Consider the following 71838-nt stretch of genomic DNA (forward strand, 5'->3'; position numbering starts at 1 on the left):
TCATGGTGTGGCGCCGGTGATAAGAAGATCGTGCCGGTGCTTTGGTGATGGAGATCAAGAAGCACGTGATGATGGCCATATCATGTCACTTATGAATTGCATGTGATGTTAATCCTTTTATGCACCTTATTTTGCTTAGAACGACGGTAGCATTATGAGGTGATCTCTCACTAAAATTTCAAGACGAAATTGTGTTCTCCCCGACTGTGCACCGTTGCTACAGTTCGTCGTTTCGAGACACCACGTGATGATCGGGTGTGATAGACTCAACGTTCACATACAACGGGTGCAAAACAGTTGCGCACGCGGAACACTCGGGTTAAGCTTGACGAGCCTATCATGTGCAGACATGGCCTCGGAACACATGAGACCGAAAGGTCAAGCATGAATCGTATAGTTGATATGATTAGCATAGAGATGCTTACCACTGAAACTATTCTCGACTCACGTGATGATCGGACTTGAGATAGCGGATTTGGATCATGTACCACTCAAATGACTAGAGAGATGTATTTTTTGAGTGGGAGTTCTTAAGTAATATGATTAATTGAACTAATTGTCATGAACAGAGTCTAATGGTCTTTGCGAATTACGATGTAGCTTGCGCTATAGCTCTACTGTTTTTATATGTTCCTAGAGAAAATTTAGTTGAAAATTGATAGTAGCAAACTTTGCAGACTGAGTCTGTAAAACCGAGGATTGTCCTCGTTGCTACGCAGAAGGCTTATGTCCTTAATGCACCACTCAGTGTGCTGCACCTCGAGCGTCGTCTGTGGATGCTATGAACATCCGACATACACGTTTCTGATGACTACACGATAGTTCAGTGCAAAGTACTTAATGGCTTAGAAGCAAGGCACCGAAAACGTTGTAAAACGTCACGGAACATAACTGATGTTCTAAAGAGATGAAATTGTGATTTCATGCTTGTGCCCTTGTTAAGAGGTACGAGACCTCCAACAAGATTCTTTGTCCACAAAGTAAAGGAGAAAAGCTCAATCGTTGAGCGTGTGCTCAGATTGTCTGAGTACGACAATCACTTGAATCAAGTGGGAGTTAATCTTCCAGATGAGATAGTGATGGTTCTCCAAAGTCACTGCCACAAAGCTGTGAGAGCTTCGTGATGAACTATAACATATCAAGGATAGATAAAATGATCCTTGAGCAATTCGCGACGTTTGACACTGCGAAAGTAGAAATCAAGAAGGAGCATCAATAGTTGATGGTTTGAAAAAACCACTAAGTTTCAAGAAAGGCGAGGGCTAGAAGGGATACTTCGTGAAATGGCAAAACAGTTGCTGCGCTAATGAAGAGACCCAAGATTAAACCCAAACCCGAGACTAAGTGCTTCTGTAATAAGGGGAACAGTCACTGAGGCGGAGCAACTCTAGATACTTGGTAGATAAGAAAGGCTGGCAAAAGTCGAGAGAAGTATATTTAATATACATAATGCTGATGTGTACTTTACTAGTACTCCTAGTAGCACGAGGGTATTGGATACCGGTTCGGTTGCTAAGTGATTAGTAACGCGAAATTAAAGCTACGACATAAACGGAGACTAGCTAAAGGCGAGGTGACGATACGTGTTGGAAGTGTTTCCAAGGTTGATATGATCAAACGTCGCACGCTCCCTCTACCATCGGGATTGGTGTTGAACCTAAATAATTGTTATTTGGTGCTTGCGTTAAGCATGAACATGATTGGATCGTGTTTATTGCAATACGATTATTCATTCAAAAGGAATAATGGTTACTCTATTTGCTTGAATAATCACCTTCAATGGTTTATTGAATCTCGATTGTAGTGTTACACATTGGTGCCAAAAGATACGAGTTAATGATGATAGTACCACTTACCTGTGGCACTGCCGCTTGAGTCATGTTAGTATAAATTGCATGAAGAGGCTCCATGCTGATGGATCTTTGTACTCACCTGATTTCGAATCACTAGTGACATGCAAATCATACCACATGAGCAAGGCCTTGTTTTCATTGAGATGAAATAAGATAGTAACTTGTTGGAAGTGATACATTTTGATGTATGCAGTCCAATGGGTGCTGAGGCACGTAGTGGATATCATTATGTTCTTACTTCACTGACGATTTGAGTAGATACAGGAGTATTTACTTAATAAATCACAAGTCTGAAATGTTGAAAAGTTCAATTCCGTTTCAGAGTGAAGTTCGTCGTAACAAGAGGATAAACTGTCTACGATATGATCATGGAAATGAATATCTGAGTTACGAGTTTTGGTACGCAGTTAAGACAATGTGGAAATTGTTTCGCAGTTCATGCCACCTGGAACATCATAGTGTGATGATGTGTCTGAACGTCATAGCCACGCACTATTTGGTATGGTGCATACTATGATGTCTCTTATCGAATTACCACTATCGTTTATGGGTTATGCATTAGAGACAACCGCACTCACTTTAAATAGGGCACCGCGTATTTCCGTTGAGATGACACAGTATAGACTGAGGTTTAGAGAAATCTAAACTGTCGTTTCTTGAAAGTTTGGGGCTTCGACACTTATGTGAAAAAAGTTTCAGTCTGATAAGCTCGAACCCAAAGCGGATAAATGCATCTTCATAGGATATCCAAAACAGTTGGGTACATCTCCTATCTCAGATCCGAAAGCAAAGTGTTTGTTTCTAGAAACGGATCCTTTCTCGAGGAAAGGTTTCTCTCGAAAGAATTGAGTGGGAGGGTAGTAGAACTTGATGAGGTTATTGAACCATCACTTCAACCAGTGTGTAGCACGGCGCAGGAAGTTGTTCCTGTGGCGCCTACACCAATTGAAGTGGAAGCTGATGATGGTGATCATCAAGCATCGGATCAAGTTACTACAAGCCTCGTAGGTTGACAAGGTCGCATACTACTACAGAGTGGTAGGGTAACCCTGTCTTGGAGGTCATGTTGTTGAGCAACAGTGAACCTACGAGTTATGGAGAAAGCGATGGTGGGCCCAGATTCCGACAAATGGCTGGAAGCCATGAAATCCGAGAGAGGATCCATGTATGAAAACAAAGTGTAGACTTTGAAAGAACTACTTGATGGTCATAAGACTATTGAGTAAAGATGGATCTTTAAAAGAAGACAGACGATGATGGTGATAAGTCAATATTAAGAAAAGCTCGACTTGTCGCAAAGATGTTTTCGACAAGATCAAACAGTTGACTATGATGAGACTTTCTCACTCGTAGCGATGCTAAAGGTCTGTTAGAATTATGTTAGTTGTTGATGCATTATTTATGAAATATTGCACGTAGGATGTCAAAACATTGTTTTCTCGACGGTTTCCTTGAGCAAACATTGTATGTGATACAACCAGAAGGTTTTGTCGATCCTAAAGATACTAGCAAGTATGCAAACTCCAGTGATCCTTCAATGGACTGGTGCAAGCATCTCGGAGTTGGAATATACACTTTGATGAGATGATCAAAGATTTTGGGTTTGTACAAGGTTTATGAGAAACTTGTATTTCCAAAGAAGTGAATGGGAGCACTATAGAATTTCTGATAAGTATATGTGGTTGACATATTGTGATTAGAAGTAATGTAGAATTTCTGTAAAGCATACAAGGTTGTTTGAAAGAAGTTTTCAAAGGAGTACCTGGATTACGCTACTTAAACGTTGAGTATCAAAGATCTATGGAGATAGATCGAAAGCGCTTAATAGAAGTTTCAACAAGATGCATGCCTTGACAAGTTTTTGAAAGAGTTCAAAATAGATCAGCAAAGAAGGAGTTCTTGGTTGCATTGTGAGGTGTGAATTTGAGTAAGACTCAAAACCCGACCACGGCAGAATAAAGAAAATAGACGAAGGTCGTCTTCTATGCCTTAGCCGTAGAATCTAAAGTATGCCATGCTGTGTACCGCACCTGATGTGTGCCTTGACTCAAAATCTGTTGAGAGGTACAGAGAGTGATCCATGATTGAATCACTAGCAGCGGTCAAAATTTATCCTTAGTAACTAATGGACTAAGGAATTTTTCTCGATTATGGAGGTGCTTAAAGAGTTCGTCGTAAAGGGTTACGTCGATGCAAGCTTTGACACTAATCCAAATAACTATGAGTAGTGAAACGGATTCGTATAGTAGAGTAGATATTTGGAGTATTTCCGAATAGCATATAGTAGCAGCATCTATAAGATGACATAAAGATTTGTAAAGAACCCACGGATCTGAAAGTTTCAGAACCGTTGACTAAAACCTCTCTCAAGAGCAAGACGTGATCAGACCCCATAACAATATGGGTGTTGGATTCGTTGGAATCACATGGTGATGTGAACTAGATTATTGACTCTAGTGCAAGTGGGAGACTGTTGGAAATATGCCCTAGAGGCAATAATAAATTAGTTATTATTATATTTCTTAGTTCATGATAATCGTTTATTATCTATGCTATAATTGTATTGATTGGAAACACAATACTTGTGTGGATACATAGACAAAACACTGTCCCTAGTAAGCCTCTAGTTGACTAGCTCGTTGATCAAAGATGGTCAAGGTTTCCTGGCCATAGGCAAGTGTTGTCACTTGATAACGGGATCACATCATTAGGAGAATCATGTGATGGACTAGACCCAAACTAATAGACGTAGCATGTTGATCGTGTCATTTTGTTGCTACTGTTTTCTGCGTGTCAAGTATTTATTCCTATGACCATGAGGTCATATAACTCACTGACACCGGAGGAATACTTTGTGTGTATCAAACGTCGCAACGTAACTGGGTGACTATAAAGATGCTCTACAGGTATCTCCGAAGGTGTTAGTTGAGTTAGTATGGATCAAGACTGGGATTTGTCACTCCGTGTGACGGAGAGGTATCTCGGGGCCCACTCGGTAATACAACATCACACACAAGCCTTGCAAGCAATGTAACTTAGTGTAAGTTGCGGGATCTTGTATTACGGAACGAGTAAAGAGACTTGCCGGTAAACGAGATTGAAATAGGTATACGGATACTGACGATCGAATCTCGGGCAAGTAACATACCGAAGGACAAAGGGAATGACATACGGGATTATACGAATCCTTGGCACTGAGGTTCAAACGATAAGATCTTCGTAGAATATGTAGGATCCAATATGGGCATCCAGGTCCCGCTATTGGATATTGACCGAGGAGTCTCTCGGGTCATGTCTACATAGTTCTCGAACCCGCAGGGTCTGCACACTTAAGGTTCGACGTTGTTTTATGCGTATTTGAGTTATATGGTTGGTTACCGAATGTTGTTCGGAGTCCCGGATGAGATCACGGACGTCACGAGGGTTTCCGAAATGGTCCGGAAACGAAGATTGATATATAGGATGACCTCATTTGATTACCGGAAGGTTTTCGGAGTTACCGGGAATGTACCGGGAATGACGAATGGGTTCTGGGAGTTCACCGGGGGGGGCAACCCACCCCGGGGAAGCCCATAGGCTTTTGGGGAGACACACCAGCCCTTAGTGGGCTGGTGGGACAGCCCCAAGGGGGCCTATGCGCCAAGAGTAAGAAATCAAAGGAAAAGAAAAAAAAAGAGGGAGGAAGTGGGAAGGGAGGGGGACTCCTCCCACCAAACCAAGTCCAACTCGGTTTGGGGGGGGAGTCCTCCCCCCCTTGGCTCGGCCGACCCCTTGAGGGTCTCTTGGACACCAAGGCAAGGCCCCCCTCCCTCCTCCTATATATATGGAGGAATTAGGGCTGATTTGAGACGATTTTCTCACGGCTGCCCAACCACATACCTCCATAGTTTTTCCTCTAGATCGCGTTTCTGCGGAGCTCGGGCGAAGCCCTGCTGAGACAAGATCATCACCAACCTCCGGAGCGCTGTCACGCTGCCGGAGAACTCTTCTACCTCTCCGTCTCTCTTGCTGGATCAAGAAGGCCGAGATCATCGTCGAGCTGTACGTGTGCTGAACACGGAGGTGCCGTCCGTTCGGTACTAGATCGTGGGACTGATCGCGGGATTGTTCGCGGGGCGGATCGAGGGACGTGAGGATGTTCCACTACATCAACCGCGTTCTCTAACGCTTCTGCTGTACGGTCTACAAGGGTACGTAGATCACTCATCCCCTCTCGTAGATGGACATCACCATGATAGGTCTTCGTGCGCGTAGGAAAATTTTTGTTTCCCATGCGACGTTCCCCAACAACTGCAACTCTCTGTATTGAAGAAAAACCCATCTGAAGCTTTTCCAGTACCCAGTCGGAGGGGGAAATCATCTCCGGTGGCCATCTTCATCATCCCGGTGAAGGCCATGACAAGGAGGGAGTTTTTCACCCTCGGGGCTGACGGTATGTACCAGTAACTATGTGTTTAATCTCTCTCTCTCTCTCTCCCTCTCTCTCTCGCTCTCTCTCTCTCTCTCTCGTGTCATTGAGATGGCACGATCTTGATGTATCACGGGCTTTGTTAATATAGTTGGATCTTGTGGTGTTTGTCCCTTGCTATCTTGATGTGATGAATTGAATATTTCCCTTTGAGATCTTGTCCTACTTTCTCTCATAGAAATCTTGGGGTAATCCTTGAAGTTCTTTATGTTGGATTGAATATGATGAATCTGAAATTGTTTGATGCTTGTTGAATAATTTACTCATGGATACTTGTGGTGACATTGGAGTATCTAGGTGACATTAGGGTTGATTGATATGTATCGTAGGTGTTATTCTAGTATGAACTCTAGGGTTGTTTGTGACACCTATAGGAATAGCCCAAAAGATTGATCAGAAAGAATAACTTTGAGGTAGTTCACTGTCTACAACAACTTCTTATTATGTTCCCCGCTAATAGGAACTTTGGAGTGATTCTTTGTTGCATCTTGAGGGGTGACCATATGAGTCTACTATGTTGGCATTGTTCAGAGATTGCAAGTGAAAGTATGAACCCTAGGCCTTGTTTCCAAGCATTGATATACCATTTTGCTCGTTGTTTACTACTTGTTACCTCGTTGTTTTTATTTATCCAGGTAAAAAATCTATTTCTACTATCCATACTACACTTGTATCACCATCTCTTCGCCGAACTAGTGCACCTGTACAATTTGCCATTGCATTGGGTGTGTTGGGGACACAAGAGATTTCTTGTATTTGATTGCAGGGTTGTTTTAAAGAGACCAACTTCATCCTACACCTCCCATGGATTGATAAACCTTAGGTCATCCACTTGTGGGAAATTTTCTCGTGTCCTACAAAATTGTGCACTTGGAGGCCCAACAACGTCTAAAAGAATAGAGTTACATAGTAGACATCAATCATCACAGATACGCCATCTCTTTTCAATAGTATTGGCTTTCCTATGGGCTCAAGTGTGAGTCTCTTTTTAATAGCATTGGCTTTCCTATGGACTCAAGTGTGAGTCTATTTTTAATAGTATTGGCTTTCCTATGGACTAAAGTGTGATTTCTCACATAAAATGCAAAATGTAGATTCTTGAAACTTGAAGCTTAGCTATTAATATTCTTCTCCTTCCTTGGGGTTTCTCCTCACATTCCCAGCGAGTAATCTTTTTGTAGTAAACCTGACACATTAAGTAGAACCATTAGTCCAAGAGATAATGTATGTTGTCATGAATTATCAAAACCTCCAAGGAAGCATATGTGCTTTCAATAACCAATAGCGGGACCCGGATGCCCATATTGGTTCCTACATATTCCATGAAGATCATTATCGATCGAACCATGATGTCAAGTATTCAGTCAATGCCGTATACAGTTCCCTTTGTTCATCGGTATGTTACTTGCCCGAGATTTGATCATCGGTATTCCCATACCTATTTCAATCTTGTTACTGGAAAGTCTCTTTACTCATTTCGTAATACAAGATCCCGTGACTAACTCCTCAGTCACATTACTTGCAAGCTTCTTGTGATGTTGTATTACCGAGAGAGCCCAAAGATACCTCTCTGTCATATGGAGTGACATTTCCATTCTCGATCCAAGCCAACCCAACAGACACCCTCGGAGATACCTGTAGTGCACACATATGATCACCCAGTTACTAAGTGACGTTTGATAGCACACAAGGTATTCCTACGGTGTGAGGGAGTTGCATGCTCTCATGGTCTTAGGAAGAGATACTTGACATGAAGAAAGCAGTAGCAATAAACTAAGTCATACTATTGAATGCTATGCTTACGGTTGGGTCTTGTCCATCACATCATTCTCCTAATGATGTGATCATTTTATCAAATGACAACTCTTGTCTATGGTTAGAAAACCTTAACCATCTTTGATCAACAAGCTAATCCAGTAGAGGCTCACTAGGGACACAATGTTGTTTATATACCGACAAATGTATTTACCGATCAACACAATTCTATCATGGATAATAACCACTTTATTATTGCCTCTAGAGCATATTTCCAACAGATAAGTCCAAAAGTTTCCCCTAAGCTCGAAGAGGGTCGGAGATTAAGGAAAAAAGGTAAAATGACACTTGCGGTTGTCATTGCTGCGAGCATCGACAAGCTAAGCGGGATTTTTTTTCCATGGCCTCTGTTTGAGCAAACCGATACGTCTCCAACGTATCTATAATTTTTGATGGTTTCATGCTATTATCTTGTCAAACTTTGGATGTTTTGCATGCCTTTTATATATTTTTGGGACTAACTTATTAACTCAGTGCCAAGTGCCAGTTCCTGTTTTTTCCATGTTTTTGACCCCTTTCATAGGAGGATTTTGAACGGAGTCCAAACGGAATGAAACTGTCAAAAACATTTTCCGGAACAGAAAAAGATCGTGAAGTCGGAGAATCAGGGCAGGGGGCCACCAGGGACCCCACAAGCCCTCATGGCGCGGCCAGGGTGGCCCGCGCCCCCTGGCTTGTGGGCTCCCTGAGGCTCCTTTGCCCTAGGTTTTGCGCCTACATATTCCCTAAAATTCCATAAAAAATCAGGAGATCATCGAAAGTACTTTTCCGCCGCCGCAAGCTTCTGTCTCCGCAAGATCCCATCTGCGACACGTTCTGGTGCCCTGCCGGAGGGGGGATTCTTATACGGAGGGCTTCTTCATCAACACCATGACCTCTCCGATGATGTGTGAGTCGTTCACCATAGACCTACGGGTCCATATCTAGTAGCTAGATGGCTTCTTCTCTCTCTTGGATCTTCAATACAAAGTTCTCCATGATCTTCATGGAGATCTATCCGATGTAATCTTTTTTTGCGGTGTGTTTGTCGAGATCCGATGAATTGTGGATTTATGATGAGATTATCTATGAATCTTATTTGAGTTTCTTCTGATCTCTCTTATGCATGATTTCATATCCTTGTAATTCTCTTCAAGTTGTGGGTTTTGTTTGACCAACTAGATCTATGATTCTTGCAATGGGAGAAGTGCTTGGTTTTGGGTTTATACCGTGCGGTGACCTCACCCAGTGACAGAAGGGTTAGCGAGGCACGCATCGTGTTGTTGCCATCAAGGGTAAAAAGATGGGGTTTTCATCATTGGTTTGAGATTATCCCTCTACATCATGTCATCTTGCTTAAGGCGTTACTCTGTTCGTCATGAACTCAATACACTAGATGCATGCTGGATATGGGTTGATGTGTGGAGTAATAGTAGTAGATGCAGAAAGTATCGGTCTACTTGTCTCGGACGTGATGCCTATATGTATGATCATTGCCTTAGATATCGTCATGACTTTGCGCGGTTCTATCAATTGCTCGACAGTAATTTGTTCACCCACCGTAATACTTGCTATTTTGAGAGAAGCCTCTAGTGAACACTATGGCCCTCGGGTCTACTCCACACCATATTTTCAGCCTTACACTTTTCCTTCGTTGCACTTTTCGCCTTCAGATCTCACCTTGCAAACAATCTTGAAGGGATTGACAACCCCTTTATAGCGTTGGGTGCAAGCTTTTTTGTGTTTGCGCAGGTACTCTGGACTTGACGAGATTCTCCTACTGGATTGATACCTTGGTTCTCAAACTGAAGGAAATACTTACTGCTCCTGTGCTGCATCATCCTTTTCTCTTCAAGGGAAAAAACCGACGCAAGCAAGAGAAATAGTAAGAAGAATTCCTGGCGTTGTCAGGGAAGGACTTTTGTTGCCGTAGCACAAACCTATAGCCGCCAGATTAGGGTTTGACGATGAGGTAGTCACGACCCTGGTCGACACCGCCACGTGAGTATGAGGGGTAGGTTCCCTGTGCCGCTGAGGGTAGCATAGGGCGTTGTCGGACAAACGAGCTTAAAATCTGGCATAAAGACATGTCATGGAGGTGGACAGGGCCAAGGAGGTGGTGGGAAGCGACGGTGACCGATGATGTCGGCGAGCTAGGAATCGGAAGGTACATATATGCGAGATGTTGTGGTCATAGCCGTTAGGATGCTAGAAGAGGCACAACTAAAAATCGCCAAACTAGGAGCCGCATCGATAGAGGACACCGACAAAACGTGGACACAAAAGAACTCTGGACGAGGTCCATCACTCGAAGCACCGTCAATAAGGCCCTCTGTGAGACGTCACTAGCCCACCAATCCACTGGACCCACGTGCGGCCGAAGGCAGACGCCGTTAGGAACAACTATCGTTGCCTCAACAAGCCATCACGCTGGAGCTGCCATCATAGCTCGAAGGAAGGTGCCGCTCGGGACAAGGATGCCCACCTACACGTGGCACGCTCACTATCCATGGCCAGCCTAGCTGCAAGTGTATCAGTATCGGATATGCATATAAATACTGATTTTAGTCAACCTGATATGTGGCAGATATGGTATTGGTAATATCAACAGATGTGGATTATCCGGTATTTTTGCGGATTATCCGAGGTTATCAAGTAGGATTGTCCAATAAATTTAGCCCAAATGTCCAATTAGAATTACCGCATGTATGTTGCTATATTGGTGTGAGTTATGGCCATGAATGCTTGGTCACTCTCTAGTGTAATGAGGTTGGATAAAACTTACGTTCTCATTGTTTGCATAGTAGAAATATTAATAAAATCATGTCTCATTGCATGTATGACCCAATATTATTTTTTTCTTTGTTCTGGTACAAGTCCGGTACGTTTCTGCTTCGAATCCGACAATTTTGGAGAACTTGAAATCGTGTTTTCATTTCCATATGTTGTTCACAAATTTTAAAGATGTTCATATTTTCAAATTTTGTTTGAAATTCAAAAGATGTTCGGGTACTTTAGAAAATGTTTGGAATTTATAATTTTGATCACGAATTTAAAAAATTAAGGGAATTCAAATCTTATTCTCATTTTTAATTCATTTCAAAAATTAAAAAAGTGTTTGCTAATTTAAAATAATGTTCTAGCTTTCCAAATTTGTTCACAAATTCGAGTAATGTCCATGTTTTAAAAAAAATTCAAATAATTGTTTGTAATTTTCAGAAATGTTCTCATTCTCAATTTGTGTTCGTGTGTTTTCAAGAAAAAAATGTATTCATCTTACAAATTGTTCGTAATCTCGAAAAAGTTCTGGTTTGTAATTTCTTTCCTTTTTTGAAAGAAATTGTTTGATAATCCCATATAATGTTCATTTTTTTAAAGTTTCGAGGTCTTATAGTTTTGTTCAAATTTTTGAAAATTTTATCGTTTCACAATATTTTGTTCACATACTTCGACTTTTCTAAAGACATGCACATTTTTTGAGTATGTGAACAAAATAAGAAAATAGGAACATTTTTCTAATCTAGGAATAACTTTTTTAAAGAATTTCTTATTAAAAATGCAAACCTTTTTTGTTTTATTATTTCCCATTTTCTAAAATTTTCGGACAAAAAATGGACAATGTAATGTTTTTACAATTTTCGAAAACATTTGTAAAGCTTAAAAATTGTTCTAACTCAAGAACAGTTTTTTAAAAAGTAAGAGCAATTTTGGAATAGGAACAGTTTGTTATATTCTAAATAATTTTTAAAAGCAATTAACTTTTTAATTTGGAACAAATTATTTTGAAATAAAAAAGAAAATAAATAAAACAAAACGAAATAAATTAAACAGAAAAAATAAGTAAATAAATACAGAGACAATATTTTTTGAAGAAGTAAACAAATTAAAAACCTGAATAAGTTTTGCGAACATTTTTAGAAACATACTTTTATTAAAAAAATTGAACATATTTTCATTTTTGGAAACAAATTTGAAAATTTCTGAACATTTATTAAAATTTGAAACATTTTCTTGAAAGTGAGAACATTTTTACAAATTGGGAACATTATGTTGAAAAGTGAAGCTTTTTCGAAATATACACAATTTTTTAAATAATACCAACATTTTTTAAAATTTATTAACACTTTCAAAAGTTAAACAAAATTTTGGAATATTTTCTAAAATCAAGAATACTTTAGCAAATTTGTGAAGATTATTTTATAAATACGATTTTTGAAACCAAAACATATTTTAAAAATTTCCAAAATACTTTGATTTTAAACTTTTTGGAATTTGCTAACTTTTGAATAAAGAAACAAAAGGAAGAAAGAAAAGGAAAAAGTAAGAAAGAAATAGAAAACATAAAAACAAAAACAAAAATGAAAGAAACGGAATCAGTTAGGAGAAAAACAAAAAATAAAAAACCTAAAAAAACAGCCAGAAAAAACTATAGGAAGAAGAAAAACCGTTTCACGGAACTTTCTAGAGGCTTCCCAAAACCAGGAGAAAACCACCCGCCCGCAACTACTATGCTAACCGCTAAAATGGGCCCCGGCATATTGATCGCTTCTTGACGATCGCCTTTGCGAAGCTTCGTCAAGCATGTAGCAACACACTATTGTGAGCACTCTTCCTCTTGTGCTTTTTACTTTTAATTTCATTTTCTTGAAAAATAACAAGTTTATTTATTTTTAAAAGGTGATCGTTTTATGGAATTTGATAAAAGAAAGGGGGATAATTGTACAAGCAAGACTTTTGTTAAAAATGAGAACTCATTTCTTGAAGTTTGGAAAAGTTTTTAATCCTAATCATTTTTAAGTGACACCATTTCTTTAAAAAAAATCAAAGAACAAAAACTTGTAAAGAAAAAACAGGGGGGAAAAACAAACCAAAACCTTCTAGAAGTTTCATAACCAAATTTGTACCTAACTAAATGAGGTAAATAGGCCAGCCCGTCGCATGTTCCTTCGCTTGTCCTTGTGTGTTTGATCGACAACTTATCGCAACGAGCTACAAATATGAAACTCCGAAAGGAGTCCAACCGGGAGAGTGTATGGGATTTGATTTTTTTATCGGAATACTAGTTAAGGGGGTATCCTTGTAAAGATCACTCTCACTTTTTTTGGTGGTGAGGCGCACTGCATGTGTGACACTTGTCACAATCGAGAAGATTTGTCTTGTTTTATTAGATTCATTGTTTTAAGTGTTTTATCTCTTGAACCGTGAGTCTAAATAACAAGCTATTTTCACCGTTGGACTCCTCACGTCAAGATCTTTAAATAGATTCCATGTTAATAGTTTTGGATTGACTTTTTTATACCTAAAATACAAAAACTAATGATGCAAGTTGGGAAAAAAAGAACTCTAAAAATGGCAACCGAAGAAACAGAAAGGAAAAAAACATAAATAGGCTTCACACGGAATCATATTTTATTATTTTTTGAATTTTTTAAGAAGCACGACTATACTTATGCATAAGCACAATTTTTCTTCACTGTGAAGCAAATTGTGTTTTTCACTTTCGGGTCCGGTTTATACCTTACTAACTTACTCAACTATCTTCGTATTATCTTAATATAATGCATGAGTACCCCCCCCCTAAGGCTGGCCATAGTGGTGGTATCATAGCTAGTAACATAGTCTTGGGACTAGCAAACATGGTGATGTGGTAAGTAATTAAAGAAGAGAGGGAGGGTTATAGTAACATAGGTAGATACCGTATCATGTTAAATGCTATGTTACTATGTGTCATGCATGTCAATAAATGAGAACACATATGATACTAGTTTATGATACTATGCACTATGAAGGTAGTATCATATACTCCCTCCGTTCCTAAATATAAGTCTTTTAAGTGATTTCACTAAGGGTCTATATACGGAGCAAAATGATTGAATCTATACTTTAAAGTATGTATATATACATCCGTATGTAGTCCACTGGTGAAATCTCTATAAAGACTTATATTTAGGAACGGAGGAAGTACAGTAGTAACATATGCATGATACTACTATATGTTACTCCCCACTATGAGAAGCCTAACTGACGAGCTTCCCTAAAGAAGGCGGAAAAAACGAGTGCAAAACGTTGGAGACGATTCTAGATCGTTCATCAATCCTCACAGCTAAACGTCGAAAACACTTCGGGAAGGGCACAAGCTAGAGCCAATCAAATCCGTATAGCTTCTGCAGCGTATACACACGCCGTTGTAGCTCCAGCTACCCCCAACCCGCATGCCAACCGCCATGGCAGCCACCCACTACTACTACTACTACTAGCAAGCTAGCAAAGCTAGCGACCAGAATGAAGAGAAGAATTGCCCAGATTTCTCTCCTCTTCCGCTATCCTACACAGATCGAGCCGTTGAGCAACGCGCGTGTGCGTGCGCCTACCCAGCTGAGCTGCCATGCCATGGCCAACAAACAAACAAACAATGTTTCGCGTAACATCGCAATCTATTGCCTGTAAAGGCAGGAGATGATGAGGGACGATGGTTAGATCGGCCCTCGGGTTCGGCGAATTCAGCTAGCTAGCGGCCACTCCGGCTAATGATGCACTGTGCAGCTTTTCTTTCTTGTGTCCGTACGTGGGGTAAAGCTGCATGCGAGCCTGCGCTGCGCTAATCATCGAGATCTTGAATGCTGATCCGCTAGTAGTATAGCATAATTTAACCATGAATGGGCTGGTGGATGCACGCACTATTGTTACTGTTGGCCATCATTTTACATACACGGATAAGATTGGAGCGTGGCTCCATCCATCCGTCAGACCAAACTCCATGCATGCACTGACGCTTTTCGCTTTCGGATTAACAAAGCCTCGTCTAACTCCCGCACATCATTGAAGTAATTACGCAAACTATATAAAAAAATAAAAACATACACGAATCTTCATAAAAATCAAGTGGCGTATAAGTTAGATGTAATTTGGTTAAGTCACATCTAGATGAGGCCTAGACACATGATTTCGCTTTTTATCCCGTCCGATCATTTTGTTAACTCCATGTGCTTGTACAAGTACAAAATGCTCTGTAGTCCGATAAGATTTTACGGACAATTTCTTCATCACAGTCGAAAGAAGATCGTCTGTACCATACCAACCCATTGATGCTTAATTAGGCTGTACACCAACATGGCAACATGACAGATGGTATAAGAAGAGGCCCACACACACACCCCGTGAACGGGGAGGACCAGGCCGGGCGGCGCAGAACCACAACGTACGCGCGTCTGTCACGCACGACACGGAGCATATCGAGAGAAGCGGCCGTACGTACGTCGGGCCGACGAATGTCGATAAGACGGGAGCGGTAGAGACAGGGACACGGCGCATGCAATGCAAGCGAGGTGTAGGGGGGAGATGGCGGTGTCTCACCTCCCGGCAAGCCGGGGAGGGGGCACGGCAACGTGGCCGCGACCACCAGCGACGAAAAGCTGCCGGCCGGTGCGCCGCGCCATGAGTAGCCATCGCCGGCTGCACCTCCCGCGCGCGTACGTACAAAAGCTCCTCAGCTGGCTGTCACCTGCGAGCCATGGCGGAGGGGGTGCCCACCCCCACCCTGCATGCATGGTACATACTCCTACATGTGCACGACGCCACAGGGCCATGCATCGGCGGCATCTGCGTGCGTGCATGGCCGGACCGGGACGGGACGACAGGACACACGACCTTTCCTGTCGACCGCGCGCCGGTCGTCTCTACCGGCGCCGAGCACGTGGGGCCGTCCCCCATGTTATTCCCTTGCCCGTGGCCGGCCGTGGGGCTCCCCGGCGTCATCGATGCCCTTTTGCATGGCCATGGCGTCAACGTCGCCGTCGGATCGATGATGATAGATCTACAGGGCGTCCGTCCGTCCGCCCGTCGACCATGCATGACCGACCGGTACGGTGTAACATGTGTAGTCGCATGTCGTGCTAGAATACAGCTAACATGAGTGGTGCTGGCTAGCTATGTGGTACGTGTATACAAGTGCCCACACGTTACAGCGAGGAAGGATCTATGGAGGTGCCATGTGCGTCGAGGGATGGATGTTCTGGACATGGAAAGATACCACACATCGCATGTCCCTTTCCGAGTGAATAGAACTGTCCCTTCTTTTTCATTTATTTCCATGTAAGAGAATAAAAATGGGCACATACAAGATGTGTACATGTTTTTGCCGATACATCATCTCAAAATTTACGAAATTATCATAGATGCCTATTCTACAGAAACTTATCCTCTCACTGAATGAACGTCGCTCAAAAACCTAAAATAAATTCAAAAAATGCGGTCATCAATGACAAGTCCAGGACTTAAACCCTGATAAGTTCATTCAACCATAAAAAACCTAACCATCTGAGTTAGGTTATGTTCTCATGTTCTGGTCATGTTGGGGAAACAGAAATGATGGATTCTGTTATAAATTGTAACCACATAGCATAATTTCTCGTTTTCATTTCTTGGTGTAAGTCAAATTTAGCTTGATCATTGAAGAGAAGCAAATGAAACGCTTTTATAAAAATTCTCGTAGAATCGAGAATAGACAATGCAAATCGTAAGAACAACTCTAACAGAGTCATTATGCTCGATCGCCAGCGAGTAGCGGCAATTGTTGTTGAAGATTGTTATTATATTGTTTGTGATTTTTCTCTCACTAGTTTCGAGCACTGTAAGATTGCTAGATTGGCTAAATTTTCTTCGATAAATAAATGGTTTGAGGAGACTTTGAGAAAATTGTATCTTTCCTTATAGACGACGTAACTATTATCTCAATTAATAATAATTTGTGTACTTTTTAAAGATGAAAGATATTCCAGTCCCGTTTTGAAGCGGACAGTTAAGCAAGCCGGGCACTGCAACAACTTATTAGTACTAACTTGTTTCAAGTTAAATTGTGCCAGTAGGTCATGCCGTAAATTTATGATCATTGGTTCATCCAAAGGGTCTAACCAAAATAGTATCGATGGACATCAGTCGCCTGAATTTGATATTTGGGTCAATCAATTCATTTGGGAAATTAAACAGCAACCGTGTGAAGCACCGAGGCCACCAATGGCAGCGCCGAGGCGAGCGAAATGAGGCACAAGGACACTGGCAAGGCATCGGCTAGGCACGAACCGTAGCTGGTGACGAGCAACGAGGAGATTTTGAAGGTTGACGGTTCATGTTGGGGTGCAGGTTCACCGGGGAATTTGGATGGTTCGCCGGTTTGGAGGGATGGTCGGGGACCAGCAAGCCCGGCGATAATGGGGTCAAGCTGGGCAGCGGAAGCAAACGGTTCTGTGTGTGGTTGTGGGTAGTTCAAAGAAGATCGTGAAGTCATGCGCGAGATAGAAGAAGGACATCTGCCATTGGTTGTAGACCGAGACATATCAAAAAAAGAATCGACAAACCTAAATTTTTGTTTTCAGTCGACTAACGTGTAACCCTATAGGAACCTTTTGTCCACCTCTAGTTGTGGGTGAGTTTGTGTTGGGTTGTTGGGTGTCTTCCCACCTGGCTACGTCTGCAACTATACAAAACGTCCCGAGATGATGGCCATGGGCAAACCGAAGACAGGCCGCCGCCTCCGTCCTAGTGACAGCTCAACTGAGATCGTTAACCAACCATCATCACTGCCAGTGTGCACCAAGACGCACGTAGTGGTACCTCTCGACCCTTAACAAATCCTCATTCCAGCTTTAGATTTGGACCTCAGAAGCCCCACTTGTTTACCGGCCGATCGATGAGACGCGTTTAGCACCAGCTAATAGCGCGACCCTCCATGCAACATACTCCCTCCGTTTCTAAATATAAGTCTTTTTAGAGATTCCACTATGAACTACGTATGGATGCATATAGATATATTTTAAAACGTAGATTCACTCATTTTGCTTCGTATCTAGTTCATAATGAAATTTAAAAAAAAAACGAAGGGAGTAGTACAGTACATCGTGTGCTAGCTAAGCAAGTTAAGAGCTGGATCAGTCATCAGGTGGTTTGATCGATCGACCGGCCATGCCGACCTGTATAATTAAGCAAGCAAGCAAGCAAGCTAGTCAGTTAAGAGCTGGATACGTGATTAATAAATTAATCAATACAGTATTGCTAGTGTACTTACTAATTAACAGAAGTAGTAGTACTACGTGTACTTGTACAGCGGTGGGGTAATTAGTCAACACAAGATTCTACTAGTAGCTGCCTAGCTGGTTAATTCGCGCCTCGATGATGCCTGCGCAACAGAAAAATGCTTTCCCCGGACGGATGCCTGAGCGCGCGCCGGCCGGCCCAAGGATTAATTACTGCTCCGGCGAGCGACTCACAACTCAGAACTGCTCGAACAGCTGGTGCACGTCCGGCGACGCCTTGCCGCGCTGCTGGTGCAGCGCGGCCGTCGGCGGCACGACGGGCGGCGACGACGACCTTAGCAGCGCGAAGTTGAGGCCCTTGAAGAACGGGTGCGCCTTAACGTCCGCGGCGCCGCGCCGCGACCCCAGCCGCGCCCGCGGGTCCTTGTCCAGGAGCCGCGCCATCAGGTCCCGCGCCGCGGCCGCCTCCGCGTGCGGCGTCCCGGCGCCGAGCGGCGGGCACTCCAGCGGGGTGCGCACGATGTTGCGGAGCGTGGCCTCGTTGCTGGCGCCCACGAACGGGGTCCGCCCGTACAGCAGCTCGTACAGGAACACGCCGTACGCCCACCAGTCCACCGACGCGCCGTGCCCGCCGCCGCTCGCCACCTCCGGCGCCACGTACTCGTGTGTTCCCACGAACGAGCTCGACCGCGCGTCCACCGGCTCCGCCACGAACCGCGGCCGCGGCCGCGGCGCCGCGCGCCGCTTCCACTTCATCAGCCGGAGGAGGTGCACCTCGGGGAAGCAGGCCGGGATCGGCCTCGCCGCGCCGTCCTCGTCCTCGCCGGTCGCGCTCCATGCCTCCTCGAGCGCAGGGGACGCCGTGGACTCTAGCGACAGGTCGAAGTCGGTGAGCATGATGTGGCCGTCGCCGCGGATGAGCACGTTCTCCGGCTTGAGGTCGCGGTACACGATGCCCATCATGTGCAGGTACTCCAGCGCGAGCAGCACCTCGGCGGCGTAGAACCGGGCGGAGGCGAGCGGGAAGCGGCGGCCGGGCATGCGGTGGCGGAGGGAGTGGAGGTCCCCGCCGGGGCAAAACTCCATGACGATGCAGGAGTAGTCCGTCCCGGCGTCGAAGTCGGCGAACATGGTGGGCAGGAACGGGTGGTCGAGCCGCCGTAGGACACGCTTCTCGGCGGCAGCGCGGCCGAGCTTGCCCTTCTTGGCGAGCGCGCGGCGGTCCACCACCTTCATGGCGTAGGCGCACGACTGGTCGCCCTCGGCCTCGAGCCGGCAGAGGTAGACGGTTCCGATGTCGCCCGCGCCGACGCGGCGGACGAGGGTGAAGTCCCGCGGGCCGAGCGGCGCCAGGGCGGCACGGATGGGCGCCCACGCCACGTCGCCCGCGCGGTGCGGGCGCGGCGGGGACGAGGTGGGCGTGGCGGCGGCCGAGTCGACGGAGAAGGCGGAGGAGCGGCCAGCCGTGCTGCTGCTGCTCGCGGAGCTGACGCTGGAGCTGGAGTTGGGCGCCGGCGCGGCGTCGGGCGTGTCGGGGAGGTGCGGCGCGGGCTGCAGCATGGCGGCGTTGGGAGGTTTGGGCGGGGACGAGGACGCCGTGGTGGTGGGAGCGGCCATTATATAGCGCGCGCGCGTGGCTGCTCGCGTTGGCTGGAAGCTCTGGATAGATGAGATCTCTGAGGTTTTGGTTTTTCTAATGGAGGTTTGCGCGTTCGGAGAAGGTGGTTGCAGGTGGGTTTTATAGAGTGAGCTCAAGCTGGGCAGCGTGGAGAGGGAAGCCAGGTTTCGGATGGTTGGCCAGGTGGACGTGCCATGTTGCATGACACGCGCACGCTATGGCATCCCATCACCCAAGGTTTGTCGTGCTAAGTGCTATGAGCATCACTAGCCGAATATCCGACCAAGTAAAGTTGATGGAGTAAACTTTTGTTTTCTCTATCGACCTAACCGATGTCTAAATTTAATGAAAAAGTCTATCCCTCAACCGGCAGATCGAACGGGGGACATCCGCCACCTCCTTCGATCGACACGTGCCTCGAGCTCGAGCAGAGTGGAGCTCTCGACGCCGATGGCCACGCCACAGACGTTGTCAAAGGAGAAGCGACGGAGCACGTCCTGTAGGTCAAGGGCCACGCCGGAGCCTGCGCGTCGAGGAGCGGGAGGAGGCGCCGGTGGAGGTGCTCCCGAAGCTCCCGCCCGGAGAAGCGGCGGAGCGAGCGGGAGGAGAAGGAGTAGGAGCCGAGCTTGCGCTGGAGGCTCCAGAGGCGGCCGCCGACGAGGAAGATGTCGCGGCCGAGCAGGTCGACGAAGGGAGCTGATGCTTCTGCAGCCTGCGGCGGCATCGAGGAGCGGGAGGAGGCGCCGGTGGAGGTGCTCCCGGAGCTCACGCCCGGAGAAGCGGCGGAGTGAGCGGGAGGAGAAGAGGCGAGCTTGCGCTGGAGGCTCCAGAGGCGGCCGCCGGCGAGGAAGATGCCGCGGCCGAGCAGGTCGGCGAAGGGAGCTGATGCTTCTGCAGCATGACCTTTGTTGCAAAAAAAATTGAAACATGACCTTTGTTGCAAAAAATTCTTACTTAAAAGTACCTATGTTACACAAAGATGAAGGGAAAAAATTCTGCAACAAGCAAATTGTTTCTGAAACTCGACCGTTGTTTCAGGAATTAACGGGTGTAAAATTTATTTCTCGCAACAGAGCGAAAGTTTCTGCAACTCGGTCGTCGTTTCAGGAATGAAAGTTTGTGCAACTCGGCCGTCGTTTGAGGAATTATGGTGTGTCCGGCTGGAGCGGATCGGACGGCTGCGCATAGATCGGGACGACTGCGCGTACATCGGACGGTCCTTCAGGTGATGGATGTTTACTAAACATTCGTCGGTGGATGCGTAGCAGCCCCCCAAATTTAATGAAGTAAAAACAGTTTTCCATAAGTTTTTGTTCTGACCGCATGAACTTCAAATGCTTTATAATATATATTATCAACCATTTAAAAAAAATAAAACATGCATAATATAGTGGTTAACAAGCATATTATCGATCGTGATTTTTAAATAAAAAAGATTCAGAGTTCATCGAAAAGGCATCGTTTCTATGATCAAGTTATGTTGTGAATTGAGGCCGACCACTGAGAACTCAAATAATGTCCTCACATAAGAAATCACCAGAGCCACCACCGTATAACATACGACCACCATCACCATCCTCTCGGCCACCATCACAATCACCACCACTACCATCATCCTCTTGCCCACCATCACCACCACCACCACCATCCTCTCGGCCACTACCACCACCATCACCATTTCTAAGAGAGACTTCTGTTCGGGACAAGATCTTTCCACAAGTGAGCTCTTTATACTTTCTTGCAGTTTCATGTGTTCTGGTTGAATTCATGAACATGATAGCACGATCTTTGACTTTTCTAGCATCATGAAGCCTCGCCCCCTCAAGTGCAAGTCTACACTCTTCCGCTTTCAACTCTTTCTATCTCTCCGGACGTCAACTTGGACTTCTAGTTCTCATCCCCCATCATCTTCAGCTCATTCCACCTAGCCATCTTCTCTTCTTTGCGTTCCGCCGTTAACACCTTCTTGGCCTCAATCATGGCCACAAAATATTCTTTGTATGTGCCACCGTATGCACTTCTTTTCTTTTTCTCTTTTGCTAGCTCGCTTGCCGCCGACGGGAGCAGCAGGAGAGCAACCTGCCGTTGCCAGAGGCAGTGGCCATCCTAACGGCCTTGGTCGTGGTGGGAGTCGGTGCTTGTGGCCAGTGAAGATTTTTCATTCCCAAACATTTTTTTGGTGTGGGCGGCGGCATGGGATGGTTTTCGACGCGGTGACCAGCGGGACAACAGAAGAGTCTTGGCTACCCATTATGTAGATGGGAGCGGTCATCGATGGCAATGCGACATGTGATCGGCGGCAGCGGGAAGGATGCAGTCGTGCAAGTCGGAGAAAGAGGGGGAACAAATATTACTCGGCCGCACGGGGCAGGTATATTGGGGGGGGGGGAGGCTGATTTTGGATGGAGGAGTAAAAAAAATACTCCCCTTATAGGATTCAGGGGATATGCTAGGTGTGATTTAATGAAGTAAAGTAGACAAATTATTCTGCTATAGCTTTTTAAGGGATCGGCTAGAGATGTTCCAAGCGCTGGCTTTAATTACTACCTGCCAGATCATATTTTCGCTTGAAACTCACCCGATTTTCATTCCAACATCTGTTGTATTGAACTGTAGGTGCCTAGCTTGAGATCTATTGCAATCTCCCTTGAAAATCCATGCGACATGCACGGTACAAATTAAGTCACCGTTCACGACAAAGTTCTCACAGCCGTCCCTTTTACTCCACAACCGTCGCAACCAAAAACCTAACGGCTTGCTTAGTCAAATCAAAGTGATTAGCCGTCTTGGCTTGAGACTGACTGCATCAGCTAGCACTTTCATCTTTTTCTGTTGTAGGGAAAATCAAGACAGCTTGGTTCGAGGCAAGGGTCCTTCGCCTTGCTCTTTACTTAAAGCGAAAGTATATATGTATGGCCACACTAACGAACTCTCACCAAGCGGCAACCACGGCCCGGCCTCTCACTGCTGTGGGTTGCCGCGGATGGCAACGCAATCAAAGCCGTCCGGCGAGAAAGCGACGGCTTTTTCCGGTGCAAGCCTCGCCGTTCGCCGAGGCCAATGTCGGATCGACTAAGACGCAGAGCATACGTTGCATATGTGTCAAGAAAATACACTCAAAGGCATCTTATAACTGAATATTATCAAGAAAACCAATAGATTGTAGTACAATGAAAAGACGACAAGACATAAAATGACCAACAAAAAATATAATTACACTGAAAACCATACTGATTGTCTTCTTCTTTTAATTGGGCGTCCATGAACCGCCGGCCCGAGAGAGGAGGGGGACCGAAGCGATGGCGTGGAAGAGACTTTGTGGCGGATAGGGTTAGGAAAAGGGCACATGAACATGCAAGTTACCCTCTTTGTCGAAACATTTTGTAGCTCTTATAGCATCTACAACCAGACCCATCATACCTATTGTTCGGGCAACCCGCTTGACCGGTCACAAAAAGCGATTCAGTCGGGGCCCTCAAACGGGCCTCAAACGCCCGGACTGACCGACAACCTCATATCCAGTCCAAATGAAAACGGGTATGAGGGAGCTCGGGCACGCGCGCCACGTCGGCCTGACAACGGGGCCTCATGCGGACTCGCCCAGAAACCCGATAGTCAGACAGGCGCCTCGGCCGTCGCCGCGGTTTGAACGTCGCGTGACATCGCTCAGGCTCGCCGCCCGAGGCCATAGCCGGCTATTTAAGCCGGTCGGCGTCTCTCGGCCCTAGCACATCCACCTCCTCCCTTTCTTCGCCATCACCCGAGCCCATCCGCATCCTCTCCCCTGCTCTCTGACGTCGGTATGGTCCGTCGTAGAATCACCACCTACATTATGCTCACGCAGGAGCGCCAGATGCAGAACGAGGCGGAGATGCACTGCCCGCATCGCTGCAGGTCTCTCTCTGAACTCGCCGGAGACGAAGGATGAGGAGGATTTGACGGAGGCGATGGAGAAGAATGAGCCAGAGGAGGACGAGGCAGAGCTCCATGCTCCGGGCTTGAACATGACGAAGGCGGAGGCGAAGTTCGTCGTCGCCCAAGCAGAGAAGATGGTGGAGCAGCAGGCCATCTTGGATTCCATCCGGGATGAGGCCGAGGTGAAGGCCAACCGCCAGCTCATCCGACAGAGGCATGTGGAAACCGACGCTCTCTTCGATGAGCTCGACGCAGAGACAGTGACGAAGGAAGCCGCAGCGGAGCAACCGGAGGCGCCGGAGGGGTCCGTAGCACAGACATCAGAGGGGGCAGAGCTGCAGTTGCCGCACTTTTATCTGTCGAAGGGCACGGAGATCGTGGAAATCCTCGACGAGGAGTAGTTAATTTGTGCGTGGTACGTATGTTTTTATATTTGCATGATTTTGTATGAATTTGAGAATTTAGTACGAGATGTCCGGTTACACGTGTTTATTTAAGTCGACTTCCCACGGACACGTTTGGACGCATCCTTGAATGCTTGAGAGGTCATTTTTGTAAGTTTGGTCTGTAAATGCTCTTAATTTGAACTTTATAAAGTTGATCATGTCTATAGAAAATCTGCTAAGATCGGCAGCATTACATATAGTACAAATATATTTTATAACGAATCTAATGACATTAACTTGGTGTTGTAGATGTTTTTTATATATTCTTTCTATAAAATTGATCAAACTTAAATAAGTTTCACTCGTTTTGATATATATTGTGCATTTTGTTTACTTCACAACTATATATTCCCTCCGTTTTTTAATATAAGGTGTGTTAGTTTCTCAAAAAGTCAAAGAATGTCTATGTTTGATCAAGTTTATAGAAAAATATATAAAACATGTAAAATACTAAAAATAAAAAATAAAAAATATATATTTCATGGTCAATCTAGTGATAATGATTTGGTATTCTAAACGATGATATTTTTATCAATAAACTTGATTAAAGTTAGAGAAGTTTGATTATTTTTTAAATAATACACCTTATATTCAGGAATGGTGGGAGTATTTGCTAGGGCGATAGAGTAGTTGAGTTGCTGGAATTGGATGTCACATGTTTGCACCCTCCATCTAGGTCCATAAGAGCATCTCTAGTAGATCCCTCAAACCCTTAAAAATAATCGTTTTTTTACAGTTTTCATCGGAAAAACGGCGTAGACTAGAACCCTTAAACCCTTAAACCCGTAAAAAAATTAGAGGTCCAACCCTCAAACCCCTTCCCAGCCTGTAGAAGTGAGGGTTGAGAGGGAAAACTGCCCCCAACCCGCACTCATTTTCCCACCTCGCGCGGGAGGCAGTATGTTCCCCCGCGCGGGAGGAATCCGCCTCGGCCGCCGCCACCCCGCCGCACCTCCGCGCCCCGGCCATCGCCCCGCCGCCCCTCCGCGCCCCGACGCCCTCCGCATCTCGTCATCCGCCCTCCGCGCCCCGGCCGCCGCCCCTCCGCGCCCCGGCCGCCGCCCCGCCGCCCCTCCGCTCCCTGGCCGCATCCCCGCCCCGGCCGCCCGCCCGCGCCCCGCCTCGGCAGGCCGTCCCCGCCCCGCCCCGGTGAGATTTTTTTTTACTTTTTAAGTTTTTAATTTTTGCTTCATTGGCACTAATTGTAGCCACTTGGTATGTAGATGGACTCGTTGTCGGATTCGTCGGATTGGTCATCATCCGACGATTCGTACATTGACGAGTTGTTGCAAGACGACGACGTCGAGATGATGAGCCTCCTCGCCGACGTGCAAGCGTTTGAAGACCGTGTGAAGCTTTTGGATCAGAGGAGAGGGTCGAAGATGGGGTGACTCACCATCTACCGGAACCGCGCTCTCGGACACGAGCATTTGATGCGAGACTACTTCGTGGAGGTACCTACATACCCTCCTTGTCTCTTTCGCAGAAGGTACCGGATGCGTCGTAGTTTGTTTGTGAAGATTGTCACCGATTGTGAGGCCGCCTCCTATTATTTTAAACGTCGTAGATCCGCCGCCGGTATCATGGGGTTTAGTGCATATCAAAAGATATTGGCGGCAATGCGGGTACTCGCTTATGGCATACCCGCGGATTATACCGACGAGTATCTTCGCATTGGAGAAGATACAACCACGGAGTCCGTCCGTAGGTTTGCCAAGTTGGTCATCCGGTTGTATGGTGAGCAGTATCTTCGGGCACCAAACGAGGAAGATACAAAGAGATTAATGTAAATGAATGAAAAAAGGGGATGGTCGGGGATGCTTGGTAGTCTTGATTGCATGCATTGGAGGTGGAAAAATTGCCCAAAGGCATGGCAGAGAATGTATTGCGGTAAAAGCCGTGATGCTACCATTGTGCTTGAGGCCGTAGCATCGGAGGACACATGGATTTGGCATGCATTCTTTGGGTTGCCGGGAACACTCAATGATATCAATGTCCTCAATAGATCTCCTTTGTTCAAAAGATTAATTTCTGGGGATGCTCCAGCTTGCAACTACAAAATCATGAACAATGAGTACTCAATGGGATACTATCTCACCGATGGCATCTATCCCGAATGGGCAACTCTTGTGAAGTCCATCAAGGAGAAAAATGGGGTGCCCTTAACAAGAAAACAGGCTCATTTCACCACGGCACAAGAGGCAGCCCGCAAAGATATTGAGAGAGCTTTCGGTGTTTTGCAAGCAAGGTTTGCCATAGTTCGGGGTCCATCTCGGTTTTGGGACAAAAAAAACCTTGATGAACATCATGAAATGTTGTGTGATTCTACACAACATGATCCTAGAGGATGAGAGAGGGTTAAACCTCCCTTGTTTCTATGACAATGTTGGTACCCATGTGCAACCGGAAAGAAACCCTTCTCGCATACAAGCTTTTCTTCAAGCACATCGTGAGATTGAGGATGGAACCACTCATGGTCGGCTCCGGGATGATCTAGTAGAGCACCACTGGCATTTGGATGGGCGGCGCATTGGCCCATGATGTATCTTTGTTTTACTTTTCTATGTCCTATTTGATTCGAACAATTGTTGTAATTTGCTCAAACATTGTTGTAATGATTTGAATAATTATTGTTTTATTCGATGGTGTAATAATAACTAGAATGATTATTGTTTTATGTCAAATGTGATTGAATTTGTGATATGTCATATGATGAAATGTGATGAATATTCCGTTATAAGGGTTGGGTTTGAGGGTTCTAGTCTTTGCCCCTGTTTTTCAACCCTTAAAAGTGTAAAAAATGGTCAATTCTCAACCCTTAAAACTGGTTTTAGATTTAAGGGTTTGAGGGTTCTACTAGAGATGCTCTAACCCATATTAATCCTATATATAGTCAAACTAGTTTGAGTTTGACAAAATTTAAATAAAAAATATATCAATACATACAATACCTAATAAAATACATTATGAAAACACAGTTCATAATAGATCAAGTGATAATGATAATTTGACTGATAGATCTTATAAACCCGGATGGAGTACAACTTAGTAGTCTTACTAATTCTATTTTAAAATTTTCACAGTTGAAACAAAAATCAGTTTTCTTAAGGGGGTGAGAGTCAAAGCTTACACATTCTAACAACCGGAGAATGCAAAAAAAACGTGTGTGTTCTCTCTAGGTTTCTCATACTACTTATTATTGAAATGGAGTTAAAATTCAAATTTTGTTTGAAAATTATGTCCAGAAAATGTGAAGAATTTATCGATAACCACCAAACCAGAAATTTTAGCGTCCCTCCAATAAGATGTTTTGTTTAGTGCTGTCTGGAAAAAAATCAAAACGGAGGTAAAAGATTTGCCTCATTCACTTAATAAGAGAGAAGAGTTTAGAGTGTTACAAACAGCCCACATACACTGCATGACAATTACTCGTATATCACAACAGACCCTAATTTCTTGGCACCCGCGATGACCCAAAGTTTGGTGTGGTCAATGATAGCGCGCACGAGTATTGGAGGCGTCGCACTCTTGTGATGGAAGACTCTACCGTTATGCTCGTTCCAAATTTCCCAGAAGACAAACATTGTAAGGAAGGCCAAGCCACATTGATTCGGGTTGTGCAAGTCGGTCCACTTATCTATTAGGAGGAGATGTTCATGTGCGCGAGGGACAATTTGAGGGTGGCTGAGTTTCATAACCTAATGGTGTAGCGGCATTTGTAGAAGAGGTGCGCGTCCGTCTCATTTTCTCGCCTGCAAAGCAGGCATAGCCCACAATTTTCCCAACCGCATCGTTCTTGTCTATCATCGGTCCAAATTCGGTATTGGATAGGGAACCAAACGAAGGACTTGATTTTTAGAGGAGCCCAGGCTTTCCAGATCATGAAGTCCATGGGCGAAAGCGTCAATCCAAGAAACTGGATCTTCTATACGGTGGTCGTCGAATATGCCCCATTGTTAGCGTGCTTCTAGATAATATCATCAGTGATTTGTTCATTCAGGTGTAGGTCATGCACAAACATCCAATGGGTGAGGAATTGGCATATGTGGGCGCGAGAAACGACGGTGTTGCAACTGGTCTTAAGAATCCAAGGATTTCCATTGTGGGCCTAGTGTACTTTCCAGATTTGTGGAGGCCTCGAAAATTAAAGGAGTGATGTCTTTTGGCTTCCTCCCAAGAAGCCACAAGGAGTCCCAAAAAGGTGTTTTTGGCACCACTGCCCAAGATGATGGTCGTTGAGGCATAGAAGAAGTACATGTCCTCCTCCGTGCATGGGTAATTTCCTAGGAGTGGCGGAGCGTGAATCAAATATTACGCGCGAGGGGGGGGGCAAATGACCGAATATGACCAAAAAGGTAGAACTATCATAGAGGCCGGAGAACTAATAGAGCGATTAACTGAAGGATAGGCTTAGTTGACAAAAAAAATTCTAGAAAGGGGCAGTGCCGGAGCGTGAATCAAATATTAGGTGGGGGTACAAATGACTGAATATGACTAAAAAACTAGAACTATCATAAAGGCCGAAGAATTAATAGAGCGATTAACTGAAGGATAGGCTTAGTTGGCAAAAATTCTTCTAGAAAGGGGGGAGCAAGGCCCCTAATTGTCCCCAAGACACTCCGCCACTAGAAAAGGAGGGTCAAGGCCCCTAATTGTCCCCAAGACACTCCGTCACTGTTCCCTAGTCGCACCCAAAGTTTGTTTGACTCCTTCCATTCATACCATGGTCATATGAGGCGGAGAGCCGTGACGAATTTGCTAGTTTTCAGGATCCCAAGGCATCCGTATTCCTTAGGACGGTAGACCACCTTCCAATTCACTTTGAATTTGGCTCTCGTGGTTCTATCCGTTTCGTATCAAAGAAAGACCCTTTCTAATTTGTTGATGTTGTGAAGAGAGCTCGGCAGGACGATGAGAGGTGTGATAGCATAAACCGTCTGGGAGGCGACGACTGGTTTCACAAGGATGATGCGTCCAATGATGATGATGTTTTGCCCGTCCCAAGTGGCGAGATTGTCGGACGCCTTGTCCTTCGGGTATTGAAAATCCACAGACTTAAGCTGCCAGATCGAGAGTGGAAGGTCCAGATATTTCATCGAAAAAGTGGTTCTGTCGAAGATCTTGCAAAACAGTACTGGGGTTTTCCTACATGTTCGTAAGTTTGAGCGCTAAATTCATGGGGACAAGGGGGCCTGTTAAATCCACCGAAAGGGATGCTTGAGCCGAGCAGCCGGCCGTTGAGCACGCATTAGTCGTACGTAATTCCCTTTTTAAGGCACAAATCAGTCGCAATTCCCTTTTTTCAGAGGCTCAAAGTCGTAATTCCAGACAAGGAAATATGCCGTAATTAAACTAAATTCCCCTCCCTATTCGCCTCCTTCACCGTCTAAATTGTCGGCAGGCCACACGTCCATGAAGTTCAACGGTAGAGGCATTGGATCCAAAAACGAGGCCAGGCCTGAAACAAAAGGTGATCAATCACACACGCACGCTACAAACAAGATCGACGACTTGGAGGAGATATATGCCCGTCCAACAAGCATCGCATCGTATCCCCCACCCCGGTTCCTGGCCGAACAGATCAAATCCGTCAATCGATCAACAGTGCGGGCTGTCTGGTCAGGGCGCTCACCTAGTCCGTCCCATCCATGCAACGGCCCAAGCCAACGTCGTAGCCATACGTACACCACGCACCGCCGGAATCCCGCAACAGCGCCGCCCGGTTCTCTTCTTGATCAGGGAATAAAAGGATCTGCGCTGTGCGCCGCGCAGCGGCCACCGCGCTCTGCCGGGGCATGCCGCGGCAGCAGGACAGGGCATCGGTTCCGCCTGTCGACCGCTCAGGCCCAGCCCAGCACGCGATGCGCGCGCGGAACGCACGCATGAGTAGACGTCCATCTCCCGTCTCTGTGCGTCAATGGCGACGCGCGCGCACGAATGAATACGTGTCCATGCCTCACCGTGCTCCGTGCTCTGTGCGTCCATGGCGACGCGCGCGCGCACGCACGAACGAACACATGTCCATGTCTCCCTGTGCGTCCATGGCGACGCGCGCGCACGCCACGGACTGTGCGCGGATGGCGAGCGCGATGGCATGCAGGCCGCGGCCGGCGCCGGGGCGGGGACAGGACGCATCTCGCGCTCCCTCGCGGAAAGGGATGCGCCCGTAGCAAGTGCGCCGAGCGCCGTCGCTGTCGCGTTGAGCTCATCGTTTTGTTCTGCTGACCGACCAAGTCATATTCCGTGCCCAGTGAGTCTTGTCTCATCACTGACTGCCCTGCCCACATCTATCTCATATACTGCACCCGTCAAGTTGCAAGATCTGCCGGTACATGCATGCATGCCAACTTGCACGAGGAGATCATCGGCTCTAATAAACGGTGAATGAATTCCAAAGGACTGGATAGCTTCGCACCGCTAATTAGAAGATGATGAAACCTCTTCCTATGGAAAAAAAGATACGGCAACTTTTGTCTGTTCTCCACTGAAGAAGAAGAAGAAGAAAACATGTGAGGTGAAGGGATAAGAGCTACGAGTAGTATTAGCTCGAGGGAGCTACTACGTACTGGAGTGATGATATTCTATGATCATGTGATGAGTTCACCAACCTTTGCAGTTGCAGGGGCAGCCCAGCTCGACGCCCTACAGCCAAAAGCCCTACAGCATTTAAGGGCTGCACCGTTTTAAAACGGCATCAGTACACCCCATGACTGCAGTTTGTCTGCCCAGACGCCAACCGCGGCCACACCAACCAAAGCAACGTACTACTATTACGCCAACGACCCCAAGACGATGCATACTTTTCTCTCCAGCCAAGTTGCTTCATGCCAAAGACACGAGAGATCCATATGATCTAATACTCGTAAGTAGTAGAGTAGCAGTACTGAACCGGCAGCTATAGGTAGCGCGACACGCATGAACACCGGAGACACGTCTCTTTATCATCGCCCCTTTCCCTTTTGCAAAGTCGTTAATCAGTTCTAGTTCTACTAGGTGTCATCCATTTTCGTGGCGCATATCGAGCTTTTGGATCGCCCATTTCTTTTTTGACCGCTTTTCGTGATAGCAGAAAGGGAACGAAATTAAAACTGGAGCTTTGTAAGCGATGTGTTTTGGTGTGGGGGCTGCAAGCTAAAGGGAGAAGTCCACATGATCCACACTCCAAAGCAACTAAGCAAGCCCGATGAGTGAGGGAATATGACAGGATTATTCGCGGGCGCATGCATGGCACGGGGGCCCCATGGTTCAGTGGTTCAAGAGGCAGGAGGATTATGCAAAATTAACTGCCATGTTCCTCATGGACCCTGCCTGTCCCCTCCTGTTATGGATCCATTGAACCGGCAGCTCGGTTTCTGAATACAAATATACGCATGCAGTAGTGAAGCGCCATGGATGCATGCGATATGAATAACCTTAGAACATTTTGCCTCTTTTGGAACAGGCCTTGTTGGACCACATGTGTTGGCTTCCTGTTCTAGGTTGTTTACCGGAAAGAATTGCATATATATATATATATATGTATTCACTTTCATTTCATACAGCACCGGGTGGTGGCTCTCTGTCCTGTTGCTGAATTTGGGACAGGCCAACAGACTATATGTGCCCAGACAAGCAGTTAAAATAAACCTCCAAAGAAGACGGCATCTGGAGTTTTTGTTTTTTGCTTTTGATAATAGTATAAAGAAGAAGAAAAGGTTTCTGGAGATGATCATAAGGTGGGCGCCATTTCGATCAAACTCTGAAGCTGAAGGTCTGAACGCGAGCACATGTAATGAGGCGAGAAAAAGGACGCCGGACAGCCAGCCAGCCCCTTGATTTCTGAACAAGCTAGGGTCCAATGATGCCTGACTTGCACAGGTAAACTGGCAGCCTGATGCCTGGAGCTGCGGTGCATCGCTGTCCTGTCTGTCTGCCTCTCCGGTCCGGCCGATCTGACCATCTCCACTGAAGATTGACTTCCCTGCTGATATATTATCTCGTGGAAGATAGATACCGACAGGCTTCACCAGCTCCGTGAAAGAAACGGCGCGGCGCGCATCACACAGTGACTTCGAAACGCTAAGATAACAACTATATATAGATCTGCAGGGTCGTAGTTAGACAACTAGCTACATGGCAGATAGATAGATCACATGCGATCGGTCTTGCTGGCTGCCATCTAGGCGACGCCGGGCGATGCAGGCAGTATGCACGGCAGAGTTAAACTAATCCGTCCGTGATAATACAGGTGTTGATTAATCGACGGTGGCTTCGTCGATGGATCTCCGCAAAGGCAAGCAAAGCTGGGAATTGATGGGATGGATCGTGCGTTGCATTGCATTGCATTGCATGGGCGGAGGGGAGGGGGAAGGGACAGGGCCGCCAAGATTCGCGCTGCCTTGCCTTGGTAGGGCGACAAGCCGTGCAGGGTTGCTGATGCCCTGCCGTGTCCATGCATCATGCATGATGCATATAGATTATGCATGTTTAAAGGGGAATCTCCCTCGTGAATCTTAAAGCCAGATTGTCCCCGCCATAATTGTCATTAGATGGCTTAGCTTAGCTAGCGTGTTCTTTTTAATTGGTTGGGGGGGCGTTGAGAGGAGGAGGGTGAGTACGTGGCCAGCTGATGGCATGGCAATGGCAATGGCATGGCATGGGCACATGGCCGGCTGGGCTGACCCCGATCGAGGAGGAAGATGCATGTCGTGCGTGGCTCCGATCCTTCGTAGCATGTGGCGGGCGACGCGAGGAGGAAGGAGGACGAAGGGGCGTGCGCTGCGCGTAACCGCGGCTGCTCGGTGTGCGTGTGGAGGTTGACTTGCGAATGCGTTGGTGGTGATGTATACGGAGATTTTCTCTCTAGTAACTATTGGTCGTACATTGCCTCGTAAGAGCTTCCGTCTAAACAAGTTCACACATGGAATGGAAGATCCTGCGTCATCATCGACGTATCATTTCTCTTCGGGCCAAGGGCCAAGGGCGACACACTTTTATCGTTCAAAATGGGGTTTGCATGCACATGTAGATGTAGTGACGTAGAGAATTCCTAAGACCCGGTCTCGAGGAAGAAGAAGATGGGAGCAGGTGGAGGAGATAGCACCAAGCTCTGTTTACAATTCACAGGTTCCATCGACACAGAGCAAAGGCCAGCGGGACAATAACAGCATCACACCTCATGCAAACTCGAAAGGGAAAAAAAAAGACGTTTTTTTAGGAAAAAGAAAAATAAAGTATCATGCCTCAGGAGGCATATCCTAATCGCCGCTCACTGCAGCAACCAGTCGGGGCTTCGCATAGGACGACCCCCGACTGGGCCGGTCCAGTAGGTCCATCACGACTGTAGTTTTTTTTTCTGCTCTTTTTTTTTTGGAGGGTCGTTTTTCTTTCTGTTTTTACTTATTTCTTTTTTTATCAAGTATTTTTTAAAGCATGAAGTATTTTAAAAATAGGGAACATTTTTTATGGAATATGTTTTCAAATTATGGAATATTTTTTCAAATTACGGAATATATTTTTAAATTCCGGAATATTTTTTAAAATTCCTGACCATTTTTTCAAATTTCGAAACATTTTCTTAAAAAATTTAACATTTTTAAAATTTTGGAACATGTTTCACTTTCCGAAATATTTTTTCAAAATCTTAAACATTTTTTCAAATTCCAGAAGATTTTTTTAATTTCTGAAACATTTTTTCAAATTCCAGAACATTTTATAAAAATTCAGAACAATTTTGAAACAGAAAAAAATAAAAGAAACGATAAAAGAAACAGAAAAATGAAAAAAAAAAACGGTTCAGAAGTTTTCCAAAACCGGACATAGTACCCTCGCTACCTGGGCCAGCCCAATCCCCCGTCCACTCTGTGCGAAGCCTCGACTAGCGGCAAATAGGATTTTCCCATATCCTGTTTGGCGCTTCGGGTGCCCACCCTCCTAGCTGGGCCGGTCTGTTTAGCTATTTTTTTATCTATTTGTTTTACTTAATTTTCATCATTTTTCTCAAAAACAGTGAAGTTTTTTTGAAAATGATGAAGTTTTCAAATTTATGTAGTTTTTAAAGAATTTGATGAATAATATTCAAACCAATGATCTTCTTTTAAAATTTATGAAATTTTATTAAAATCGATTAACCTTACAGAAGGTTATGCAAAATCGATGAACTTTTTTGAAAAAAAAATTGTTTTTTTCAAAATCGATGAACTTTACAGAGAGTTATGTAAAATCGATGAACTTTTTCAAATTTGATGAACTGTTTTTCAACTTCATGAATTTGCTTTTCAAAATCCGTGAACTTTTTTGTATTCACAAAACAAATCGCATTTTGGTCATTTTTCCTGCATTTTTCGTTTTTTTTCAGATGTGAACGTCTACATGGACCGGCCCACCAACTCCGAATAGGAGCTCAGGTTGTCCCTAGCGACGCTCTCAGTGGGCTTGGGCTTCTTTACGGTCTAATTGGCCCGCTTAGCTTCTCTGTTCTTCACCTCTTTCAAAAAAAAAAAAAAACTTCTCCATTCTTCAGACTGAAAAAACAAATTCTCTGTTCTTCTGCTTCTCTTCTTCACTCTTCAGGAAGGCAATACCAAATCGGATCAGAAGAGCATTTTTGATCGGGGAATATTCTTCCACACAACCTTTAACCCACTTCTTACCTTGCTTGATTGATGAGGCGCTCATCCAACACACGCGAAGGAGAGGCATCAGCGACAGGACGAAGCCAACATGCAAGCATAAGGGGGGGGGGGGGCAAGTTTGTTCATGGAGGGGGCAAAGTTCATATAAAGTAAAAAAAATAGCTACAACAACAATTATTATAGTAGAAAAATCAATTTGTTAGGGGGGGGTCTAGCCCCCCCTTGTCCCCCCCTAGAATCGTCCCATCGGTAGATACCTCTCACGCATATCAGGACATGCAGATTCAAATGTCCAAAGTGCTTTCTTCAGCTGTGAGACATGGAATGGAATGAACTTGGCCAGATGCTGGTAAATGTAACCTGATACTCCCTCCGTCTGAAAATACTTGTCATGAAAATGACTGTATCTAGATGCATTTTGGTTCTAGATACATCTATTTTTTTTATAAATTTATGCGACGGGTAATTCCGGACGGAGGGGTATATGCGATGTGACCGTGGGAAGAATCGCTTCTGAGAAGATCGCTGCACGGCGTGACCGACATCTGAATGTATGGTTGCAAGCGAAGGCACTGGGCATCATCAGCATATTTCTTTTCCTCAACATAGGTTGCCAAGTGCCAAGGCTTTTGAGAAATTTGAAGAAGGGGCCAACTGAGCGCTGAACAAAAAAGATTTTTGCTGTACAAGAATTCGACTCTCGGAAGCCCGTGTGACCAACATTTCGGATTTGCAAGAACGGATGAATCCTACATTTTGTGAAGAATTCTAATGTTTTCTCCATTGGGTGAATCCTACATTTTGTGAAGAATTCTAATGTTTTCTCCATTGGGCGATCAAACGATGATGCAATCTCATACGTATGTCATGACGCTCTATTCTTGCGTTTTAGAAATCCTTTGTATCAAAGAGGTTCTAATCTCTAATCCCTCTCCCCTGTACCTAAATACTTGTAGTCGATCCCGTAAATTAATCATTCACCTTATATACGCTTGGAACCACGATAACTTGCGCACCAAAAAGGAAATGCAAGAACTCAATTTCATAGTAGTCTTTTCACATTTGCGGTTGGTCAATCTGACATGCATTGTTTAATTGAACAATAAATAGGTATCATTTGATTAAAGAAACATGATTGGTACACACAACATACTACTACTCGGGTTTCTTAAGGTTCATCACCACCAATGAATTTGCTGGATCATGGAATGTGTACTGCTAATTTTTCTGCTCTACGCGTCTCCTGTTGTACATGGTCACATCATGTGGCTTTGACAGTAAGCCCTTTTCTTCTGTCTGGATTACAGGACAGGGCATATAGGAGGGTAACGCTAAAGAATTGCTAATGGGCGCAAAACTAAAGAAGTTCAAATGACAAGTTCAAGTTTCCCCAGAATTGATTTATGGCGTATCATTATCTAATTGGCCACGACCCTTGTAACCGGAGCATCTTGATAAAGGAAATTCCATCTGTCGTAACTGCATTGTGCCAAGAAAACAGTATGTGTTAGATGATTATATTATGCAGATGGTACATGCCAACAGTAACTCCTGGTGATCTTGATCAGTAAATGAGAAATTTGAATAAGAAAATCACAGCGTTTATGAGTAAATTTGGTGCACGGCATCTTGAATAGTGGATGTTGGTTGAAACAGCTCTTTTCAAAGCTTGGAATGCGAGAATGGAACAGTTTGATAATAAAAAATTAAGAGGCTGAAAGATGGCCATTATAACTTATATAGCACTCCCTCCGTCCCAAAATAAGTGACTCAAAAATGACTCAGTTTTATACTATCTTTAGTACAAAATGACGTTACTTTTGAGTCACTTATTTTGAGACGGAGGAAGTATTACAGAAAAAAAACTGCAAAGCATAAAGAAAGGGTCGGAGTACCCTAGACCTACAGTCACCCACTTCGTAATGTTTGGGAGTTTGTGAACACCATTGTTTTATTTCCAATTCAACATCCGGAACCTAATTACGTTATGTGATATTATTTTTAGCCTACCAAATATCACAAAACAAGTTGTCATCTTTGTTTCCGAATACATCATGCACTACACTATAATCACCATGTGCTGCAGTACAAATTAGTGAGATATATGGAGTCATCTAATACTAGCACTAAAATCCCTAGTTTTGCCCCAAGGGGAATAAACAAAGGCTGGGTGACTTCAGAAAACATCTAGTACACATATCCAAGTTGTGGTCAGTTTTTACACCTTTTGTGATAATATATGAATTGTTATACCAGATGCTGACATGCACAACAGAACCCCTTAAAGCTGTCCACGAGTTTCACTGGAAGACGGAAACTGGCCATAAACTAGAACTGGTAGATGCTTAATTAAGCATTGAGATATTGAATCAGTCAGCTACAACTGATGAGAGATTACCAACTTATCCCTCCCACCACCGAGCATTGCATATACCCAACTCAAGGATGTAATCATCAACCACTACAACGGCAGGTGTAATAGCTCGACTATGCGCTGACAGCAAGTACAATAAATTGGCCAAAGTTCCAACAGAACGTCTGATTTCCAGTAATAAGAAATATACCACTTTAGATTCAGAACAACACAGAATCATTAAATCAAACTCAAATCAGGGTATATAAATATTGAAAGGAGACGGAGAAAATGTGGCCTTAGTTCCAAAGCCGAAAGACACAATACAAAAGGAACCGTATAAAAAGGCATTCTGCACTAGCAAAAGACATGTACACGAAAAAATAGAATCTTAATACAAGCTAATATACTCAAGTCATGCATCATCATTATGCATATCAACTATCAAGTGGTCCAGGACACAAACTGAAATCAAATAACGACAGATGATAAAAGTTCAAGGGACACATACCTCCATCGGAAGTGGTATTGACAAGAAAACCATCAGAGCCGCCCATTAACAGCATAAAACATGGAGTCATATTACGAGAACTAACACAGAAACGAATTTGTCACATCTTACGCCAAACAAAGTCCTTGCCCATTTCATTGAATTTTGCGCTTTTGTGCTGTCATATATCAACAAGGAATGGTAACAAGGACAAAAGCATTATTGAAGGAAACATGTCATGGCAATAATAAAATACTGAGTAAATGCTTCCTTACTTTTTTTGTGGTTACGTACAGCCGCCAAATTTTCCATTCCTTCATGTTTCCTCTTCTATACAAAAAATCATTAAAATTTAGAGCACGGCCAAAATATGAGTCATTCAAGCTATTTGAAACACATTGAATAAATGGGACTACCTTCTCATGATGTTTTTTGGAATTATCACCTCCCAAATCATGGTGTACACTCTTCTCTTTTTTCTTTTCTTTGTCTTTGTCTTTGTCTTTCTCCTTCTCTTTTTCTTTCTCTTTCTCTTTCTCTTTCTCTTTGTCTTTGTCTTTGTCTTTACTCCGATCCTTATGACGATGTTTGTGCTTCTTCTGTTCCTTGTCCTTGTCTTTCGCCCTATGCTTTTTATGCTTCTTGACTTTGTCCCTGGACTTAACCTTTGAATTTCCCGATATAGTTGGAGTACCTTTTTCAGCCTGGTGAATGCAAGAGAATTGAAACAAGGGGTGGATGTAGCAAAGGAAGAAAATGTTCTAACGGGGATACCCTACCGAAGGCAGATCTACTGGCGCTGTTTCTCGCAACTGAAATGCATGTCCTAGTGTTTCCATGTCAAAGGGTTGAATATAAGCAGTCTTCTTCTCCCTCAGGGCTGGGTTCTGAATGAGTTGATCTATCTCCATCCCTTCTCCTTTACGGATTTCAGTGTCACCCACAACATTCTGAAGATAATGTGTATCTGAGATAGCCAGTGGCAATGGTTTCTTACAAAAGAAACTGTGATGGTTCAGCAGCCTGTAGCGGCTAATTAAGTCAACAGCCCCAGTGAGCTCCCGAGGACCTGAAATACACCGAAACTCATGGTGTGTCAAGAGTCGAGACTTCTTTTATTTGCAAAAAATATACTGCACATACTAAAATGCCAACCTTCATGCTATGAACCTATGACAGATCAACATATACGTCAAATGACAAAGCGGCTTTAACTGAGTTACAGGGGCACATGATTGACATCGTCTTTTAGATAAAAGTAACTAGTAGTCTAATACTAGCAGGGCATCAAGCAAAGCTACAAAACATGATCATGCTTGAAAAGGTTATCAAATTTCACATGAGCTCACCTAGAATAATTTTTCTAGGGTTCGCATACTCAGATAAAAAAAATGTAATACTCCCTCCGTCCGGAAATAATTGTCCTAAAGATGAATGTATCTAGACTTATTTTAGTTATAGATACATCCATTATATCCATTTTTAGGACAAGTATTTCCGGACGGAGGGAGTATATATATACTAGACAAATGCCCTGAGAGTTACAACAGACCAAAGCTAAAGCAACAAAACATGACTTCGCCTTAGCATTTATCAAGAGTGCCATCACTGCGACATTTGCAGAAGAGATATACCGATGTAAAACGCAAGTAAGTAAACTCATGGTCATGTACGAGAAGCGAACAAGCTTCTTGCCTTGCTAACAATTCAAAAGCAGAATAGGTCAATCTGCTTCTTTTATTCTTAAATTAAATATGTACCGCTCAATTTCTATAAACTGTCCTTGGGTTTTTAAACTATACTGCCATACCATAAGATCGGTATGAATATGGTGTTACCCATTTTCGTGAACGATGAAGAAGAATTAAATAGTACAGAAAAGGACATTACCATTTCCAAATTTACCATCTGAAGCCATCTGATTAGAGCCTGACATTTGCAAAATGCATGTCCACCTAAAGATTTGATTTAGGAAAACAAATACACATAAGCAATCAAGCAAAAGAAGCAAAGTTAATTGGATACATTCTAAATCATAGCTAAAGAATGTGCGCCTAGGCTCTAGGCGATAGATAACGAAACGCCTAGCACTTAATTGCGCATAATTGTGCATAAATGTGCGCTTTGGTCAGAAAAGCGCAAGGTAGTGGCAAAACGCACAATTAACGCCTATCGCTTTTTTTAACTATGTTCTAAATAGCGAACTAGATAGACTTAACTAACACCAACACTAAAAATAGAAATTGCATCTGCTAGTGCTAGAAAATCTTCCACTTCTGTGCATGGTAAGCTGGTAACATGTAGATGCTACCGAGGTGAATATTCGTGGTGCCAAAATCTGTTAAACCAAATACTTCATCCTGCACTGCCAAGTCGCTGGATAATTCACCCACTGATGTGTTAAATGCAAACATCTGTTATATATTCATAAACGAGATTTGGGAGCTCCATAATACTATACCGTCTATACCGCTAGCTACCAGCGAGGCCGATTAGTTGCTAATCCAGGCATATGGGAGGTAAAATGGATTTTGCTAGCACCAGCAATTTCCTCCTCGGACGTTTATGGAGCGACGGCACAGAGTCCTTGATAAATGATAATTAAATGAGCTTTGGCAGGCAGAGGCGGGAGTAAACAGAGCATCTCCAAGCTAGAGGCAGGAAACGGGAGCGGTCTAGGCTGCCATGGGCGGATCTAGATTGAGCGCCGCCGCTCCCGAGATTTGTGATTGGCTTGGGTCTAAGCAGTCACCGGATGGCTAAAAGCTCGTACCTCAAAACCCGTCGACTGCGGACGGAGTGGATACGGCGGGGGCGGCGCGCGCGAGGAGCGGGCGTGGGGAGGCGTCGGCCGGTGATGCTATCAGCTACGGCACGGCGACGGCTCCTACTATGGACTAGGGTCAGATTGGAGCTGAGGTCAGAGTAGAGCATGTGAGATGGGTCAGAAGAGGAAGGAAAACTATGAGAGGACTGAGAAGAAAGAAAATTCTAGTACTCTCTTTCCTTTTTTGACGTAATAATCCACCTAAAAGTATTAAATTCTGTGTGCGGAGGAGATGGTGCGCAACTTGTTTCCAAAAGGTTTACACGTGGTCTTTCAAAAAGGTTTACTTCCTAAAAATCAACGACGTTTCTTTTTAGGGTTAACTGGATCTATGCCATCACGATTTTCACTTTTCACGAGTTAGAAAAAAATGCCATTACAATTATGCACATTGAGAAAATGCCGTTACAATTCTTTCATTGAGACACAAATACCCTTGTCTTCCTCCTTTTACCCTACCCTCATCTTCTTCTATCAAACTATCAACTCCGGCGAGCATGTGGTCGATGCGAAAAATATCTTCCAGCTTAGACCATGGCATAATTGTAATGGCATTTTTTCAATGTGCATAATTGTAATGGCATTTTTTCAACTCGTGAAAGTTGTAGTGGCATAGATCCAATTAACCCTTATTTTCAATGAAGAAAATAGGTAACGGACGTGTGTTGGCGCATAAACGCAATAATAATTTAATTATATTGGGTTAGTATAAATAACCAATGCTTGCAAGGATGAAACTCAATCGAGCAACCAACACTACATTTGCGTAACTGAAATAGTGATGAAAGCATCTTTTTAGAAGAAAAAAATGATGAAAGCATCTTTGTGAGCGTCTCATAAGTTCTAGAAGGATGAAGGAGATTGGGATGGAGTCCGTGGAGAGTGAACACACCCTGCCACCAACCCTAGCTTGTATGGCAGTGAATATTATGCTCTTGTTAAAAATAGGTATAACTTTACTTTAGCGAAATTAACAAGTATGATGCAAAAACTTGGATCCATAGATTCCCAAAATCACACAATTTTGCCCTTTTTTCATAAACTATAAATTGATCCGTATTTTTTTGTCTTTATTTACTTACTCGCTGCGACATAAATACGCACTGCCTGAACTACGTATATTATGTGTTCCATATCATTTGTACATTATTTGGCTCGTTGTTGTTTGTGGTGTGTGGGCACGAAAAATATTATGATCCCCCGCGAGTGTCCAAAGCGGTGCAAGCGTGGCCCTAGACAATAATGACAAGGGTGTTACTCTTCCAACTCCGTGGCGCTCTACAAGTTGGGTGTTTCTTTTTAGAAAATAGGGTTCGACCTAGTTATGTTGTAGGTTAGCTCTTGTTTTTAATAGACTCACTTTTTATGTAATTAATAAAGAAATAGCCCTTACACTACAGGAATCACCTTCTTTGCCGTCTGCCATCACAGACGGCAAAGACAATATCCCGGACGGCAAGAGAATACCACAGACGGCAAAGATTGTCACGGCCGGCAAAATTTATGCGTCAGCCTACGACGGTATAGGACCTTCTTTGTCGTCTGCCCCACAAAAGCGGACGGCAAAGATCTTTGCCGTCAGCTTTCCTTAGGAGCAGTCGGCAAAGCCTTTGAGACGGCATCCGACAGGCGTTGCCTCCGTTAGGGGTTAACGGAGCCTTTGCCGTCTGCCTCCCCGTGAATCTTTGTCGTCTGCCTCCCCGTCGATCTTTGCCATCTGCCTTCTCCTCCCCTCCCCTTCCCTCCATCTTTGTCGTCTGCCTCCAGGACAATCTTTGCCGTCTGCCAGGTCCTCCCCTCCCCCCTCTCTCCACTCTTTGCCATTTGCCTCCTCCTCTGTGCCCTCTTCTTTGCCGTCTGCCCCCCAGGAAGCTGACGGCAAAGAGACTATATGGCCAGCTGCTACTGCCCAGGTTGCACAGCTGGGCGCCACGTGGCACCTTTGCCGTCGGCTGGCTGACGGCAAAGGCCTTTGCCATCAGCTGGCAGACGGCAAAGAGCCTATATTGTCACATTTTTATTTATTTTTTCTATTTCACAACACATATACATATAATTCATAGCACATATATCATAAATAGATCACAACACATATATGATATACATATAAAGCTCATCAATGCCATTTGTTCATCAATGTACATCTCATATATCAAAAGAACCAACACATACAAAGTTTCATCCATATATACATACATATAGTTGCACATATATTGTTCATCAACACATACAAAGAACCAACACATTGTTCATCAACTCAAATAAAAACGGAAACTGAAGCACTCCAACGCCAGCTTCCATGCATGTAGTACATCCAATCTGCAAAATGGGAATAAGAAAGTCAGAAGAAGAAGAAGAAGAACATATATATGACAAATAAGCTAAATTGAAGAAGAAAGATAAGAAGCAAGAAGAGAACAAGGAGAAGAAAAACAAGAAGGAGGAGGAGGAGGAGGGGAAGGGGAAGGAGAAGGAGAAGGAGGAGGAGAAGAAGAAAAAAGACGAGAAGAAGAAGGAGAAGAAGGAGGAGGAGAAGGAGAGAAGAAGAAGGAGAAGAAGGAGGGCTCCTTCTCCTTCTTCTTCTCCTCCTTCTCCTTCTTCTTCTCTTCTTCTCCTCCTCCTTCTTCTTCTTCTCCTTCTCCTTCTTCTCTTCTTCTTCTTCTTCTTCCTTCTCCTTCTTTTTGAGCTAAATATTCCAATTATGTCATTTTAGAGGAAAACAAGCTAAGTATATAATATTCATGAGCTAACCAAGGTTCTTGTGCCATTTTGAGCTTATTATGGTATTTTGGAGCTAAATGGGCTAATTATGTCATTGTTGGGTTAATTAAAGCAAGGATAATATGAAAAAGGATAAGAAAGAGGAGGAGGAGGAGGAGAAGAAGAAGAAATCAAGAAGAAGGAGGAGGAGGAGGAGAAGGATAGAAGGTCCTTGGCCTTCTCCTCCTCCTCCTCCTCCTCCTCCTCCTTCTACTTCTTCTCTTCTTCTTCTTCTTCTTCTTCTTCTTTCTTTTCATTTTGCCTATTTCTTCTCCTCTTCTCCTCTTGTTGGAGCTAAATTACCTAATTATGTCTTTTTTGAGATAAATGGGCTAATTATCCCATTTTAGAGGAAAACAAGCTAAGTATATAATATTAATGAGCTAACCAAGGTTCTTATGCCATTTTGAGCTTATTATGGTATTTTGGAGCTAAATGGACTAATTATGTCATTGTTGGGGAAATTAAAGCAATTGCAAGGATAATATGAAAGAGGAGAAGAAAGAGGAGGAGGAGGAGAAGAAGAAGAAATCAAGGGGGAGGAGGAGGAGAAGGATGAGGAGGAGAAGGACTAGAAGGTCCTTGGCCTTCTCATCCTCCTCCTCCTCCTCCTCCTCCTTCTCCTTCTTCTCTTCTTCTTCTTCTTCTATCTTTTCATTTTGCCTATTTCTTCTCCTCTTCTCCTCTTGTTGGAGCTAAATTACCTAATTATGTCTTTTTTGAGCTAAATGTTCCAATTATGTCATTTTAGAGGAAAACAAGCTAAGTATATAATATTCATGAGCTAACCAAGGTTCTTGTGCCATTTTGAGCTTATTATGGTATTTTGGAGCTAAATGGGCTAATTATGTCATTGTTGGGTTAATTAAAGCAATGATAATATGAAAGAGGAGAAGAAAGAGGAGGAGGAGGAGAAGAAGAAGAAATCAAGAAGAAGGAGGAGGAGGAGGAGGAGGAGAAGGCCAGGGCTTCTGGCCTTCTCCTCCTCCTCCTCCTCCTCCTCCTCCTCCTTCTTCTTATTCTTCTTTCTTTTCATTTTTCCTATTTCTTCTCCTCTTGTTGGAGCTAAATTACGTAATTATGTCTTCTTCGAGCTAAATGGGCTAATTATCTCATTTTAGAGGAAAACAAGCTAAGTTTGGAGGAGAAACTTACCGTAGTGGTCATCAAGGAGGAGAAACACCACGGTTGCTCACGCCGGCTTCGTTTGGAGACGGTTGCCCTGGAGAAGGGTCGTGCGATGCCGCTCGGGAGTTATTCTGCAGAAAAGATATTTTGCAATGTCTCAGTTAGCATGATGACAAACAATTATTAATACTAGTTTATAATAATTCTCACCATGTCAATCGAAGAGAAGACGGGCATCGGCGGAGGGACTTGACCGCTCTTCTCGCACAGACCGTGAAGAGTGGGTCGTATTAGTTAGTATTGAAACAGACATTACACACATGATTTGGCTAATGTGAAAAAAAACATACCACAAAAAGCTAGTACAGGGCCCGTTGACCCGCCTCATTCCGGGCCCTCTCCTCCTCAAGCAATCGTGCCGTGGTCTGGTCCCTCTCATCAAGAGGAGCCTGAAGAGCAGCCTGGCTTGCCAATCTCTCTTTCTCAAGAGAAGCTTGGTTTGCCGCTCTCTCTTTCTGAAGAGCAGCCTGAAAAACCATTCCTCGTTACCACAGTAATGATCTATGGTGACACACATAATGAAATGGATGAAAGTGTTCTTAGTTCGTACAACTAACCTCGATGGCAAGTTCGACTGGCCGTGGACGAGGCGTTATCTCAGGACATCTGCTCGACTGGCGCGCCTTGATCTCTGAAAGAGTGAGTGGACAACGTATTATCCCATATCCAATGGCTATCGAGCCATGGGGCCTCCCGCCACCAGATATCATCACCAACTCTGGATCCAAAGGTTCCTAGCTAGGGTTAAAGTCATCCCCTTTCGTAGCCTTCCCCGCGTCCCTGTATGCCACGAGCTTCTGGTGGGATGATATGTTGGTGAAGTTACTGGGATCATCCAGGTCAGACTCAGAGAATGCCTTCGCCTTCTTGTACGAGGCAGTATGGGCCATGCCATAAAGGTCGTACAAGTGTGGCATCTCAGTCTTATTGTGATGCGCCTAAAAGAGAGGAACAAAACATTAGCATCAAGAATGAATTGCATGAATCATGAAGCAAATCACATACCCAGTTTCGTCCAAACTGAAGTAAGTTGGCGCTGCCTTGATGGTGTGGCACACCAACCATTTGGCTACGCCGATCCTTCGCATTCTCGTGGACGGCTCGCCAGCTGCCTGTGCACCACTCATCAACCAACGCCTCTCAACAATCCATCTTATCCGCACACCATCTCGGGGGCACCTGTAAGTTATTAGAAAGAATTTTCAGCGCTACGCCTATGAATGAAATCAGGAAAACTACGTAGAAGGACTTAAGAATAGGTAATTACCTTCATGTATTGCTCCTTCTTCAGAAACTTTCCGCGGCAATCCTTCTTCTCCTTCTTAATACCACGCGTGGCGTAGTAATCTCGAATAGCCTGCGGCCGAGCCTCGTGGCGCAAGTTTTGTAGTAACCGCCTACACTCGACCTCGAGAACCCTGGCCGCCTCCTCCTCATATCCATCCTCACACCTATAGAAGGTCTGCAATCAAACGTGAAAACACCGATTAGTACAATAATTAGGTATATTGTTAATTTTAGATTCTGTAAAAGGATAATTTACCCAAAAGCTCCTGATCACCATCTCGGCCCTCGTGTGGCACAAGACACCATCTATAATCTCCTCCGGCGGGGCCTGCACAGCCTGGTAGTGCTCCCAGGTAAATCCTAGTGTAGGAACCTGACCCTCACCAGGCAACGTGACAAACCCCGGGAAATTTGTCCGGCAAAGCACACCAAGGACGGAATTCGGCCTGCGGACTCCAAGAGGGTGTACCCATCCCCTGCAGTATGATAAGGTCTGCGCATTAGATATTTGAACAAACTTGAAGGCAAAAGCTAAAAAAAAGGGTAAATGTACTTACCTATCTCCTTCAGGTTTAATCACCGGCCTCTGCTCGCGGGTAGCCGGGGCGACCGGGAGACGTGTACTACCACGCTTGTACACGGTGGCCCCGTCCACCTGCACATCGCCCTCACTATCCGTAAGCTCATCCCCGCCATCCCCGCCCCCTGAGCCACCCGGACCCTCGGTCCAATCCGGCAACTCGGTACGATCCGGCCAAGGCTCCCATCCGGCCCTCTCCACGTCGGGTGAAGCCTCCGGAACCGTAGTCTCCTCCGGCTGCTCCTGGGCCGAATGCACCTCGACCCGAGGCTGCTCCTGGACCGGAGTCTCATGGGACGAATGCCCGTGAACACCAGGCTCCTGGACCGGAGTCCCCGTAGCCTCCTCCGCAAACGGGTCGACCATACTAGTCCTATGCTCGGGTGAATGAGCTGGTGGTGGTGGTGGCGAGGACGGCTCAACAGTCCTCCTGGATCTTCCGCGGCCACCACCTGTCCCTGTACCCTTCCCCTTCCTCCCTACCCGACCAGCACCTCTCCCAGTGGGCAATGCCGCCGACGAAGAAGAACCCCCGGCTGGTGTCGAAAGACTGTCTGCCAAGGCTCTACGGAGAGATAGGGGTGGAAGGGAAGTACCACCCCTCGTGCGGGGCGCCTGGGAAGAACCCGTCGAGCGCTCTGGACCCGCGCCCACCATCTTTCAACACCTGCCATGATAAAGATTAAAATAATTTAGTACAACATAAAAAATTGAATGACTGACATGAATAATAATATGTACATGAATAGTAAAGATTAAAATATATATAATTTAAGTTGTGAATCTTACAAACTAATAATCATCATCAATAAATGCATCATCATCATCACTATCACGCATGTCTTCATGAATGACGTGCTCATCGGGTTCAACGGCGTGAAGTTGTGAAAGGCCTTCCTTTGATCGTTGAAGCATTGATAGGTCATCCGCATCAGTAACCTCTACGAGTTCCAGGTCTTCTGGTTCCGGCTCAGGGCTGGAGTCGGATTCATTATCGCTGTCTACTTCCATGTTCTTCGATGAAGCATGGCGGTTCTTGAAACGTTTCTTGGAAAGACGTGCTTCTTGGAAGAATTCTCCATCATATGTGTCTGGGTTAATGTGAGGTTCATAATCCTGTTCATTTGGGAGAGGTGGTCTGACATGTGGCGGCACTTCATAAACAACATACCAACCTTCCAGATTCTTATCCGTTTGGCATGCCCACGGTAGATAGAAAACTTGGGTCGCCTGTTGAGCCGTAATATAGACATCGGGAACATCTAAATGGGTGTTTGGATTGATTTCGACTAGTCCTATATGTTCATGAGTCCTTCTAGTCTTTTTCGGCTGGAACCAATAACATTTGAAGACTACGACGTTCGGTGGGTTTTCACCATAGAATTGAAGTTCATAAATTGCTTCAACTCTTCCATAATACTCGATAACACCTTCGCCGATAGCAGAGACACCACAATTTGTAGATTTCCGGTCGGGCATAGATAGCTCTTTGCCAAAGGTACGAAAGAGATACCCGTTGATGTTGTATTTCTCAAATGAACGGACCTTATAGTCAAAACCATTAGCGACTTGTCTCAATTCGGCGTCCATAGACTCTGAATTAGCCTACAAGTTTAATACGAAACGGTTGTTGCATTAGCCGCAAGTTAGACCAAGAATGAAATGGTCCATTATTGATAATTACCGTTTGTTTGAACCAAGAGATGAAACCGGGATAGCCGCCTCCTGTCTTTGACAGAAGCTCATACTCTTCGACGGAATCATTTTCGATCACCGCTCCATCCGAGAATTTGACGACGTAACGACTGTTTGAAATATCCGGGAATAAGAGCAGTTCAAATGAATTAGAAGTTATGGGAAAATGTGCCGAGAACTCACTCGATGTACGGCCGCACTTCTGTTAGGTTGTTGAAGATATACAACGAAATGTTCCGCCATTCTTCGATATCCAACGTTATTGGTTTCGAAGCACCGGCTGGTGCGAGCTTCCCTTTGAATAGGCTGAGGTTGGACCCACCTTTTTTAGGGTCTCCATCATTGTGCCCAGGCTTCGGATTATGCAAATGATGATTTTTGGCTTCGTAGTGTGCTGTCACAAAGTTTGCCACCTCCTCAGTAATGAATGCCTCAGCCATCGATGCTTCAATTCTACGCTTATTTTTACATTTAGCTCGAAGGGTCTTCTGCATCCTCTCAGTTGCATAGCACCAACGATCTTGCACGGGCCCACCCAATCTTGCCTCGGTCGATAGATGTAAAATCAAATGTTGCATTGGATTAAAGAAGCCCGGTGGAAAGATCTTCTCTAACTTGCACAACAACTCCGGTGCAAACTCCTCCATGTCTTCTACCACGCGAGGCGACAATTCTTTCGCACGAAGAACACGGAAGAAATAGCTCAGCTCCGCCAGTACTAGCCATTCATCCTCAGGAATAAAGCCACGTAACATCACCGGCATTACCCGCTCTAGTCATATGTGCCAATCATGACTCTTGAGACCAAAGATTTTTAATTTTTCAAGACTCGCTCCCCTCTTTAGATTCGCTGCATACCCATCGGGGAACATCAAGTGCATTTTGACCCACAAGATAATTTCCCTCATAGCTGGCCTTCCAAGATTGAACCAGGCCTTTGGCTTCGACCACTTCTGCTTTCCTTTGCCTTCTCGCATGTTTTGTAACGGTCTATGACATAGTGTCTCTTGATCGACTCTAGCCTTAATATTATCCTTTGTCTTCCCATCTATGTCGAACAATGTACCAAAAATAGCCTCTCCGATATTCTTTTCAGTGTGCATCATGTCGATATTGTGTGGAAGAAGGAGGTCTTTGAAGTAAGGCAGATCCCACAAGCATGGCTTGTGAGTCCAGGCATGTTTTGAATTATACCCCTTGAAATACCCTGGACGCTCTGGATCAGGCTCGAGGGCGTTTAACTGATCCAGGATCTGTTGGCCTGTGAACACAGGTGGTGCCAAGTTTTTGACAACTTTACCTTTGGTAAAGTTCTTCTTGTCTTTTCTGAATTGATGGTCAGGATCCAGGAACTGTCTATGCAAGTCAAAGCAAGAATACTTCCGACCCTCCTGCAACCAATGAAACTGAAGAGCTGCCTTGCATTGGGGGCACGGGAACCTTCCATGCACACACCATCCAGAGAATAGCGCATACGCTGGCAAGTCATGCATAGAGTACATGCACCATACATCATTTTGAAGTTTTCTTTTCTAGCGGCATCGTATGTCTTGACCCCATTTTCCCAAGCTTCTTCCAATTCATCCTTAAGCGGTTGCAGGTACACATTCATATTCTTCCCCGAATAATTGGGCCCTGGAATTATCAACGTCAGAAATATGTTCTTTCTTTGCATAATCTGCCCGGGGGGGGAGATTGAGTGGAATGACAAATATAGGCCAACAACTGTATTGGGTTGCCGTCATGCCGAAGGGATTAAAACCATCCGTGGCGGCGCAGACTCGAGGATTCCTTGGATCTGCCGCTTTATCCTGATGCAATCCATCGAAATGTTTCCACGCTTCCCTATCCGATGTGTGTACCATCATCTTATTCCCATCCGCATCTAGTTCGGTTCTTTTGCCCAATCTGTGCCATGTCATCTGTCTGGCTGTCTCTTCGACCATGAAAAGACGTTGAAGTCTTGGTACGATTGGCATATACCGAAGAACACTAACTGCGATTTTGGTCTGCCTCTTCTCACCCATACCGTTGTCTACTAGAAGATACCTGCAAGACTCGCAATTGGGACAATAGTCCAAGTGTGCATACTCCTTCCTAAATAAGACACATCCTTTCTCACATGCATCTATCTTCTCATAGGGCATCTTAAGTACACGAAGTATTTTGTCCGACTGGTACAGGTTTGCAGGCATGACATGGCCTTTGGGTAGGAAACGTCCAAATAGTGTCATCATCGCGTCGTAGCATTCTCTTCCCAAGTTGAACTGAGCCTTCAGAGCCATTACTTGTGCAATTGCATCCAGCTGACAGAGCTCAGTGTGCTCATGGAGAGGATGTTCTGAAGACTCCAACATTTCATAAAAGGCCTTTGCAGATTCCTCCATCTCATCTTCCGAATCCCGAGCATCATCAAAGTCTTGCACCATGTCTTCGATCCCAGTACCATGCTCGTCCGTGCGACGACGGACCACCTCGGCTCTTGTGCGTTGTATAGACTCACCATGAAATGTCCACACCGATAATTAGGCTTAAAACCCCTTCTCTGCAGGTGTTTAATCATTACAGCCTCTGTCGTCTTTTTATAGTTGTCGCATCCAGGACAGGGGCAATAGTTTCTTTCCTGGCCATTTGCGAATGCGGCTTTCACAAATTCCTTTGTTTTTAAAAACCATTCTTTCATCATCTCTTTCTGACTAGGGTGACCGGTATACATCCACGCACGATCACTCATCTTGCGTAGCTACTAAAGACAGAAGAAATATATTTATATATAATTTAGCATTTATATTCATCGGTTAATCAGGTTCGCCATTTTTATTACGTCCAGGCAACCTACACGCTAATAGGTAAAGATAGGTCCTAATCCCACCCGAGTATGTGTAGATTGGGTTCGTTTTCCCATGCTCTACTCCGGATCCAACGCAAAATTTCGGCAGCACCTCCCCGCTGTTCTCCTGATACACGTCTCCGCAATAAACAGAGAGGATGTGCATCCGGAGAACAACAGGGAGGCACTGACGAAATTCCACATCGGATCTAGAGCACAGCATACGGGAAAACGAACCCAATCTACACATACTCGGGCTGTCCATGGATAATATTGGACAATTCGAAAGGATGGCGGTTATAAATATGCAAAGACATGCATATTTATAGATGTCGCCCTTTCGAACGGGAGACGCATACTGGTCACGCATACTGATAAATTAATTGAATTACCTAAATCTAGAAAGTTTCATCCGGAAACCGAGCCACAGTAAATGAAGGGGGGCGGGAAGGAGATGAAATTTGTACTGACCCACGAATGCAGGGGCGGAGCTCGTACAACGCACGGGGCAGGTCTTCGCACATCAGACCTCACAGCGACGAGACAACTATCACATGTAAATCCTTTGATCAACATAAATATTCCAATTATGTCATTTTAGAGGAAAACAAGCTAAGTATATAATATTCATGAGCTAACCAAGGTTCTTGTGCCATTTTGAGCTTATTATGGTATTTTGGAGCTAAATGGGCTAATTATGTCATTGTTGGGGAAATTAAAGCAAGGATAATATGAAAGAGGATAAGAAAGAGGAGGAGGAGGAGGAGAAGTTTCTCCTCCTCCTCCTCCTCCTTCTCCTTCTTCTCTTCTTCTTCTTCTTCTTCTTCTTCTTTCTTTTCATTTTGCCTATTTCTTCTCCTCTTCTCCTCCTGTTGGAGCTAAATTACCTAATTATGTCTTTTTTGAGCTAAATGGGCTAATTATCCCATTTTAGAGGAAAACAAGCTAAGTATATAATATTAATGAGCTAACCAAGGTTCTTATGCCATTTTGAGCTTATTATGGTATTTTGGAGCTAAATGGACTAATTATGTCATTGTTGGGGAAATTAAAGCAATTGCAAGGATAATATGAAAGAGGAGAAGAAAGAGGAGGAGGAGGAGGAGAAGAAGAAGAAATCAAGGAGGAGGAAGAGGAGAAGGAGGAGGAGGAGAAGGACTAAAAGGTCCTTGGCCTTCTCATCCTCCTGCTCCTCCTCATCCTCCTTCTCCTTCTTCTCTTCTTCTTCTTCTCTTCTTCTTCTTCTTCTATCTTTTCATTTTGCCTATTTCTTCTCCTCTTCTCCTCTTGTTGGAGCTAAATTACCTAATTATGTATTTTTTGAGCTAAATGTTCCAATTATGTCATTTTAGAGGAAAACAAGCTAAGTATATAATATTCATGAGCTAAGCAAGGTTCTTGTGCCATTTTGAGCTTATTATGGTATTTTGGAGCTAAATGGGCTAATTATGTCATTGTTGGGTTAATTAAAGCAAGGATAATATGAAAGAGGAGAAGAAAGAGGAGGAGGAGGAGAAGAAGAAGAAATCAAGAAGAAGGAGGAGGAGGAGGAGGAGAAGGCCAAGGACCTTCTGGTCTTCTCCTCCTCGTCCTCCTCGTCCTCCTCCTCCTCCTTCTTCTCTTCTTCTTCTTCTTCTTCTTATTTCTTTTCATTTTTCCTATTTCTTCTCCTCTTCTCCTCTTGTTGGAGCTAAATTACCTAATTATGTCTTTTTTGAGCTAAATGGGCTAATTATCCCATTTTAGAGGAAAACAAGCTAAGTATATAATATTAATGAGCTAACCAAGGTTCTTATGCCATTTTGAGCTTATTATGGTATTTTGGAGCTAAATGGACTAATTAATTCCAAAAAACTAAATACCAAACATGTGATCTTCTTTTTGTCTTCTCCTCCTCCTATTCTTCTTCTTCTTCTTCCTATTCTTCTTCTCCTCCTCCTCCTTCTCCTCCTCTTCTCCTCTTCTCCTCCTCCTCCTTCTCTTCTTCTTCTCCTCTTCTCCTCCTCCTTCTCCTCTTCTTCTCCTCCTCCTATTCTTCTTCTTCTTCTTCTTCTCCTCCTCCTCCTCTTCTCCTTTTCTCCTCCTCCTCCTCTTCTTCTTCTTCCTATTCTTTCTAGTAAGCTAACTAACTAACTAACCTAACTAACCAAGCTAACTAAACCTATCGCTAAACCTAGATAGCACTAAACAACAAAAAATAAATAATAACAGAATCTACCACTAAGTAACTAAAAAATAATCTAGCTACCACTAAATAACAAAACAAAATCTACCACTAAACTACCAACTAAATCTACTAATTAACTAACTAAATCTACCAACTAACTAAACTACCACTAAAACTACTAATTAACTAACCTACCAACTAAACTATATATGCCACAACAACTACAATAACAACAACTACTACAATAACAAGAACAACTACTACAACAACAATAAAAAATCATGCCGGTAGTTATAATCTAATTCCAAAGAACTAAATACCAAAAAATAAAAAATCAAGGGGGCGGGGGTGGATGGGCTTACCCGCAGTGGGGCTGCGGGGGCGGCGCTGAGGCCTGTGGGGCAGTGGCTGGGCCGGCGGCGCCGGCGGTGGGGCTGCGGCGGCGGCACCAGGGGCGCCGGGGGTGGGGCAGCAGGGGCGCACCAGGGGCACCACGGGGCGCCGGCGGTGGGGCTTGAGGGGCGGCACCAGGGGGCGCCGGGGGGGTTGTGGGGCTTCCGGGCGGCACCAGGGGCACCGGGGCGGCGCCGGGGGTGGCCGGGCGACAGTGCTAGCGGCGTTGGGCGTCGGGGGAGGAGAGAGAGAGGGAGGGGCCGTTTGAGAGAGAGAGAGGGATGCGGTGGGGGCGAGACAGCCGTTACTAGATTCAAGATCTTTGTCGTCTGCTCGCACACGGCAAAGGGGTCTATACGCTTTGCCGTGTGCTGGCAGACGGCAAAGAAGGCGCCAGCAGACAGCAAAGAAGGGAGTAGGTTGACCTAAGGTTCCCCTGGCCAGATCTGCTTCTTTGCCGTCTGCTGGCGCCTTCTTTGCCGTCTGCCGCGGACGGCAAAGAGCTGACTGCTGGCAAAGACCTTCTTTGCCGTCAGCGAGTTCTTTGCCGTCAGTTTTGCTGAAGCTGATGGCAAAGAATAGGCAGACGGCAAAATCTCTGATTCCAGTAGTGTTAGCGGTGTCACGGGGTTCATAGACGGCTAGTTGTCCTTTGATAATATTACGCTTTCTAGATTTTACTCATGTGAGCTATCATGGGCAAATCTAACATGGGTAAACTTTGAAAAGCTAAATGATCCTCACTCCTAGAAAACATCAACGACGGCCCCGTGGATACTGAAGGGCAATCCTATGATACGGGAATCTAGTCATGTATGAAGTTCCATGATGAAGTTCCTCCTCTTCTTCTTCTCCTCTTCTCCTCCTCCTTCTCCTCTTCTTCTCCTCCTCCTATTCTTCTTCTTCTTCTTCTTCTCCTCCTCCTCCTCTTCTCCTCTTCTCCTCCTCCTCCTCTTCTTCTTCTTCCTATTCTTTCTAGTAAGCTAACTAACTAACTAACCTAACTAACCAAGCTAACTAAACCTATCGCTAAACCTAGATAGCACTAAACAGCAAAAATAAAAATAAAAACAGAATCTACCACTAAGTAACTAAAAAATAATCTAGCTACCACTAAATAACAAAACAAAATCTACCACTAAACTACCAACTAAATCTACTAATTAACTAACTAAATCTACCAACTAACTAAACTACCACTAAAACTACTAATTAACTAACCTACCAACTAAACTATATATGCCACAACAACTACAATAACAACAACTACTACAATAACAAGAACAACTACTACAACAACAATAAAAAATCATGCCGGTAGTTATAATCTAATTCCAAAGAACTAAATACCAAAAAATAAAAAATCAAGGGGGCGGGGGTGGATGGGCTTACCCGCAGTGGGGCTGCGGGGGCGGCGCCGAGGCCTGCGGGGCAGTGGCTGGGCCGGCGGCGCCGGCGGTGGGGCTGCGGCGGCGGCACCAGGGGCGCCGGGGGTGGGGCAGCAGGGGCGCACCAGGGGCACCACGGGGCGCCGGCGGTGGGGCTTGAGGGTCGGCACCAGGGGGCGCCGGGGGGGTTGTGGGGCTTCGGGGCGGCACCAGGGGCACCGGGGCGGCGCCGGGGGTGGCCGGGCGACAGTGCTAGCGACGTTGGGCGTCGGGGGAGGAGAGAGAGAGGGAGGGGCCGTTTGAGAGAGAGAGGGCTGCGGTGGGGGCGGGACAGCCGTTACTAGATTCAAGATCTTTGTCGTCTGCTGGCACACGGCAAAGGGGTCTATACTCTTTGCCGTCTGCTGGCAGACGGCAAAGAAGGCGCCAGCAGACAGCAAAGAAGGGAGTAGGTTGACCTAAGGTTCCCCCGGCCAGATATGCTTCTTTGCCGTCTGCTGGCGCCTTCTTTGCCGTCTGCCGCGGACGACAAAGAGCTGACTGCTGGCAAAGACCTTCTTTGCCATCAGCGAGTTCTTTGCCGTCAGTTTTGCTGAAGCTGATGGCAAAGAATAGGCAGACGGCAAAATCTCTGATTCCAGTAGTGTTAGCGGTGTCACGGGGTTCATAGACGGCTAGTTGTCCTTTGATAATATTACGCTTTCTAGATTTTACTCATGTGAGCTATCATGGGCAAATCTAACATGGGTAAACTTTGAAAAGCTAAATGATCCTCACTCCTAGAAAACATCAACGACGACCCCGTGGATACTGAAGGGCAATCCTATGATACGGGAATCTAGTCATGTATGAAGTTCCATGATGATTCTTCTCAGCCACCTCCTAGTGGATGGACGTCGTCACCACCATAACCCTTCTGAGTTATGTGTGTGTCACATAGGAGGCGAGCATGGGGCACAAGAACCTCTGTATGACCCACCAAATGCACATGTATAAGACTGAGCTAATGGTGTGGAGGGGTGAATACACAAATCAAAAAACACCGCTCCAAAATGTAGTTGACTAAGTTGTAAGCTTTTCGGCATGGCTGCTTAAGGGACCCTTCATATGCAACTCTATAACTAAAGTACGACTGCGGAATCGAGACTTGCATAAGACTTCAAATTAAGGGAGATGAGAATACAACTATGTTAACGCGGCGACATTTTCTTGTGTTTTGGATAGTTGGTGCTATACAACTCCTCATTGGTGTAGGGTTGGACGGGAAAACCCTAAGGCCTTGACAAGGCCATTTACAAGAGCCCATGAAGCCTCTTGCTCACTTGTTGTGCCATGAATTGATACAAAGGTTAAGGACTCACTTGGGTAAATCTTCACGAGGAAGACGATCACTCGGCCTTCTACAAAAAACTTGATTTATTCACACATTGAACGCTCTTTAATACACACGATCGCCCAAGACACACACACACACACACTCAAAGAGAGTAAGGGCATCTTCAAAGTGGACCCTCAAACCTCTTTTATACGTCTGGACCATAGTGGTCGGAACATTTTTTGTCATCCAATGAGGGGCCTTATATGTCCTCTTCATAGTCGGGATGTACAAATTTTGGTATCCTAGCAAGAAACGCGTGTGAGGGGGGGGGGGCTTTGTCAGAGTCCGAATGTCCACTTGACCAACCAAAAGTAACCACGTGTTCCTCCTCTTTCTCTCTCTTCACATGCATGGTACCCTCTTTCCTCTATCCTCCTAACCGGGTACCACATCATAAAATCTAACCACATGCATGGTCTTCCTCTCGTCTCTTTCCTCCCAGTTAGATTAATTTGGGAATAACATTGGATGACCGGCTCCCGCATCATGTCTGCGGATCACGTCCGAGCAAAAAGAAAGACATTTGTGGTGTCCGTTTGCGGGTCAATGTCGGAGATGCCCTAACACATATGCTCTCTCTCTCTCTCTCTCATGCAAGGCTCTAACCAAATATTCCCTCCGTCTCAAAACAAGGGACTCAACTTTATATTAAGTTTGTACTAAAGTTAGTGCAAAGTTGAGTCACTTATTTTGAAACGGGGGATTAATAACGAAGTAAGATGAAGGGGGTCAAGCAACGGAGGAGCTTGGCCTTCAAAATCTCATCTTGTGCCCTAAAAATCTCTCTCAAAGCTGCTCACCCCGCTCAAGGGGTATGAGGGTGGTTGCTAGGACATCAATCTAGATCGTCAGCAAAAGCTTGAGGCCGAAGTGCAAGGGTGAGCAACAAGCTCCATCTCCTTGAGACAAATTTATCAAACACTAGATAACACCTTGAGCGTCCTTCAAGCGTCACATCTCAAGCTGTCAGTCTCACTAGCTTTGCCAGTTGTATCAATTCTTTATATAATGCGATGTGTAGTAAATTTTGGTATGATTTAAATAAGTAATAAGCAAGAATTCAAAACACATCATTACATTATGACAACATATAAATTGAAAGCCATATTACTCTACACGCAAAAAATAAACACATTACTCTCACGACCCATGTTACACTGATAAAAGGTTAATGAATATTTTTTATATCGACAAGGCAAGCCCGTCAAATGTCTATTTTTTTACTATCACCCAGAAAAACTTAAAAATTAGGGAACTACTCCATGTAATACACACCACTTCATTGTTTTTCTTTTATGCAGGCATGCCAATAATTAGATTAATGAAACGTGCACAATATACATCTTTCAGTATCCATCCACCCATGATAACATGGACACAAATTAATCATTCAACACATATCAAAGGATTCACCGCATGAATTACATAGATGAACACAATCATGTAGGGTAGCTTGTGAGATATTGGTAATACTACAAGTTCGTTCGTGTGGATAGAGTCGACGGAACTCCGGTATGGATTCATGCATTCTCCTTGAGGCGTGAGGTTAGGGTTGCTTATCATGCGTGTGCACTGAGACTTCATATTGATTCATGGGTTCAAAGAACGGTGACTTGGGTTCCAAAGTGTCGGTCCTTATGAGCACGTGCACAAAGACTTTGCGAGGTCATCGAAAAGGTTAGCGCGACTACGACATAAGAGCTATGTCAACGGCGCCTCGATGATTCATTCCGATAGTGGTAATGGTCTTCGTCGTTCCAGAGAGCCCCGTCTATTTAGGATTATGTTTGAGGCCTAGTGCTTTAATAATAGACCTTTTTCAAAATGCTGGTCCCTTGGCCATACGGCTCGGGAAATAAACTAGTAGATCCTTTGTTACGGAACAAAATTTCCATACTCTTTTGTTTTGTTTTGAGTTTCGCAAAGTGCACTTGTAGTTTTTTTTATTGAGATGGAGTTTTTTTAATTTAGATGGAGTATTATTACTAGTAGATTTTTTTGTATTTAATCTTTTCAATGGACAGCGCACTTCGGCCCATAGCACAGCATCTTAGCCCGGCCCAGTTCACCTGTTCGGCGAGTCCTCCTCCGTGCAAACCCTAGCCGCCGCCGGCTATAAAAGGAATCCTCCTGCACCTCCGATAGGCACTCAAAGCCAACCGCGTCTCTCCCAGGGCAGTAGAGCAGGGTTCTTCTCCCCATTTTCATTCGAGTTCGTTGTTGTTTTTTTGCTTTCTCTTCGATTAGATGCATTTCTCCGGGTTTGAAATGAGGAAAACCAATCCATAACCAAATCTCTGCATCTAACAGATGATGAGAAACAACATGCACTACCATCTGATCTCACCTGGTATTCTTCTCCCCATCTTGCTTCGTTTTTCTTTCGTTCTCTTTGATTCGAGGCATTTCTATGGGGATTGAAATGAGGATAAACCAATCCATAACCAAATCTCTGCATCTACAGATGATGAGAAACAACATGCACTACCATCTGATCTCACCCCCCTTCCGCCTCCTGTTTTCTTGATCTCCTTTTAATTCTTTTATGTTTTTATTAATTGGTTGCAATCGGTGATGTAATCGTTTAACTATGCTGAGTTCCTCTGTGATTATCTCAACAACAATCACCATCTTTCGACTGAGATTGCAATTATTTTCTTCTCCTCTGATCTAGTTTTGTAAATTTCCCATCTTTCGTTGACTGCTTTATATTATCTGTGATTTGATTTCTACGGTAGGACGAATGCCATGAGGTATCTGATGCTTGGTCTCTTTCAATGGCCTTGTTTCTCGTTAGATTGGCAGAGAGCGAGAAGGAAACGGGTTTTTGCGACACTGGCTGCTCCCACACCAGGAGCTTCTTGTTACTATACCCCCGTTTACATTCGTTCATTTTTGTAAATTGTTTTTTGTTTTGTTCTCGGTGATGATCAACACTGATTAGATGTCCGATACAATCCATTCCTTAAACCATGGGGACAATACGAGGCATTTGTCTGAGAGAACGTCAGATGTTTATCACTTTTTTGTTCAGCAGCTGCTGTTTCAGTTTTCTTTCATACCTCCCCTTGTTTTTGGTAGCTCTTGGTTCCCTGTGATGATGAAAACAGATGACGAGTCTGATGTAATCCATTCTATTACACCGTGTGGACAATCGAGGCATTTGTCTGAGGGAACGTTTGCTTTTTCTTTTTTCTCTTTAGTTACTCTCGTATGATTTGCGTCTCTGGCATAATGAGGAAAACAATTGTTGTCTGACCTATTTGATGATATAATCCTCCTACTCATTCTGAATGTCAAGTAACAGCAAATGCTAATACTATTTTCCTTTGCTTCCTTTGTTCCTCCTGGCTAGATTTATTGGTGTATTGAATCTCCTTATTTGATGAATAACTAGTGTAGCTTGTAGCGACATATTGCTTTGGCTCAGTTTTTACCTGAATCTTATGGCAAAAGTTGTGGTTGCTTGAGCTGAGAACCTATTCTGGAACATGTTGAAAATTATTGACTGAAATATAATAAAACTGAACACCAACGTTTTCGTCCAGCAAGATTACCTTCCAAAAGTAAGGGGCAAAGAACATAACGAAGGAAATAGCAGATGAGGACTTCGCATTCCTCAGTGCAAGCAATATATGAGTCCCAATATGCAGGTGTCGAGTTTGGAGATCACTATTTCTGGACCATGAATCCGCAGTTGTGGTTGCTTTAGCAATATATGGACCACGATATCACGGGGGCCGGAAGGATTTAATTGAGGTGTTGTGCCCGATAACGTGATTCCAGAGTATTAAAAACCGAAGATCTGAATTTTACTCTGATTGGTTCAGTTTCTGTACAGTGTCTACATTCAAGAGGTTGTGTTGTTATACAATAATCCATCAGACAAAGCATAAGGAACAATTTGCACACTGTTTGGAAGCTATTTTCTCCTATCAAAGATAATTTAGAATGGGGGCATGCAGATGATTCACATCTACAACAAAACTTAGAAATGTGCACAAGGAAACGGCTAGCTCTCAATCATGTAGGTTAAGCTCCCAAACATACAGGGAAAGCGCTATCAAACCTGTAGCTCTCTGAATAATAAGATGATCATGAACGGATGCCCAAAGAGAGCGCTAATGTGAGGAGGTACTATACCTGTTTTATAAAAGTTTGATCACCAATTGAGTTACTTCGTCCCCAATCCATTCCCATGCATCCAAATAAAATTCCACATTAAATCCTTCCGGCCCCCGTGAGGCATTCAACTTCATCTCCTTTAGAATCTGCAAATTCTCATCTTTATCTTGGAGAATATAAGTATGATCAAATGAGTAGCAAAAAAATGGTTGCCCATATTATGGGCCTCTTTGATTTGTAGGATTCTCAAAATGGGAAAAACACAAAAACAAAGTAGCATGTCCTTTTCTATACTACAATATTTAAAAGTGTGTTTGATAGCATAGGAAAAACATAGGGATTCTAAAAAAAGTTTGAGCGGATGAAATTTTTCCTTCAATATGTAGTATAAATGAATCATATGAAAAATTTCAAAGGATTTCAATTCTACGAATCAAATGACCATTGTAGGAAAAAATCCTAAGGATCCAAATCCTTCAAAAGTCTAATGAAATTTCTTTGTATCAACGGAGCCCTAATTGAAGGGAAGATGCATCTAAAATAGTTGACAAAAATGTTTGCACTAAGACTGGGTTTGAAAAGGAGCCCTAATTGAAAGGAAGATGCATCTAAAATAGTTAACAAAAATGTTTGCACTAAGACTGGGTTTGAAGTGCATGACAACATTCTCTGCTGAGCTAAAGATCAGTGGTGCTGGCCGGAGCTACAGAGCAGAGGAGCTGCATGCCAGAGTTGCAATGGGTCACTGGCGTTGCAATGGATCACCGTGTGTCTGTTTTCTGTTGCAATGAAGCATGAGTGGATCTGCGATGGGTCGTCGGTGCTGCGTTGGAGCATCTTATGTTGATGTCATGGCTGCAATGAAACATGACTGGAGCTACGACGGGTCTCTGGTGTTGTGTTGGAGCACGACCTGCCAGTGTCACAATGAAGCATGGTCGGAGTTACGACGGGCTGCCGACGCTTCGTTGAAGCTCTGTTGGCGTTGTGATGAAGCGCGACCTCATCGGAGTTGGTGGCCACAATGGAGCATCTAATGCTGCGTGTGCTGCTGTTGGTGTCAAGTACCCATCCTTGTGCTGTTGTTCTTGTTGAACACCCATCCTTGTATTGTTGCTTCTGCTGGCAAATTGTCAATAATCATCCGCCTGATTCGTAGCAGCGCCCTAAAATTTAGTATTCCTGTCTCCTTTTGTGGCCCAACCCTGCTTACTCCTTTGTTTATAGAACTAATTAAGGTTAATAAGAGTATGCTCATACATGCAAGTAAGTGAATTTTCCAAAACATGATCTTGTTGATGCAAAGGGAGCTTTTGAATGTGATTAATACTTGACTCCAACTCACGAAGTTCTTGTTCAAATTGATTTTTTTTCTTACATCATTTTTTGAAAGAACCTACTAGTGAAGAAGATTTTGCTACAAAAGAAGCAGATCTAGCATTGCTCCAACCAGAGTTAGCATATTCACTAAAATCCTTCTTTGGCAACCACACAAAATTACCCTTCATGGAAATAAGAATGGAGCATGATCACTAAGGGCAATTAAGTACCTTAGTATTGGCTAGTGAGCACACCACACAACATAGAATAATGGGATTAGCAGTATGTTGTCTATTTAGCAGGGCCACTAAACCCAATTTTTAACCACAATTAACACTCCCATTGCAACCATCAATATCGTACACGATATCATTAAGGTCTCCCATACATATCCTGGGTTTTCTGAGATTATCATACACAAAATTGGAAACATGGCTCCAAATAAAACTAGTCTGTCTATAACAGGGATCACCATATATACATATCAAACAGAAGTGCGCCTCGATGTGAGATGAACTACATTAGCTAAGATAGTGAAAGGAAGCACTATGAAGAGAAACTTTAAGATCATCATTCCACATAAGCAAAAGCCCTCCCGAAGCACCTCTAGAAGGAACAACAAAAATACGTCACATCAAACCTATTAACAAGATCAACACAACGGTTGCAATAGGTATGCTATGAAAAGAAGCACTCGACATGTGAGGAAAACATTCAAAGGTCGAAACAACATATTTGGACAAGATATAATGTGAATATCCAAATCGATTGTTATGATGAGTATGGGTCTAAAATACATCCAAACGCATGAGTGCATAAGATTATATACAAAACATATGAAATAGTAACAATTGATAAGAATATGATATGCACAAGTGAATCGATTATTATACACTTGTGATCCTAACATAAGAGCAAGGCACATGGCAGAAAGAACATGACACAAATTGAAATCATTTGTATAACCATGAATTCCTAAGAAGATGGCAAATACTACAAGCAATTAGAGTGTTTTTGCAATTTTCATAAAAATTACACATGAGATAACATTTTAAGAATTGATATGCAATGAATTGCTTAATTGTCATGTCTTGGGATAAGTGAATCATGAATAGCGGTCGTTCTAAAACATGAGGTTGAGATTAAGATTGAGCTTGAGGCCTCTTCCCATGTAGCATATCTTTATAAGCCCTTATCTTCAATGGACAAGATCTCACATGATTCCCAACCTTTTTGCACTTAAAGCAAGACATGTTGGACTTGTCCCCTTTTCTTGTTATTGGACTTATTCTTATTGGAGTGCTAACTATGTCCATCATCACACTTTTCCAAGTCTTTCTTCAAACTAGTGACTTGGGCCTTGAGCTTATTAATTTCTTCTACATGGTTAGTTTCAACACTGGAAACAAGAGGACTAGTGGAAGTAGAAACTTCATGGTTAGAGCAACAAGACAATGCGAGGAGTTCATCATGATTGGTAATAATATGAGAGTTGGATGAATTGCAAGGATTAGCACATGGCAATAAAACATTTAGAGTAGATGTGCTAATGTACACATGAGACTCGCAAAATTTTACCTTGGTGACCATAGTCTCAAGTTCCTGAGAGATTTTCATGACTTTCTTCCAATTTCCCATAATTGTTGGTTAGCAAATCAAGTTGATCACATAACTCAACATTCTCCTTGAAAGTTGATGCTTCACACGAGGTAGAGTTAGATGCGCAAGTATCATCGACAATATGAGAGGAGCAAGTAGCTATTAGAGACTTCTCATGAGTAGATTGAAGGTCCTCATGGATCTTAGAGATTTTGATGAGCTCTCCCTTGACATCATCGCATTCAAGGAGAAGGAGCTCAAAATCCTCTTTAAGTTTACCATGAGCAATTTCAGTCTCTCCTTTTGAAGATCTTAAGTTTCTACATGTTTGATGAGCCTTATCAAGTTCATGTTCAATTTGTTCACTTTTAGCTTGCTCATCAATAAATAAATCATCACGTTTTCCAAAGTAAGCAAGAACATCTTGAAACCTTTTATAAGCGTTATTTTTAGCTATATGAAGAATTTTACCAATCTCATAGAGATTTTCAGTCAAGTCATCATCATAATACTCATTACAAATATCATTGTTATCACTAAGAGAAGATGATACGTCATCATTACCTCTTTCCATGAGGCACATGTGAACAAAGGGGGTTGATGATTCTTTTGGAGAATAAGGTTCTTTATCATTCAAGAGTGCCTCATTTTTCTTGATTTCCTCTAAATGGTTAGTCATGGAACAACTAGAGGAAACACAAAGCATTTTGATCATGGAAACACGGGAGAGCAAGCATATCATCACAAACATTTGTCAAGGAATCCTTAGGTGATATGCATGGACTACCAGCACAATAATTTATACTATTTGTGGTGCTAGATAAGCCCTAGTACATAGAAGATACAACACTAGCATCAACACAAGCAAGTTCATTGATAGTGAGCTTAACACCATCATCATAAGATATTGCTTCACTCACCATGTCATTACCTTGTGGCACACCACATGTTGGTGCAGTGGAAGATGTTGAAGTGTGCAAGTAATTGGAGGTGGAAGTAATGGAGGGTTCTTCATTATATAAAAATATTGAGAGTTCCTTCAACAACTCCTTCAACATAATATTGTCTTCATCAAGATTGGACCAACCATATATATCTTTGAGTTTGGTCCAAACCTCATGAGCCGACTTGTAAGTCCATATTGACTTAAACACTTCAGGGCTTATAGTTTGATGAATGACAAGAGAGGCATCACAATGAAGATACATGTCATCTATAGATGGAGATGGATCATCCTTTGCAAAAGCAATCCCTACAAGAACAGTTCGTAGAGCATTTGGACCCATGGCCCAAAGGTGACAAAGCATACAAATTCCCCACAAGTGATAATTTGTGCCATCAACATCAAAGGTGTTATTGTGCACTAATCCATTAGTCGACATCGATACTCTAGGCGGTGAAGCCTAATAAGAAGAGACCTTGCTCTGATACCAATTGAAAGGACCATGTTGTTGCCTAGAGGGGGGGGGGGTGAATAGGCATTTTAAAAACTTCTACGGATTTTGCTTTATCCTAATGCGGAAATAAACTAAGAGGATACTTTTCAAGCACAAATCCTAAATATACTAGGCTCAACTAAGTGCACCAACAACTTGTTCTACTAAGATGAGCACAATAAGATTACTAACAAGCATAAGTAAGTTACACAAACTTATTTGAGCAATATAGCAAGATATGTAAGTGTATGACACAAGTTAGCAATTCACACCAAACGCAAGATATATCAATAGTAGCAAGTATGAATTGCGTGATATAAAGTGTAGGCCTAAATAATTAATCTCTACAAGGAAATAGCCAACACAATATAATGAGGACGACACCATGTAGTGAATGTACGCTCAAGTAACCAAATTAAACCACAAGTAAGGAGTTAGGGTCAGGGATAACCGAAGTCACGGAGACGAGGATGTATCCCGATGTTCACTTCCTTGGAGGGAAGCTAGTCACCGTTAGAGAGGTGGATGTTACCATGAAGGCACACCAACGCCACGAAGTCTCACCCTATTCTCCTTGAGATATCACCACGAAGGCGATTCCCAACCACAAGTGGTATACCTTGAGGCAGCCTCCAAACCTTCACAAACTTTCTGAGGGACAAATCACAAGTTGATTCCTCACCGGAGCACTCCTACCGCATAGGAGTCTCCAACCTCCAAGAGATAGGGGTACTAGATGTATGCTTGGATGAAATCTCTCTAAAGAACTCACACAAATCTCTTCGGGATTTAACACAAGAATGCTCAAATCCCTCTCTCTCAAATCCCACCAAAAGCAACTAATGCTATTGAGGGATGGAAGAGGAGAGGACAATGGAGGAGGTCAACAAATGAACCCTATATACATGGGATAGTTTTCCCCCACATGGATTAGAGTTTTGAGGCTTGGGGAAGGAGGAGATAGCTTAAAATGATGGGGAAATCTCAGATCCAAAAGATCTAGCTCGTTGGGGAAGAAGGGTACCTTATATAGTGCCCCACCAAATCTGCCCGTTATGCATAGAAAAACTTAGCCCAGAACTTCTCAGCTTGCCCGGAACTTCTGGGTTCCCTATTGGGGCACACGATGTGAACTTTCTGGTTAGCCCGAAACTTGCCCCGGAACCTTCCCGGAACTTCTGGCCCGAGGAACTTCTGGGAGGGCCCGAAACTTCCGGGCTCCCTTTGGGCCAGGTTTTCGCAAACTTTTTGTTTAGCCCGGAACCTTCCCGAAACGCCCCCCCAATAAGCATCAACCATACCAATAGTAAAACATGCACAAATTTTACATACGAACTCAAATTTTGATGATCTTGGGCTTGTTTTGTAGCTATTGAAAAGCTCTAGGTCCTAACATAGAGAACCACCCAATATCAAACAAAATGGATGATGCTATCAATGCAAAGGTTTGAGTATAGAATTTGGGGAGCCCTTTTTGGCTTACGATTTTACTTTGGGATATACGATAGGAGTGGAATTGTGTATAGAATATGTTGACTTGAGCAAGTCCATTACGAAACACTTTGGTCCCCTCTTAATAGTGTGTGATCCCTACAACTCAAGAATCATAAAAAGAGATATACTACTTAGCTATTGATAATCCATTCTTGAGTGTATATGTTTATTCGGTGATCATCACTCCACACCACTAACGTCAAAGGAACTAATACCTTTGTGTCGAGCCTTTCCGTTGAGCTTGATGTTATTGTTTCTTCTTGGCTCAAGCTGAAGGCAAGACATTGATGAAGTCTTAAAGTATATCTCCCATGCACAATGTGGAAAGCCTTGCTTTGTATTCATATTCACTTGTCCATCATGTGAACATCCACGAGCTTCAAGCACGTAGTCCTTTGGGATGATTATCTTGAAATTGCCCTTGTCAAACATGATCATGAACACTTGATGTCATCCTCTCAAGGACACTTGGAATCTCTCTCTTGATGCGAGCCCATGAGAATTACCTAACCCTCATAAACATAGAAATCACATAGTATGGGTTAGTACACAAAGTGCAATTGAAAATTACTTACCATACCACAAGATACCATGTGGTACATTATTTGCGCTCGTGTGATGACCAACTTTGAGTTAACTCTTTGATCTTCACCTTGGTCAACATTTACCTTTGATCCATGATTAAACTTGATATCTTGAAGGCCCTATTGATTTCTTATTAGGCTTCATTTCTTTAAGAAATGATCACCAATATCTCAATTCACCATGACCATATCACGTTTCTCCATGAATCTCATATTGGCTATAACTTGCTCGTCCTCATGATACAACATAGTCTCTTGAGAGGCACAATGAATTCTTCACTTGAATTACTTGCTTGAAGACATAATCATCCATGAATCAACATATGAGCTCATCATGATCCTATTTTCAAGACATGTAGAATTCTTCTCTTTATCATTCTCTCAAGATCTTGATCCATCATGGTTCAAACCATAAGCCAAAGCTGAGAATGTCTCATATCCTTAATGAATTCCACATAGGCCACATCTTGTTCATCACATGGAATTCATCTTGATCGTATCATATTTGATTCAATCACTGAGCTCACCTTTGATGCATGCACAACAATATGTATATGACATTCATTTAGAATTCATCTGAGATCCTTCTTGCATCTTCATGGAACAAACATACTTCAATTCATCCAATATTCTTCATGCATTGCAAATAGAACATTCCTTTAAATGCATAACTCAATGCAAAACATTAGGACATTAGGATTGTCATCAATTATCAAAACCAGACATGGGGACTACATGCACTTTCACATGCCACAACATCTAGGTCATCATACCACACAACATGAGCATTGACATAAGAACAGTTGCTACCATACCGCTGAATGCTAGAGCTTCCCTTTTACATGGAGATGATGTGCTCCCAACAATCTTTGGCACAAGTGAAGGGACGCAAGTGAGGAAGGTCTTCAATAGGTACGACTGCTTGAAGAATCAACAAGGCGGAGTGGTTGAGCTGATTGTCTGCCTCTTCTCTTTGCGTGAGATCTCCCGGATCATGTGGGTAGTATCCGTGCTCAATGATTCTCCAAAGTTGTGTTGAGCTGTGGTTCAAATGAGACTTGATACGAAAACCCCAGTTAGCAAAATCATTCTTAACAAGCTTTGGTGGAGGACCTAGATTAATAATATGTGGTGGGTGAACCGGTCCTCCATAGACCAAGGGAGGAGGAACAGAGGTAAAGGCATTAGCCCCACTTGTTCCTTCACGCGTTTTGTCCTTTTCACTACCAGCATTTCCCTTTTCGGAATTGCCTCCCGAATCCGAAGATGTGGGATTCACCACCAACAATGGTTCGGTAGACGGCTTGTAATTATCAAGGAAATCCTTAAGCATGTTTTTGACTTGGATAACCATAGAGGATTTAAATGTGGACATGACCTCATTAAATTCCTCTCGGGTGACCGAGTTTGCAACAGCTACCTCGGGCACCTCATCAACCTATTCCCCATTGTTAACCATACTATTTGGGTGGTAAAACCCTTAATAAAGAAACCTGGCTCTGATACCAATTGAAATGATCGATATGGTTGACTAGAGGGGGGGGGGGGTCAATAGGCAACTAACAAATTTTAAGCTTTTCTTTAAACAAATTAGGTTTAGCAACAAATAGGTTGTCTAGATATGCAACTAGGTGAGCAACCTATATGATGCTAACAACAACAACAATAAGCAAAGAGTAAATACAAGTAAAGGTAAGAAATAACCACAAGTGGAACCGATGAAGACGAGGATGTGTTCTCGAAGTTCCTTCCCTTTGAAGGGAAGTACGTCCCTGTTGGAGCGGTGTGGAGGCACAATTCTCCCCAAGATGCCACTAAGGCCACCGTATTCTCCTCACGCCCTCACACAATGCGAGGTGTCGTGATTCCGCCAAGTGATGCCCTTGAAGGTGGCAACTAGACCTTTACAACAAGGCCGGGGCTCTCTCCACAACTTAATTGGAGGCGCCCAACAAAACCACTGAGCTTCACCACAATGGAATGTGGCTCCGAGGTGACCTCTTCTGTCTAGGGTGCTCAAACACCCAAGAGTAACGAAATCCACATAAGAAGTTGGGGGAATCAATTTTCCTTTGGTGGAAGTGTAGATCTAGGTCTCCTCCTTCAATCCATAGCAAGACAACAAGTTTGGGTGGCTAGGGAGAGAGATCGGGTAAGAAAGCTTCAATGCATCAATGGAGGAGAGAGAGAGGAAAGAGATAAGGGAGAGGAAGAAGAAAACCCCTTTATATAGACCCCCCAGATTTCTAACCGTTACAGCAAATTTGCACTGGGCGGTAGAACCGGTTCCTGGGCCGGTAAAACCGGTGTTCCTATTTTAGCGAAACAACCGGTCAACCACCGCCCTACATCGGGCCAAAACAGGAAGTTGGCCCAGAGGTGTCACCAGCCATGGCTGCTGGACGTGGCTAAGTCCCAAGCGGTACAACCGCTTGGAACACCAGTAGTACCGGCTATAATTAATATAGTGGTACAACCGGACCACCACCGCCCAACAACCGCAGTGAAACAGAACCGTGTCGGGTGGTGGACCGGTGCATGGTCGGTACAACCGCCCAGCAACTGAGCGGTACAACCGCTCATAGCACCGGTACAACCGCTGAGTAGAGAAAACTGGGGTTCCTCTCTCTCAATGATGCGATGGAACACGATGGGTGCAACAGTGTTTAGAGAAGAATTGGTTCACCCATAGACTTCCAATGTGCATTCCTTCTTAATAGTATGGGATCCCTACGACCAAAGAGAATAAACATGTAGGGAACACGTCTTCAATCTTTCCCGTTTGGAGGGAATGCCTTATCGTCTTGCGTCTTAACAAATGATACCTGCATACTTGACACCCAGTTAGATAACATAGTGAGTTGTCATCATCACCAAAACACTTAAGCAGGAGAATGCCCTTACAATCTCCCCCTTTTTGGTGGATGATGACAACAACACTATTTGCATCAATGATCTCTAAAGTAGAAGCGGAGCTCCCCCTCGCTGAGTGCCCCAGATGAGATAGAGCCAGGATTGGAGCCCCCCTTGGTGTTATAGTTCATCCACACGGTACATACAAAATTGGACATTGAGGAGCATATGTACGAGATAACGAGTAGAGCTTGAAATGATACGGTAATTAATATGCACGATCTTCATGAAAACGCAAATAGTCTCCACACAATAGATTCAAGACCAACTAACAAGCAAATAAGAGTTCAAATTGAAAAACAACATGAAAGATATGACGAAATGACTGCAAAGCCCCCCATGCAAATCCCATAAAGCTATAGCTCTCTCCCCCTTTGGCATCAGGACACCAAAAAGGAAAAGAGCGATGCTAGCACCCCGATGCTCAGTAAAGCTCATCAGATCTGTGAGACTCCTCGGAATCATCATCACCATCACTACTAGCAGACTCATCATCATCAACGCCATCATCACTATCACACTCCTACAGAGCAGCAGTAGCAGAGGAGGTAGCAGGCTCACCCGAGACCTCATCATCTGTCCAAGAGCTATGACCATAGATCCACTTCTCCTCAGGTGTGACGGACTTCTCGGAACCACTGGCAGCCTCAAGCTCGAGAGCTCTCATAATCTGAATCTGTCGGTGTCGAGCAAGCTTCTCGTTGACATGGGCTTCATATAGCTTGTGTTGAACATGAGCTTGGAGGCAGAAGGTCTTCTTCAACTTATTCGAGAACTTGGAGACTTAAGAGGGCTTGGCAGACGCAAGAAGCTCAAAGTCACTCTCACTGGAAGTAGCAAAGACATCCTCAGGTGCGTCATCAGGGAAGCGAGGAGCAGCATGCTTCTTCTTCCGGTGTTGCTTGACCTCATGCTTAGTGAGATTCTCAGGAGAAGAGAGGAGCTCGCCAAGCCGTTGAACTGCCCACATAGAGTTGAGGAAGTACATAATGAACATAGCATACTTGGGGACCAATTTGTAGTAAACGGTGGAGTAGAGCTCTTCCCATAACCATTTGGAGGCATCAAATGTGGCCCCAGTGCCAGCCATCTCCTTCATAGCAACAAGCAGATCAACAAAATAGCCATGAACATCATCTTGATTGCCCACCTTGGACAGGAGAACATTCCGGAAAACACGATGCAGAGTATCATATACCAACAACAGGTCCTTAAAGGAGCTAACAATCCCACGCCCGGGAATGTATAAGGGAGCAAGCTTCACCTTATCCATCGAATGAGCCGATCACGAGGATGAATGCCGCCATTCCTAGAGAGACATGTATCATCATACCCAAGAGCATTACAGAAGGCCTGCCACGGGACCTCGAAAATCTCATCACGACACATGAAGGTAAGGGTGCGAGCGTCATCAGTGCCAAAGTGAACCGTGGCATAGAACTGGTGAATGAGTTGCACATCAAAGGGACAATTGAGTGTCATGAGCTTGAGCAGGTCAAATTCGTCACACAGAGTATAAGCTTCTCCAAAGTAGTCCATGTTATTCTTCCAGTGCTCAATGTCAATAGTCCACTGCTTGGCAAACTTGTTCTTGTGATAGTCATAGAGCTCATGCACAATGCGCATCTGAAGCGGATTCCGGAACTGAGGGGTGGTCCAGGAGGGAACAAAGGGTACCACATATGGATTCTAAAAGCGAACCTCCTCCCAATTAGCTTGCTTCCATTTGTGCACTTGCTTGGCATTTTTCTGCTTTGCGGCCAAGGCTTTTGCATGGCGAGAGGGATTGGTAGGTATCACCACTTCCTCGTGCTCAGAGTCATCCACAAGCCTACTGATACGTCCATTTTGCATCATGTTTTCATGTAGATATTTATCGCTTCTTGGGCTATTATTTGACTTCACGGTACAATTCTTATGCCTTTTCTCTCTTATTTTGCAAGGTTTACATGAAGAGGGAGAATACCGGCAACTGGAATTCTGGCCTGAAAGTGGAGCAAGTTTGAGATACCTATTCCGCGCAACTCCAAACACCGTAAAAATCAATGAGGATTTTTTTCCCGATTTATCAAAAATACTAGGCCGAAGAAGTGCCAGAGGGGCACCAGGGGGTGCCCACAAGCCTGCACCATGCGGCCACCCCCCAGGCCGTGCCATGAGGGCTTGTGGGCAGCCCACTGGCCCACTCGCTCCCCTCTTTTGCTATATGGAGGGTTTCGTCCAGGAACAAAATCAAGGAGGATATTTTTCATGGATTCGCCGCCGCCACGAGGCGGAACTTGAGGAGAACCAATCT

At 44.2% G+C, this 71838-nt stretch overlaps 3 protein-coding genes and 6 non-coding genes across 9 annotated transcripts; 7 read left to right on the plus strand and 2 right to left on the minus strand.

Annotated features, from left to right (window-relative positions):
- Nucleotides 1–15428: 15428 nt before the first annotated feature.
- Nucleotides 15429–16248, plus strand: LOC123452533. Its single transcript, XM_045129193.1, has one exon. The coding sequence runs from the start codon at nucleotides 15626–15628 to the stop codon at nucleotides 16025–16027; it is 402 nt and encodes a 133-aa protein (XP_044985128.1). The 5' UTR covers nucleotides 15429–15625; the 3' UTR covers nucleotides 16028–16248.
- Nucleotides 16249–18117: 1869 nt separating this feature from the next.
- On the minus strand, nucleotides 18118–19910 carry LOC123398219 (protein kinase PINOID-like). The gene has a single exon (XM_045092714.1). It carries the CDS (start codon nucleotides 19758–19760, stop codon nucleotides 18381–18383), a length of 1380 nt encoding a protein of 459 aa, XP_044948649.1. The 5' UTR covers nucleotides 19761–19910; the 3' UTR covers nucleotides 18118–18380.
- A 15886-nt stretch (nucleotides 19911–35796) lies between these two features.
- Nucleotides 35797–40565, minus strand: LOC123452115 (mediator of RNA polymerase II transcription subunit 19a-like). Its single transcript, XM_045128700.1, has 7 exons — nucleotides 40352–40565; nucleotides 39469–39533; nucleotides 38358–38647; nucleotides 37995–38282; nucleotides 37854–37908; nucleotides 37600–37756; nucleotides 35797–36214 (listed from the first exon to the last, which is right to left on the minus strand). The coding sequence occupies exons 1-6, from the start codon at nucleotides 40510–40512 to the stop codon at nucleotides 37734–37736; spliced, it is 882 nt and encodes a 293-aa protein (XP_044984635.1). The 5' UTR covers nucleotides 40513–40565; the 3' UTR covers nucleotides 35797–36214; nucleotides 37600–37733.
- Nucleotides 40566–58332: 17767 nt separating this feature from the next.
- On the plus strand, nucleotides 58333–58418 carry LOC123400509. Its single transcript, XR_006610753.1, has one exon. It is a non-coding gene; the product is annotated as a small nucleolar RNA Z195/SNORD33/SNORD32 family (small nucleolar RNA).
- Nucleotides 58419–58634: 216 nt separating this feature from the next.
- On the plus strand, nucleotides 58635–58720 carry LOC123400512. Its single transcript, XR_006610756.1, has one exon. It is a non-coding gene; the product is annotated as a small nucleolar RNA Z196/R39/R59 family (small nucleolar RNA).
- Nucleotides 58721–58812: 92 nt separating this feature from the next.
- LOC123400600 lies at nucleotides 58813–58958 on the plus strand. Its single transcript, XR_006610820.1, has one exon. It is a non-coding gene; the product is annotated as a small nucleolar RNA F1/F2/snoR5a (small nucleolar RNA).
- A 31-nt stretch (nucleotides 58959–58989) lies between these two features.
- On the plus strand, nucleotides 58990–59076 carry LOC123400752. Its single transcript, XR_006610962.1, has one exon. It is a non-coding gene; the product is annotated as a small nucleolar RNA SNOR75 (small nucleolar RNA).
- Nucleotides 59077–59160: 84 nt separating this feature from the next.
- LOC123400749 lies at nucleotides 59161–59247 on the plus strand. Its single transcript, XR_006610959.1, has one exon. It is a non-coding gene; the product is annotated as a small nucleolar RNA SNOR75 (small nucleolar RNA).
- Nucleotides 59248–59297: 50 nt separating this feature from the next.
- On the plus strand, nucleotides 59298–59364 carry LOC123400520. Its single transcript, XR_006610762.1, has one exon. It is a non-coding gene; the product is annotated as a small nucleolar RNA Z105 (small nucleolar RNA).
- Nucleotides 59365–71838: the final 12474 nt, after the last annotated feature.

This window comes from Hordeum vulgare, chromosome 5H (genome assembly GCF_904849725.1).
Source record: "Hordeum vulgare subsp. vulgare chromosome 5H, MorexV3_pseudomolecules_assembly, whole genome shotgun sequence".
Lineage (NCBI taxonomy): Eukaryota > Viridiplantae > Streptophyta > Magnoliopsida > Poales > Poaceae > Hordeum > Hordeum vulgare.

Excerpts from the sequence above, each read along its gene's own strand:
- LOC123452533 (XM_045129193.1), top strand. The coding sequence starts at position 15,626 with ATGGCGGAGGGGGTGCCCACCCCCACCCTGCATGCATGGTACATACTC.
- LOC123398219 (XM_045092714.1), bottom strand. The coding sequence starts at position 19,760 with ATGGCCGCTCCCACCACCACGGCGTCCTCGTCCCCGCCCAAACCTCCC.
- LOC123452115 (XM_045128700.1), bottom strand. The coding sequence starts at position 40,512 with ATGCTCTACTCTGACCTCAGCTCCAATCTGACCCTAGTCCATAGTAGG. Across the intron at positions 37,909-37,994 it reads CCAAAAAACATCATGAGAAG|AAGAGGAAACATGAAGGAAT; the intron begins GTAGTCCCATTT and ends TTTTTTGTATAG. Across the intron at positions 37,757-37,853 it reads TGTACGTAACCACAAAAAAA|CACAAAAGCGCAAAATTCAA; the intron begins GTAAGGAAGCAT and ends GATATATGACAG.